Below are 72089 nucleotides of genomic sequence, written 5' to 3'. Positions count from 1 at the left end.
CTGCCACAAGCGGGCGGCAGGAGCTTGTAGATGGTATTTTAAACTCGATGCGCTCTGAAACTACGGGGCGGCCGAGGACAAAAAATACACATGCGTTAATCGCGTTAAAATAATTAGTGGCGTAAAACATTTTTGTTATCGGTATCGGTCTTGAGAAGCAGGAAGGTATCGGTATCGGTTTTCAAAAACCAATATCGTGCATCCCTAATAATAACTAAACGCTGCTTTTCCATGTTTAGTTCTGACTCTGGGGACAGAAAGCTGACCAGTCCCTGAAGACCTGAGAGATCTGGATGGTTCATAATTTAGCAGGAGGTCAGAAATGTATTGTGGGCCTAAACCATTCAGTGCCTTTATAAACCAGCAGCAGTATTTTGAAAATCTATTCTTTGACACACAGGAAGCCAGTGTAAAGACTTCAGAACTGGAGTGATGTGATCCACTTTCTTGAGTGTTAGTGAGGACTCGAGCAGCAGCGTTCTGATAAGCTGCAGCTTCCTAATAGATTTTTTAGTGAGACCTGTGAAGACAAACCATTGCAGTAGTCGAGTCTACTGAAGATAAAAGCATGGACAAGTTTTTTCCAAATCCTGCTGTGACATTAGTCTTTTAATCCTAGATATGTTTTTTAGGTGATAGTAGGCTGATTTAGTAACTGTTTTAATGTGACTGTTGAAACTCAGGTCAGAGTCCATGACTACACCTAGATTTCTGGCTTTATCTGTTGTTTTGAACATTGCACACTGAAGCTCAGCGCTAACTTTTAAACGTTCTGCCTTGACTCAAAAACCATTACCTCAGTTTTATCTTTGTTTAATTGGAGAAAGTGCTGACACATCCAGTCATTGATTTGTCCAATGCACTTACTCAGTGTTTGAATTGGAGCATAGTCCTCCTGGTGAAATTGTTACGTAGGTAAAACAAAACCTGTTCTATGTCTGTGTTTATGTGAGAATTCCCCGTGGACTGCTGTGAATTTGCTCAATTGTAGCTTGAGTGCACCTTAAATGTGTGCGTGGCAGCAGGACGGCAGGAGGTCGCTCTGTGTTGGGTCAGAATCGACTCTCAAATAAAACGCTCAGCGCCGAGCCTCAAACCGCTTCTTTTTTGTCCCAAGACGTGCGGCCTTGATACAACATTCAACATATTCACAGCTGCAATTTATTTTCCACTACGTAAAAGTAAAAGACAAACATGGTGATTACTTTTCAGTACAGAAAATGTAACGTTTTCAATCTGCCTCTTTCACTGAAATAACTCCGGAGCAACAGGCTGCATTGACGGTTTGCTACTCTCCTCAAGGCAAGGCATATTTATTTATATAGCACCTTTCAACACAAGGCAATTCAAGTGCTTTACAAAAATGAAATACATTAAGGCATTAAGACACTGCCCTGGTTAGCACTGTGAACATTTGCGCAGTGGTGTGCATGTTGACAGCACCACATGCCTGTTTTATGCCCTCACACACACGCTGCTGTTAAGTAGTTACTGTAGCTTAGCTAGCAACATTATTGTGTTGGTACCAAACATTACCTGACATCTTGGCATGTAACCATCCACCTGTATTCTTATTTGCGTGCATCTGTATCCTGCCTGCTCATTAAACATTGATTGCACAATATTTCAACTTGTGATATAAAACTCATGTATTTAAAAGCAAACCCTTAGAAAAAGGTGAAGCCAGGCCAACATGTCCTACATCCCATGGTTTTATTCTCCTCAGCAAAATAAAAGCACATGCATAGAGTTTACATACAAAAAGACTTTATCAATTCATTCTCCTCTTGTCCAATCTGTTTATGTAATTTACATTAACGTTTTTCCATTGTCTCTTTAAAAAACCATCAGGGCCTGTTCAGAACCGCCTTACTTAACCTCAGTACCTCTGTTAACACACTCATCTGTTCTTAAGACACACACACAGCACACACACACACACACACACACACCACACACACACACACACACACACACACAACACACATATCTCAGGTCCTCTGAGCCCCCTGAACATTAACAGGCCACCACAGGACGCCTTCTCCATTTAGGTCCTCAGTCCCCTTAAATGCACACACACACACACACACACACACACACACACACACACACACACACACACACACACACACACACACACACCACACACACACTTCTTTCCTCTCCCTCCATCCAGCGTCTCGGAGGATTTGTGGAGAGAATTGTATTTTTTTTTCTGTAGCGCTGCCTGTTTCTGCAGACAGTAGCAAACCGCCGGTGTGTGTGTGTATTTGCTGACAGTGTGTGTCCACAGTTGTTAAGACGGAGTGTATCATGTAGCAGCCTCAGTATCTGCAGCCTTTAGGTTTAATATGTCTCACAAGCCTGAGTGTTTTGACACTGTTTTGAATTGGCAGGAGCTGTTTTCGGTCTCCGGGGTATTTACAGTTTGAGTGAAATGTTGTGGGATGTTTTTGCCAAAACTGCGCCGAGTGTGAGGAAATGCTAGTTGTGTCAAAATGTTACGTTACATGAAGGGCTTTACTTACCTCATATAGATAGCTCTTGTTTGTATGTTTTTCAATAAAAAAAATAAAAAAAGAGTTAGTCACACACACAGAATGAGAAAAAACTAAACATTAAGTATCTACTTTTAAAAATCTCCCTTAGTACTTTTGAAGAAGAGTAAATATAGAGATTATATAATTTACTCCTGTGTCCGATAGTAACACTCCTGGTTAAACATTAAGGCGGGATGATTGAGTGTGTGTGTGTGTCCCACCAGGAAGAGCCTTATCAAGAGTATCCTGGAAGCAGTCGGTTAACTAATGGCCAATTGAGACTTGGTGTGTGTGTGTGGTGTGGTGTGTGTGCACAGGTATTTTCACAGGAGTAAATACAAAAGAAGTATATCTCTGAGTTCGAGGATGACTCAACTGCTGTCATAATAGGTGACTAATAAAACTTTTAAGACTTTTGTCATTGTATAACAATCTGTTATTACTTCTGTTTGAACTTTATCCAATCACAAAGCAACACTGTCGTCGGGATATTGAATTTATATTCTACGGATAATTGTTTTAAATGGGATAATTATTTCCCTTACTAACTTTGACACCAGTGAATATGTGTTACATGGTAAACCATGGTTTGTATAAAGCAACAACAGTGCTTTTGTAAAGGTTAGGGAACATTTTTTGTTGAAATAAGATAAATGTATTGCTTCTGTCTCAAGTTTCTGTTAATCTGTCATGCTTTAATTGCCGCATGCACGTAATTGATTGCAAGTCTTGTAGGAAAATATATGAAATTCGATGGCAGTTAACACTTTGCAGATATATTCATTTAAAACATTTCTTCACTTTAGTGATAAAAAACTAAATTTCAGGCAGCATTTTGTAGTGTATTGGGTTAGCAATATATATATATTTAAAAACGTATAAGTGGTGAACAAACATAATTTCTGGGAGACTGTTGCAGACAGAATAGAGTTGCGACTGAAAAGCATAAATAGAAAATGAAAAAAGATTAATAGGAAACCCTACTTTGTAACTACAATCTTATAAATAATACATTTGGTGCATATATTTACTTTAGTTTTTGGTAGTGAGCTCTAGTTTTGGAGCCTTTTGCTTTTAGAATAAGAGAACTTAGAGTAAAATATGTCTTGATTTGTAAATTAATATGGACATGATTACTTACTTTTATTAAATCGATAATAGACGGAGGCGTGTGGCGCAGTGGGTTGTGTGTTAGGGTTCGGATCCGGGGAGCACAGGTTCAAACCCCACTGCAGTCAGCATGTCGTTGTGTCCCTGAGACACTTCACCCCAAATTGCTCCTGTGGGGATTGCCCACAGTATTGAGTATGTAAGTCGCTTTGGATAAAAGCGTCTAACAAGTAACATGTAATGTGATGTAATAGTAACATAACAGGCCATGTTTGTGACAAAGATGGCTGTGAGGATTTCACCTTTGCTCTGATTTCATCTCCTCACCTCTGCATTAAGTAACATATCAAAGGTAATATTCTATTTATGGACAATCATTTCATCTGTGTTTACTAAAAAAACAAAACACCTCACACTTCATCAGGTAACATTTCCTAAAAGTGGTTAGAATCGTTTAATGTGCTATTTAACTTCAAAATCCAAGCTATTTTGATGTAATTCCTCTTCTCTTCTCTCTTGCCCTGGTAGCATGCAGACTTAATTTAATTTCTCCCAGTGAAACGCTCTGTTCTTGCAGGTTGTGCTGATGTGGCTGACACTGTTCCACTCTGCTGCCCTCCGATCTAACATGGCAATGACATTACCATCTCTATGTAAATTGCTCTTTGACACAGACAGAGGGAGGGTAATGTGGGATAGGGAGTGCAGAGTGTTTATCAAACCTCTCAACCTCCTCCCTTATACTCCCTGACAGGACAAATTACAACAGCCACTAAAGAGAGTCTGTTTGCAGAATAAAGACTCTTTCTTTGAGAGGAGAAAGTGAGTGTGTGTTTAAATGTGTGTTTTCTCCTCAACAAAAACGGGCCTGTTTGCTATCCTGGCTCCAAAATGGTTGAAACAAGCTCACAATGGATCTACACTTTCGTAAGATCTGTAATCCACCTGGTTTTTTTTTCATTGCAGCTTGGCCATACAAAAATATCCCTTCTGTATGCAGGGTTGCCAACTCTCACGCATCTGGCGTGTGACACACAACGCTTTCACTCTCAATCTCACACTCTCACGCTGCCCAAACTATTCTCACGCCAAAAAACAAGATGAACGCGATCGTTTTTGGTTGGTTATTTACAATGTTGAGTTGACTGCTGCTTAAAGCTGTCGATACCGCTCCTCCCCGCCTCCCACCATCTTAACAACATTAACAGACAGCAGAGCAGTGGGAGCCGGTTGTCCAATCCCCGACCCATTGCGCATGCCTCAGATCTAAGATCCAGTAGAAAATGATAAAAAGGTAAAAGTCCTGCTGCTTATTGTTCCACTAGGCCAAAATAGAGTCAAAGAGTAATATGAGAGTGAGAGTGTGTTAATTAATATGTTTGGCAGTTTGGAGTAAGTCTGTAGATTTGTTTGTGTGTGTGTGTTTCATGTATAGGCCTCTCAAGATAATTAATTTTGTTGGATACATTTTCCCGGAAATTATTGCGATAAACGATAATATTGCCGGCACCGTTGTATGAACCATTTTAGACCACTGACATAATGATAAGATATAATAATAATTCAAGTACAATCCTTTCAAACTGCTAGTCACAATCCTCATGTAAATGGAAATGTATCGAGTTCATTTATTCTTTCACACACAGTGACGTCACAGCTACCCACAATGCAACGCGCGGGCATATATTTTTTATAAAGACGCCATTTTTCTGGAGGTGCAAAATCCTGGTGATGCATAATATAAACAGCTAGCTGATGTTGCCAGGCAGAGCGCCACTAGGTTTTTTTTCTGAATTAACGACAGAAGAAATCGCTGCATGTCTTCGGATTACATCTCTGGACTTGAGGGGTTGTGCTCTAGGTCGTTACCCAGCGTAAACTAGAGCTGTGTGGGTTGTTGGATGTACAATGTATGGAATTACGACCCTCCAAAAGTGGCCTTCGGTCGATTTTGGCTGCATCTACGTCTATCTTCTGGAAAACACCAGGGGGGTATACTACGAAGCAGGATTTCACTGAGCCGGCTAAATTCAGGGACACAACTCCGGCTTTCCCGGTTCCTACGAAGCTGTTTCTCTTTTTAGCAGGCTAGATCTCCATGGTAAACTTACTTATCTTAGCGGGCTAACCTGGTCGGACCAGGTTAGGTTGCAGGCTAAGAGCTCAACTCAAGTGAAAGCACTGCCTGCTGACCAATCAGAGCTCAGTGTGCGAGTTTAAAGCGATCAAGTCATTTACAGGAGAAAGGAAATACAGAAAAGCTGCCGTTGCAGGAAAGACGGCCAGCAAAAATCACCGACTGTGTGAACGTGAACATTAATAGAATATCACCTCCCATCTTCAGAGCAATCTGACTATTATAACATTAGCGTTAAGAAAGCTCACTTAAATATCTGCCACAACATAAGTAACCGGATCAGAGTAACATTAAGTACAGTCCGCGGCATATCACTTCATAATGTATCATATATTTCCTTATCTGAGTCAGCTGAGCCGTATCTGGCCGTGCAACACTCACAGTGTCACATACTGTATGCAGAAGTATTATTTTAAGCAACACATTAAGTTGACGAAACACTCGAGACAAATGTAATTAAAGTCAGATCGTGTTTTAGACGGGGCAGTGATATCATAAACCTGTTAATGTACGCATTCAAACTTTATTTGTGCCACACAGCTATGTGGCTTTTATCCTGGATAAAGTGTTTAAGTCATGGATGTTTAAAGTTTAACTTCTTCATATTTGACTATAGTATTAAAGTTCACTTTTCATTCAGGAAGTATGACGCTGCGCTGTCAGTACGCTTCTCCATGTTTGTGATTGGTCGAATGCTCCAAATACCACCCCTTTCATGTGAACGCGCACCTACTAGATAGGACACGGCTGGCTTGAGCGATCCACTTGATAACCAGCGTCGTAGTACAGTTTAGCGAGAGCGCGTATGTTTTGGATTAGGCCAACCGGCTAACTCAAACATATCCAGGTTAGGTTGAACCAGCTTCGTAGTACAGGCCCCTGGTGAATACCCCACTTGTCACAATAATATTATCATGCCAATGCATATATGTGGTATTTTAGAGTTGACTATATTGATTAAGGCAATCGACTATGATATTCTGTATGCACCTCGTGTGAAATGGTTGATACCGGAAGTACGGTGTCGCCCTCGGCCCAAAACCCGTTGTGTGTGTGTGAAAGAATCGTACGATAAGTCAATGAATTGCTTATCGCGACAGCACACAATAAAACAGTGGAAACAAAAACGTGTGTTTACCTTCATTAGTGAATGAAACTTTGTGGCCCTTTATAGTCTGTGTCCAATATTGTGTATTTGTATATATTGTATACATCCTATACTGAATATTGCTAAAGGTCCCGCTGCTGACACGATAGCAGTCATTTAGTGCGCATATGTGTAATTAAACCCATGATATCAAAATCTCACTCCAGCCAGGGTACCCCAAAGTTGGCAACCATGTAGCACTTAGAAAGGTTGGCTTATGTGAAGCTAACATAGTACAATGAATGGTTTAGCTTATTTGAAGCTGACATAGTAACACTTAAAATGGTTAAGCTTATTTGAAACTAACGTAGAAGTACTCAGAATGGTTTGCCTTACTTGAAGCTAACATAGTAGCACCTGCAATGGTTTAGCCTAATTTAAGCTAACGTAGTAGCGCCTGCAATGGTTTGCCTTACTTGAAACTAACGTAGTAGCACTTGCAATGGTTTTGCCTGAAATAAGCTAAAGTAGTAGCACCTGCAATGGTTTAGCCTAATTTAAGCTAACGTAGTAGCGCCTGCGAGGGTTTGCCTTACTTGAAGCTAACGTAGTAGCACCTGCAATGGTTTAACCTGATATAAGCTAACGTAGTAGCGCCTGCAATGGTTTGCCTTACTTGAAGCTAACGTAGTAGCACCTGCAATGGTTTAACCTGATATAAGCTAACGTAGTAGCACCTGCAATGGTTTAGCCTAATTTAAGCTAACGTAGTAGCACCTGCAATGCTTTAGCCTAATTTAAGCTAACGTAGTAGCGCCTGCAATGGTTTGCCTTACTTGAAGCTAACGCAGTAGCACCTGCAATGGTTTAGCCTAATATAAGCTAACGTAGTAGCACCTGCAATGTTTGGCTACTTGAAGCTAACGTAGTAGCACCTGCAATGGTTTAGCTTAATATAAGCTAACGTAGTAGCACCTGCAATGGTTTGCCTTACTTGAAGCTAACATAGTAGCACTAGGGTTGCCAACCGTCCCCGTATTAGAGCCAAAAGGGGCGTGTCCCGTACGGGACTTTGTTTGTCCCGGATTCCCGTGTAAAGGGAAAAATAAAACATATTTTCTGTTTGCGCGCAATGCAGTGTGTCTGACCTGCGTGCCTGTGTGTTTGTGTGCTGTATGCGAAGAGGGCACTAGGACCGCTCAGTTGACAGGGCAGGCACAATGCTCGCACGTGTGTGTGTGTGAGATTTTCTCAGGTGGGCAGCCGGGCACGGCAATCATTGTTTGTGTGGCATGTCAGCCTGTTTGTTGTGTGGGAAAATGAGCGCTGCCGGTGGAGGAGGTGATAATGAAAGAGGAGAGAGAGAGAGAGGATGTGGTTCTGGGCCTTCTAAAAAAGAAAGACTTACAACAAACAGTGGAAGAAAAACACAGTTGGGTAAAGCCCGTGAGTCGGAGATCTGTCTCTGTGTGTGTGTGTGTGTGCGTGTGTGTGTGTGCGTGCGTGCGTGCGCGCGCGCGTGCGTGCGTGCTGACTGATGGGAAAAATGCTGTGAAAATGGTTGGTTGAAGGATAACAGTAAGTCTAATAATGATGTACCGTGCATGTTCACATCATGTATACTTTGCATTACTTAATACAATTTTTCAAAAAATTTATTTTTTAAACATTTTGGACAAAATAGCCAATTGTACATCGAGGTGCCCAGATGTCCCTAGTGCCCACCTATCCGATTTGAACATGCTGATGTACAATGTGATGTACTAGTAGCCTAATGCAGGTGTAAGACCATTGTGTTTGTATTGTGTTATAGGTATGCATAGTTTTCTATGCATTTTTTAGGGGTTTTGGTGGGGTTTGGACCCCTCGAACCCCTAGGGGGCTGGCTCCCCAAAAGAATTAACTAACATAACCCTAACCCCGAAATAAAGTAACAAAAAAAAGTAACTAAATCCGCCAGAAACCCGAAAATCTTCGCGCGCACGCGTGCGGGGGATTGCCTGTGTCCCGTTTTTCCATTTCTGGAAGTTGGCAACCCTAAGTAGCACTGCAATGGTTTAGCTTAATATAATCTAACGTAGTAGCACTGCAATGGGATGGCGTTTGAAATCTAATGTACTTATAGCATTTTTGCTAATTTATTTTTATTGTAATTCCCTTTGGATAAAAGTGTCAGCTGATGTTTTTCTCACAAATGTTTTAATATATGTTTTACCCAAGATCACATCCTCGGTCTGTCTGTGCTAATCCATGCACGTAATCGTTAATTTCTGCAGGAATGCAATACCTATTTCTATTCCTTTTTTCCCTTGACTCTCAAAGATTAAACAAGAGCCGTGCTCATAACCAAAACAGGTAAAGACAAAGCAGATATTAACTAGACAGGGCACTTGAGAGAGGTTGTTTAAAATAGAGTACAGCGCTTTTTCCCCCGCATCAAAAGAAACCCAACTGCAGCATTGAAGGCAGATCTGTGTGATTCTCCAGCAGATGAAAGTGAATATGTAATTAACGTGCTATAATTGCTGTCAGTCTTTCTTTTTATTTCAAGATGAAATGATGCGAGCTCTCTCCCAAGCCAAGGTCAGGGCCCGAGCCTATGCAATACATATTTAATGTAGAAAGACAGAATGTGAACATATGTGACTGCTGATATTGAGCTATACTGTATTTTAAACATCATCCTCAGCGTCGGCTGCTCATTTCATCCTGTGAAATAAATTAGTCAGTCAAATAAATCCACGCACAGCATCTTTGCACTGCATTATTTATGGCTTTCAATATGTCATTAATAAGAAATGTTTCTTATTTTCAGTTTGCAGGGTCTCAATTCAGATAATTATTGTTCATTGCCCCAACTTCAAATACAATTCGTAAGCCAGACCACAACTAGAAATCACTTAACATAAAAGTAAATGGGCTAACCCTCTGCTGACATGGTTTTTATGGCTCGTTCTTCATTTTGAAATTGTTTCAGTGCCAAACTCTGTAAACCTTGTCCCAACCACCTCCTTGCATCACAAGCTCGCCGTAGACTTCAAATGCATAAATTGAGAATGATTTAGAGCTTACGAGTTGCCTCTTCGAATCGACGCAAGGCCTAAGACAAGACAGCATTGTTGGACGATGTACACCCCAACATATTGTGGTGAGAGATGGAGCCAAAGATATGAGATTAAGCCGAGCTTTCTGGGCCGTCCGGTGCTGGCTGCAGGCATGAGATCATCAGCTGTGGCTCGGGTGGTTTGGCAGCGAGGGGCCATGTATAAGTTGTGGCAGGAGATGACAGAAAAGTCAGCAGAGACTTTAGCTGCAAAAAAAAACCGTGATGGTGCCGACACTGGCAACGGTTTGATCCTTAAATGCTTTATTTGATGGAATTAAGTCAACAAGAGTCATGCTTTGGAAGCATTTGGGGGGGCGAGATCCTTCAAAGAATCAGAGTATTTATTCACTACATTATTATATTATAGTTTTGTGCAGTAGTTAGTCAGTAGTCGTTAGGGAAACATGAGACATCCCAAATTAAAAGCTAATACATGGTCTGTCTTTATTATTGTACTAATATTTATTGGACAAATGTAGGAAGTAATTTTAGCTACAGTTTCTTTTTATTTTCAGCAACTTAAAATGTTTATTTGACATATTATGTTTTTGCAGTCAATAGCTGTGTTTTTGAGAAAACCTTTAATGCAGCACGATTCATAGGTAAATTAAGTAATAAGGTGTTTCGGAGTAGTCTGAGAGATAAAGGGGATACAAAAATGAAGAAGCATTTTTCTATTTTTTGTTACTAATAACTCTGAGCAAAACTCCTAAACGGGAAATAAACTCCAGCATTGTACTGACTGAATTCATTTTACCTCACCTACCTTACCTTACCTGAAGAAGCATTCAGCCTTGAACAAGCAGTAAGTGACGTACAGTAACTGTAAGGACAACACTTCTGAAGCTCCTCCAAGGCTTGACGGAAACTATCTCTTCCACATCTCAGATCTGTCAGTGCAACCAAACAATTAATTGCAGTTGCAAAGTATTTAATTTAAGATCAACAATGTCTCTGTCAATCAACCCCTCCCTCCTCACCTCGAGGCCTGAATCCTGCATGTCTCCCTCTTCACATAATGAGGAGACAGCGGGTGTCATGTCTGGTCTCGGCAATCTGTTACTGACATGAGAGTTAGAGTATTAAATGGACTAACTGCAGGCTTTACTGTCGAGGAACACCGGTGTCTGAGCCCAATGATTACCGTGGCCCCAAACAAAATGACATTTGTCTGACAATAAAATTGGATACTAACCTGTCTGAAAGCTGTCTCCATTTGCCTAGAACAAACGTGAGCGTCAGCAAACAGTTTGACACACTTTCCCCTTGAATGCAAAGAGAAGGCAAAGCCATCCTCTGGCTCACGGTAATGGCCCCTCATTGTTGGCCGCAGAGGATGTGGCGCTATTCATACCGGTGGATGATTGAAAAGAAAATTGAATCCCTTTTGATGTGATAAATGTGTCTATTACTGAATTTGCACACAAAATGTCTGTGGAAATTATAGTGGGGAGGCAGGGCTCAGAGGAGAAAATACATAGGGATGGCATATTGGCTAGCTTTGATTGGAGCTGAAATATAAATATACTGTACCGGTAGATGTAATGAGTCCAAGCTCTCTGATTTTTTTCCACAGGAACTTCACAAATGAAAGGCCTTGAGAGCCTCAATTGTGAGACTATATAAAAAGGTTAAATGTCTGCATAGCTCTCTCTCTCTTTTCTCTTCAAAGACATGTGTGATAAAGGACACCAACAACTGTTTGCCGTGTAATAAAAGGACATTTCTCTTTTCAAAAAACTTCTGAAAGAACGGCAAGAAGCCCGGAGAAGAAAGGAACCACGGCTTTTGTGTTGCAAGTGTTGCGCCGTGAAGGACAAATTAATTTGAAATTGTTAAGACATTTAATAAGTGGTGCGATTTATATATTCATCAAAAATGTTCTCTTAGTGGTAGATAAAATAACCCTTTTCTTGCCATTTTGAAAATATCTGGAATGCAAGTATAGATGCAATTTTCATTTTTGCACTTTTCATAATTTATTCAGTTATCCATGTGTACAATTTCTAAACATATATGTATATAATTAACATTTTTTATTATTTGTATTATAATAATTTAACCAATACAAGTTTTTACTTTATTTACCTCAATAAGACTAAATCTCCTTTTTAAGGCCCGGGCACACCAAGCTGACACCAAAGAACTGGCACAGACGGACCCCGACTGTTGCGTCGCCTCTCGTCTCTGCGTTTTGGCCATGCGTCGCACTGGAACACACCGCAAAGACTTCAGCCGACGGCCAAGTAGCACGTACGAACTGCGCATGCGTGAGTGGCAATAACTCTCCTTACCAGCAGGCGGCGGTAGTGTGTATTCGTAATTCAAAAGAGGCAACAACCGGAAGACAGACACAAGCCTCATCCCAATACCCCTCCTCGACTCCTCCTTTCCCTCACTCGCATCCCTTCCTTGCGTCTTAGCTCCGCCTCCGTAAGATGCGAGCGAGAGACACGAGGAGGTGACGCGAGGACAGAGGAGTCCTCGGGTATTAATTGGGATGTCCTCGTTCACTCAAACGTCACTTTTAAACGACGTCTGTTAATGATGACATGTGCACAGCTGTATCCCCTCATCGGGCTTAACTGAATAACCCTTAGAACTGGCCCATTTGTTGTTAAATATTTATTGAAATTAATGAATCTTTCTCTTGTTAGTCAATGAATTCAATGTATGATGGTTGGTCCTGCTTTTGTGTTCCGTTTTGGTGTAAAATGTAGCCTACATTTAAATAAAAATATAGTAATGTGAAAGCCTTACTCTGAAAATGTGTGTCCTGTAGATCCCCACATTCACCACAAACCCACATTCAGGACTGTGAATTTGTTTAATATTTTAACTCCTGAATATCTTAACACAAAACAATACAAATAATTGTTATTTATCAAGATCTAATAGCTTTCTTAACAGCTATGTTTTAGTGACGTCCAAGATCATTAAACATGACTTAAATTGTTAGTATAACCTTAAGAAATGAATTGCACATAATAATTCCCACGGAGCTGTGAGCACTTATACATTTATGTGACGCTTTTCCACTCATCTTCCAGTTGTCGGTTTTCCTCTGTTGAAATGGACCAGCTGTGAAGGTGGGGGCGGGGCTTTTATACGCGAGTAGTGAAAACACTTCCGCGTAGTCTGCTCTCGTGTATCCTCCCTTTCGTCTCCTCCCGCACCCCTCCTCCCTCACCCCTCCTCGACTCCTCCGTGTGCATTTCAGCTATTGGGACGTCCTTCAAAATGGCGTGTCTTGATCGATGTCCGGGTCAAGTCCCGGAGGAGGGGAAGAGAGGAGCAGAGGAGGGGTATTAGGATGAGGCTTGAGTGATAACCGAGAGAAGAAGAACAGACTGCGTGATATAAACAAACAACAAATAGCGTGTTCCATTTTCACTCTACAGCGAGAAGCTCATGGGGCTTTCCCGAACCTGTGTCGAGAGCTGGAGTTAAATGAAATCTCAGATTTGCCTTCTTAATAGTTTGTTTGGGTCCCTCACTTCCGTTTCGCTTCTCATGCACTGATTCGCTAGCTGAACAGCCAATCAGAATGATTCCTTTTGCCGACTGCCTTTGGCCGAAAAGGCGTCGGCACGGCTGAACAGACACGACGGTGCGGGACACACCAATCTGAATAGGGCGTGTCGACACTCATCGTCGGCCTGACGCCCACCGACGGCCAAAATCGGCTTGCTGTGTCCGGGCCTTTAGCAGTGCACCTCAAATACTTGAGTCTTCATGGCATTTGAGGTATATAGTATCTAAATAAAACCTCATAAAATAATGATTTGTGTCCAGAGTATCCCATTTCATGTTGCAAACCTATTTTAAAAACACTTCATCCTACCAAACAAAAACTTAAGTATTAAATGTTATATAAAGTAGGAACAACACAAAAACTCATGACAAATGTCAAGATATGTGAATGATTTGGCAGGAATTACAACGGATACAGTTCAAATTAGAGGAATATATATGTAAACGTAATTCAAATTTGAAAACTAAAACTATATACACATTCTTCTTCTGGATTATTATAACGACTGTGCGCTCAGTGTGATCTTTTCTTGTCCGAGAGTCTAGATGTCTTGAGAACTTCTTAAGAACTTCTAATTTGAAATGCCGAAACATTCAACACATTTAAGTTTTGATCTCTTTCGTTTGAACTCACAATTCATTAAATGCTGCTGCAATTGAAAAAGATCATGGCCTTAAACCATCTCACCTGACCGACCTCAAACAACGCCGTATCAGAAAACCTTCACTTTTAAGAAGAACGCTTTATGAAGCGGTCAGTGTACAGTAGCTACAATCAGATAGATAGATAGATAGATAGATAGTTAGATGGATAGATAGATGGATAGATAGATAGATATGGATGATAGATAGATGGATAGATAGATGGTAGATAGATAGATATGGGATAGATAGATGATAGATAGATCGTAGATAGATGATAATGATAGATAGATATCGATAGATCGCTAGATGGATAGATAGATGGATGATAGCTATATCGCTGGATAGCTCTGCTAGCTCGATGGCTCGCTCGCTGGATCGATCGCTGGCTAGCTCTGCTCGCTCGCTGGCTCGCTAGCTGGCTAGCTAGCTCGCTCAGATCGATCGCTAGGCTCATCTCGCTCGCTCGCTCGGCTAATGGAGCGCGCTGATCGCTGGCTCAGCCTCGCTGGATGCGCTAGCTCGCTCGCTCGCTCTGGCTCGCATAGATCGCTAGCTCGATAGATCCGCTCAGCTTAGGTCCTTTATCTTTATCCCAATTTGAGACAATGTTGTGCGTTGCAGCAGCATAACACACACAAGGCCAATGTACAGTGGGGGAGGATAAGCATAAGATACCTAATAAGATTTCACGGCCAGAAGAGTGGTGAGGGTGACCGGATGGAAGTAGGACCGCATTTGCTGTCATTGGTGACCTCCTGACTATTCTTCAGAATGCCACCATCAAGATCACTCTTCATTATTATTTTACCAAATATCTACTTGAATTAGATTATTTATCTTATAGCACTTTCCACCTAAAGCTCTTTCAATCAGAATGTGGAATACCTTATTCTGTATGAATGCAATCTTCTTCTCTTCCTCTGTTATTCTCCTCCTGTACTTCTTTTATTTCTGAATAGACTTAGCTCATGGATCCAATGCTAATAGGACTCGAGTGAAAAAGACTCTTAGTGTAGATAATGTCAAGAAGTCACGTGAAACTCCGGCAACATTAACTCAGCTTTGGTCGTCTTTAACGCTGTCTTCAACACAACTGCTACTTTGTTGATCCTTTCATGAATGATTAATTGTCAAGGCCTGAATGTTCATGTCTGTTCTCCATCCCAACAATCAAGAGGAACAGGTAAGAAAGGGAAGCCAGACGTACAGCAGGTGAATCTGCATAAGTGTCATGACAGAATAGGTGCCTGGGTTATTGTCTGTCGTCTGTTTTTCTCCCAGCCTTTGTTCAGCTGTGCTTGAGAGGTACATGCAGTCACACAAACACCGACTCCACTTCTCCTTTCTACTGCCTGACCCTCACATTTTTAATCGAGACACTCATCTCTCTTTCAATACACGACATCTTTGATGATGAGATGCTCTTTGATGGCAAGTGAATTTCATTTTCGTCTAAAAGCTTGCAAAGTATTCGGTTCAAGACGATCACCGCATTCGTGACTTCTAGGCAATTACTGTAATGATGCAAAATGGTAAACATTGGCCCAACATCTAAATAATTTAACAGACTGAAAACATGCTGCTCCAATGTTTATGAAATTCGTTTTGTGTTTACACAGTGATCATTTTGAAATGTTCCATGGCATTGAGCTAGCAGGGAAGGTCGTGTTTGAATTAACTACATCTATGATATTTAAATGGCTTCTCTAGTGACTCGGTTCAGACAATAGACTCCACCCGTGTTAAGTCTTTGCTCGTGCAGCCAAGTGTAATGCATCTGGCAATTATTTACAGAAGCATAAGTCATCTTATTGGCATGATTTTCGGCGTATGCTTGCTTTTAGCTTGAATGAACTTCAATAAAGTAAACTGTAATGTAAATTCTGCTTACAGCCTTTGAGACTGCATTGATGTTTGCTGCACGCTCAGTTTAATGTTAGATGGGGCATCAAGTATCAGAGAAAATCACTGCAAGAGAGCTCAGTTTATGGAGAGAAAATATGTTGAGCTCCATTTGGACACAAGTGTCAGGTCTTTGTGGTTAGTAACGTTGACTGATATCTGTTAAATAGGGTCTTAACATCCCATATGTAAAAGTTAATTGATTACATGTCACTTGAATCTTTTTTTACCTACAGTAGTCATTTTGAGTACAGAGAAGGTGTTTTGTTAGATTTTCCCTGATTTCTTTGCATTTTTCAGTAGTTTTTTAAATTATTATTATACATTTTAGCATAGTAGTTTGCCCACATCAAACACCTGATCAAGAAGTTGTGAATCTTCAGGCAGAAAAGATGAAAACACCTGTTCAAAGTTCCAGTTTCCTGTACATAGAACCATGCCTGCCTGGTTCCACATGTCTTCAGTCAGTTCTGGACCCCATGACTCGGACACTAGTTCTACCAAGGCTTATTAGAGGTAAGAGTGGTAGGAGAGGAGTGGAGTTATCTTTGTATTTAGGCTGCAAGTCGACAAAGGTGATCAAATGCTGATGCTAATAATGATCCGATTCATTTGATATTGATTGTCTGCCAATACCGAATCCTGATCCGATTCTTCTATTTCCCAGATAATACAGCTGCACCGTAGCTCTATTTGTTTTTGCCATTCTAATTCATCACAAGCAATTGTTGAATGTAACGTCTATGCCAACCAACTGTAATTTGTAATGTATTTTACCATACTTTAACGGTCAAGTTCTGGCAACCACAGCAGCCCAAATGTTAAAGGTAGCGTAGGTAAGAATTGAGAAACCAGCTCGAGTGCGCTAGAATTTGAAAGTAAGCAGCTGGAAAAAATCTGCCCCTTCCTTCAGACTTCCTTACAGAGCCCCTCCCCCAACACACACGAACGCTGTGCTTAGAGTAGACGACAGAGTACAGCTACTTGCAATGGGCCTGGTCTACAAGATCCACTACACCTCTATGGTATCCATGTACATGTCAAAATTCTTCCCAAAGGTCAAGGAATACCATGATCATAACACCAGAGGGAGCTCCACAAATCATGTGAAACCCAGATTTGGCACAAAAAAGGGGGAATACACGTTTCGCAATTATGCCACATTAAGGTGGAACGCTCTTCCCACAACTGTAAAGGAAAGTAAAACTATACTTACCTTCAAAACCTCTCTTAAAGAGCACCTTCGGGGGAGAGCATTGCAAAACTGGCCCCGGTAATGGTACAAATCTCAACCTGTCGTTCAATGGACAGCTTCCCCCCCCCCCCCATCTATGTATATACTCGCATTTTAGACTCTGTTACTAACTGTATATCTGTAGACTTGGTATGTCTTAAATGTCCGGTTAGGATGTATTAGAACGAAATCTAAAATGAAAATTGTAAATAAGCAATCTGTATGAAAAAAACCACCTGTATGTAAATTGTAAATAAGCCATCTGTATGTCAAATATGTCTTATATGTCTTAAATGACATGATGAATTGGAAATGGGGGGACCCTGATGTAAACAAGACGAAAGTCTTTCTCTGGTCTGCATCCCCTTAACAATTGTATGTTTTGAGCTGTACTGTACTGTACCCAATATACAAGCTGTTAATAAACTGTTCAATCAATCAATCAATCAATCAACGCTCACATGACCAATGAGGGCACGAGATAAGTTTGTGCACAGATGGAAGGCTGACAGGCAGGTAGGCCATCCAGTTACTTTAGCCGGGCCGGCTCAGATGATTGGTTGTGCTTTTTACAGCGCCACGGCTTCCCAGACCCGTCGCCAGAACAAATCTAAAGGGAGGGCATATGATTTTCATGGGAGGGCACACAACCCTGTCACGTGCTGCGGGCCTGCGGCACAATATATATATATCAAACAGCGAGGCCAACAGCATTGCGCAAAGACGCACACTTATCGCAAATACACAAATAAAGGGCAACATAGCGTGGCAGCACAAACACTGGTAAATCACGAGCAAGGCACACTGGTTACGGATGGCAGCTTCCTCATCGCTGCACTCGGAGAGAAATAGTAGAGACGGAGACGATGAGCTGCTGTTAGCTCTATTATGGCATTGTGCATGTCGTGAGAGCTGTATGTTGCTGTGTGGGGAATGCTGTACATTATTTAGGCCAACTCTGCATCTTTGTACTGCAGCGTATACTCAAACAGCGACAGGAAGAGCCCACTGCCTGAGTCGGACATGCTGTGGAGTGAATCGTGGTCACCTCTGAGAGGGAGTTGGTTGACAGCTAAACATCTACAATATCAACGACAGCTGACTCGTAATAACGGCTCCATGCCAGCTGATCTGCACCAAAGTACTAATTTCCGTATTTGTTTCCTCGCGTATCTGTCTCTCTCTCCACAAACGCTCACATGAAATGTGTTCTTTTGATGCAGCATGCCTTAGCAGTCCTTTATCAGTCTGTAATGCGTGTTTCCAGTCGCAAAAACCTTTGACAGTAAAAGCCGCATCAGATGAAGACGTGTTTACTTTAAACTGTCTACAGGGGAAACAAAAGGCTGCGTCTGCTTTTAACGAATCTTCAAGCCATGGTCTGTTGTTGTACCATGCAGCGGCAAAAGTGCGCTTCTTTCCTGAAAACAATCTCCCTGGATAACGATCCAGTTTCACCTGGTTGGGTTTATTAACCCCAAGATCATCTGGGGCTGTTGGTCTTTGAGCGGTTGCTGGCCCAATAGTACCTGTTGATGTGCTGCGAGGTAGCGTCTGTAGTGGAGGCACCGGCACGGAGCAGGAGGAGGAGGAGGAGAATGATGCATGGCGGGTGTGGTACAGGGTGTGGCAACGCAGGTGGTGATGGTAGGTTCACAAGGAGCTGTGCCTCGGAGGACAGCGTTGGTGGCGGCCGCCTTGATGAGTCAAGGCTTGGGCTTGCTAACTCAGCCCCGGGGTTTGCCGAGGTCAAGCTTGTGACATTAAGGCGTGCTGCTGCAACGGCAGTTGCAGGGTCGCCAGCAGGACCATCGGCTGCAGTTATTTCATCGCTATTTCATTTTAATAAATCCTTAGACCTTTTGAGACAATTTATGATGTCCATTGTGTAATTCAAACATAAATGGGAGTCTACAGAATGCACAATAAACAAATCCAGAATAGGCGGCAGAGTGTGACACTGTGATTGGTCTAAATGTGGACGAATCACAAATCACAACAGACACATGAATTTATTTGACTTAGCCTGCGATTTTTTTTTGTTTTAGTTACTATCTGACATCACATACATCGTAGCATAAAAGTTCACAGTTTATTTATAATTAAAAAAAATATTTTTTAATTTTTATATATATAATAAAAATCGTGTTTATTGGGGGAGGGCAAGAATGTCAAATGGGAGGGCCTGGCCCTCCCACGGCGCCGGGCATGCGGCTTCCACAGATGAAATATTTGTATATATTTATTGTCAAAGCATTTAATTTATTAATTGCTATCGGGATGTTAAGAGCATTCCATGGAATATTACAAAAAGTGTTTCTGAAGTGAATTACCTATATATATATATAAAAGAAAACTTGACATTTACGTTAAAGGTGTATATATATATACCTTTAACGTAAATGTCAAGTTTTCTTTTTACAGTGTATTTATATGTGTACATTTATTTTCAGTTTGCTTCAAGAAGTGGTTTCAACAGACAGAAATGCAGACCACATTGGGAAAGGCTGGACGCTACACAAGGAAAAACACTTCTTTGTTGCCTTTTTCTTATCATACATAGTGTTACTGTTTTTGTTACCATTTAAATATTGAATTCTATTTATTACTTTTATTTTAAATCAAATGCACCTATTTTAGATAATATATTTATTTTGATGTATAGGTTGATTTGCAGGTTGGTTGTTATTTGTATAATTATTGTATTGTTACTGTGTATTTTATTATATTAACTAGCTATTTATTGCTATTTATGAAATTAAAATACTGTTATGAACACTATACAATGTCTTTATTTTGGTAGATACCAGAATACATGATACAATGAATCTTTGTAATATATTTATGTTCTCTGGTTTAAATAATCATACCAGTATTTAAACAATGTATGCTTGTCACCTGGAATTCTGGTAAGCTTCCCGAATGGACTATTTAATACAATTATTAAACATAAGCTGGTGATAGATGGATGCTGTTGTTTTTAGCTGGCAAGGATGGCTGGTTTAGCTGGTTTAGCTAAACCAGCTAAACCAGCCATCCTGGCCAGCTAAAGTGTCCAAAACCGGAAAAGCATGACATGGGACCTTTAACACTACCCCTGCCTGCTGCAGAGGTCCCTGCAGTGGTTAATATGTAAACTCTGCACGAGTGTGGATGGAGATGCCCAGAGGAACATTGGCCCCTGATAAGCTGGACTGCTGAGTCACTGGACACACAACTGGACAACTTCAGTCACCTGCCAATGGCTCTCCAAATGTCCTGACAGAAGCAAATCACACCACGCTCTGCTGTGGATTATTTTGACTTTTCTACCTCTTTTCAACGTTGCTTTATTCATTTTCTTCTTGTTTCAAGATTAAACCCACGGTTGGCCTCCAAAAGCTTGATCCAAGTGGCCAGCGTTCGGAGGATGTTTTGATGGTCTTCCAACAGAGTAGAGTTTTGTTTCTGAAGATTTCTGGACCTTAAGATTTCTGGACCTCAAACTTTTTCTTAAGGCCTAGTATCTGCTCATCTTGTTGAAGATGGACAGTAAGAGTGGTGGTGCTAGGAATCAGCTTCTTCATTTTGACCTTCATATTGACGAACATAAGCCTCATAAAGGAATCCTGGATCTCCTCGGCAGACTCCGTCCTAATTGGGATGCACAGGACATTCAGATGAAGGCAAGTTGATGTTTTTCTCTCAGTATTTGTGATTCAATAATAAATGTATAAAAGATACACTTTCTCAACAGCATTATCTGTTTATGATTGCATTGCCATATTGGTTGTTAGGTAGGTTGGTTTACTGAAACTTGGATGTTCACGATCACTGCTAATCCTTGTAATGCACAGAAAAATACTTCTCAGTTGTTAGAACTCTGTAGTTGGATAGTGTTCATGTTATTGGGTGTTCGTTCATTAGATACCCCTTATTAGATTTGAACTACGTGAATTGGATTAGGAAAAACTTGACAAACTCATAGACCTCCCAACTCTACTTTCTATTACTGCAACTGCCTAGTTAATGAGGGAAGGTTTCCAAGTTTTGTTGAAAGCGTGGGTTATTAGGATGCCATCCAAGCTGCACAAGGTTTATTTTAGACATCTGGAACATTTATTATTGGGATCCATTAATCATATTTTGTTTAAATAGTCAAATGGTTTTGATTGACCACATTAAGGTTTGGTTTACTGAATCTTTACTGTGCAACCCTAACCCTAACCTAGATGTTAAGTCCCCCTTTATGTCACATGACATCTCAAAATACATTTTGTTGTCACTGCATAATATCACTGACATTTATGAATACTGGTAGTTTCTGTCCTTCTGATTGTGTTTGAGTATCTTCACAAAATAAGCCGCACTGATGAAAGATGAGTAAAGGGAGATGTGCAGTGGTGGAACTTTGAATTCAATATTATTTCCCTACACTTTCATAACACCTCCATTCATCCAAGGTAGACTTGTTGTGTTCACAGGGGATATAAGGCAGACTTCATGCTGTTTCACTCTTTGTGTTAATGCAATTTGAGCAGTTCCACGATCAATTTCCCCCATGGCTTCCTTCAAAAGATGCTTCATAAACCATAGTGAACTTGTTAAATGTTATTGGAGACATCTTTTGCAAATTGCCATCTTGACAGGATTCTGTGACATAAAACTGAACTTCTCTGAAGAATAGACCGTATTGTATGCATTTCCCAGGCATGGTTCCATGTATTTCTTCTCACTTTAATTCCACAAAGAAGACCGTACGCCGCTGTTCCTTCTTCTTGTCAACACTGTTAAAGATACAGTCTCTTGTTCGAATAAACTTGATTCAAAATGCCAACAAAAAAATCAATATGCAGCCAGGCGCAGAAGCTGTTTTGTTTGAGTTAACAAACCTGAAGGTTCATAAAAAGTGTCTGCCCAGATTAACTTTACCCGCAAGTGCTCATGTGGGCTCAGTGTTTCAGGACTGTGTGGGTGTGCACCTGTTACAGGACAGAATACTCTTCTATGATTGGCTGTGCTGAAATTGACTCTTCAAGCATCACGTCTTGTTGCATAAAAGCATAATCAACCAAAACAAGTTATATCACCTTTGTTGGTGACTGAGTAACTTGATGCCAGATCACATAAAGTGTGCTGTGTGATTATTGTAATTTATCTTAAGTGTTATGTTTAAGTCTGTAGGAATTCATACGTACATTTGTATGTTAGATAATACTGACGATACACATTTCATTTAAAAACAAAATCATTTTCAACAAAAGTATGGAAAATCTACATTTTTAACTTAAAGGGGACCTATCATGCAAAATGACCTTTTTGATGTCTTTTATACATAAAGATGTGTCCCCGGTGTGTCAGGGAACTCACGCAGCGTCAGCAAATAAAACCCTCTCTCTTTTCCTCCGTACCCAAATCTCTAAAAACGGGGAACAACGGAGCTGATCCAGATTTGCGTCCGATATCACGTAATATCTGAAATGTGGACCCACGGCCCAATCAGAAACGTTGCTATCAGAAACAATGCCCGACTGTTTTGGACGTAATATGGTCGGTGTTTACATTAGCATCGCTAACACTCAGAGCTAACCTGTACTGGAGAGCATGTGTGTGAAGAAGCAGGAAGTAAAAAGGAACTCACCTTGTGGTATAACCGGCAAGAGAGAAAGCCTTTGAGCTCCATACTGTTTCAGAAACAATCCTTGATAATCCATGATATGGCGTTTCATCACGGCAGCATTTAGTTTAGACAGTAGCTGCCGGGTCCCGCATGAGCTCAGACCCCTCCTTTTAAATTTTTTTTTTTTTATCAATTCTTATTTTTTCTAAAGCTTTTTACCCCAAATCAGCACTTTTGAAACAGGAAGTGAAATAGAGGGATATGAGGCATGGCTAGAATCAAGCCCCCAGGAAGTGCTCCGGACTCTGTTCCCACAATTCGTAGTGTCCAAACGGCGGGACTGCAACTTCCGTATCAGTTCGTGATGTCCCTGGGCCCGGAAATACTTTTTCCCATTGACTAACATGGGGAAAGAGTGGTCTGTAAATCGTTGGATAATTTTTTTTTTAACCAAATAAACTACCCAGTATGAACATTTGTATAGCCCTTATTAGGTCTATACATTAGGTCCTCAAGTTGTAAAATGTGCTAATAACGTTATTCTGAGAGTTATTTTCCTCTGCATTATGAACGTGCATCTAACCCACGGGACGGCTTGATGTGAACGAGCCTTTTGGGGGGCGTGGTTAAAGTTGCGCATGCTCTATATGGCGCACATACGGGTACTTCTGAGGCATTCTGGGTAATCTGTGACGTTTCGCTCTCTCAAAAGTTGGGCAATTTTGACTTCATGCGCCAATGAGCAACTCATAGGAATGAACGAGGCCCCGCCTCCCACGCTGTCTCCAGTTCTTATTCTTCATCCATGGCTAGAATGGGTGATCTGTTTGATATTTTGAGCAAAACATTTCATAGACATGTTTTTTATATATTTTAAATGTTTTATATATCTGAGACCTATGCTATTGCCTAAAAATAGCATGATAGGTGCACTTTAAGCATGCAAGGTCATGAAATGGTAGTGACAGTGAACTTGATCTATAGATTTACCCACTGGGCAAAGAGTGGAAAACCAGAGACTGGAGAGGTCAGATATTATTGAGAAACAGACTAACATTGTTCGTTTTTTTTCTATTCATAGAAGTTTTTTGATGTTAACAAGACTTTAGAATATTGCCAGCGTTATGCTTTTTAAATTGTAACCATGTTTTAAGGCCACAGCAAACCAAACCATCATTGCCGCCTGTATCATGGTCAAAAAGTCTAAATTGAACACATTGCAAACCAGCAGATTGTGGTAGTCTGTATTAAGGGGATAGATAAGACTGCAGACATTTACGATTCCTTTATTAATACAAAGCTACATTTTCCCAACCATTTCCAAAGCACTCTCTCCCTTTACTAAGCTTCATACAAGTCAGGTCATGTCATTGTCAAAATACAACGATCAAGATGTCCTCTTGACCTAAGTAGTTTGCTTGTTTCCATCAATGTAGTTGTTCTACTTGTGCACTGATTCGCTCAAACTTAAAAGTTCTCTCAGAGCCACGGCTAACCGAATAAAAAATATACTGTATGAGTAAGTGGTAAATCATGTGATGACCAAGAAATGTTCGTGCAGAGACTGACTGATCTTGGTGTGTCAGTGCCTTAAAGTACAACTAGCTGATGTTTTTAATTGTTATAAATTGAATCGGACGGATACTGTACATTAAGAGCATGGTGATAAAATGTAACACAAAACTCAAATGTCTCATCTTGCTCTATATGTATAAAAAACCCGGTATGAATCCAACAGAAAAGCCAAGGTAACCTCACAACAAAAGTAGACGGTTTTTATTTTATCAACCCTGGGAACAGATGTGTAGTGTTGTCGGAGAATCTGACAGGACAATCCCATTCTGGTCCCATGTGCAAACACAAGGTCCAATCTTTCAGAGAAATAGGGTTTATGTTTGTAAGGTGACAGCACATTGGTGAGTGACCTCTCAATCTACACAAGGTCCAGCCGTGTACACAAAGACTGGATGTCTCCCTTCAGCCTTAGGTCCCAAAAGTCCCTTTTAATGAAGTATTGTGTTCGTCTGTTTGGAATATATGAAGGGAAGGACAGATAGTTCCCACTGCGACACCTGTGCCTTAAATTTCTATGCAGAGATTTTATTTCAAACTACCAACTTGTATTTTCTATTTATTTCTATTTTACAACCTTTTCTTTCCTTTCCTTCCTTTTTTAAAGTTTTTACTATGCAATAATATGTTTTTATTGGAATTACCTTTATTGGGAGCCTCTATTTTGCAAATGTTTTCATAAATGTGTTATTTTTAAATATTAAAATACGTTTTATTGTGACTCTGAAACAACAGACTATCCAAGAACTACAGAAGAAAAATTGCCACTTGGCTAACTCTTGCGCATTTATGTCAATTTTTATGAAAGTGCACTATCCCTGTTAAATAACCAAATAATTGAATAAATAAAAAAAATATATATTTTAATAGTTTTTCTATTGATAAGACATTAGATCAAATGTAGGGCTTGAAGGAACAAAGGAATATAAGTTAACAGAGATGTTTTTAAATGAAAGAGAAAGCGCTTTAAATATGATAAATAATTAAAATACATTTAAGAACTGATTGGCAAATGTATAGGCAATCCTGAATATGTGCCTTGTTTTACCCCCGTATAAAATCAGGTACACTGTAATCTAACATTTCTTTGGGTAGAGAAAGGCCATAACAACGATGAGAATAATGACACTTTGTTTTGAAATGACCATAAAGGAATGATATAAAAGAAATAGTAATAATAATAATAATGCATTTTATTTATATAGCGCTTTTCACAACTCAAAGACGCTTAAGTAGTACAGTAGTAGCTGTAGTAGTAGTACAGCAAATCTGAAATCTTGCCTGTGTAAAGATATAATAGAAGAGACATTGATAGCAGTGTCAAAGCCAGTGGAAAGTCTTCATCCTCCACATAAATACTTGATCAGATGTCAAGGTGGGCATGTTTGTTCACTTTCCATCTAAATGAAGAACTGTTGGCTCCTCTCTGAGGCTCAGGGAAAACCGTAGAGACTGGAGAGAATGAGAGACTTTGAGAAACCACTGAATGACAACAGACGTCCGATGGGGCCTCTGCAGGCAAACAGTGGTGACTGTGGTATTGTTGCACACACACACACACACACACACACACACACACACACACACACACACACACACACACACACACACACACACACACACACACACACACACACACACACACACACACACACACACACACACACACACACACACAGTACAGTGTGATCTTTAGCGTCAACAAGGTCAGGCTGTAGCTCTCTGCAGCTCTCCATCTGTCATGCTGTTGCGTGTGCTGTGAACACCTGTATCGTCTTTTCTGTTTTTATGTCTAATTGTACATTCATTTTATTACATGGTTGTGTTTCTTTGTTGCAGTCACTCTGCAAGGCCAGGGCACTCGTTTATAAAGCAGGACCCTTCTGGGTTAAAATTGTACTTCATCAAAATCAAATCAAGTCAGAATTCTGAGATTTGCAGAAAAAGAAATTCATTTATTTCAGATTTCTTTTCACCTTTTTTTTTAACTTCAGAATTCTGTAGACCCTGGGATCAAAGTCAGAATTCTGAGATGTTCTGAAGAAAACAAATACTCCCCCCCTCAAAACAAATACTTCTGATTTAACCAGAACAAAGAAAACAAACACTTTTTTCTCTCAGGAAACTGGCTTCATCTAAAAAATTAAAAAACATGACCTTTGGTCGGATCGCAACAAATCTTTCACATTTGGCTCACGTTTTTTTTCTTTACACGTGTTTTGTATCTTCAGAACTCTGTAGACTCTTGGATCAAAGTCAAACAAATATATTCGGATTAAACAAGAACAAAGAAAGCATAAAAACAACCTTTTTGAAAAAAATATTTTCTAATGATTTGTTTCTTTATTTTTTCCAGAATTCCAACTTTTTTCCTGAATTCTGACTTCAATCTAAATAAATAAAAATGTTGGTCATATCTCCAAACTTTTTTTTTACATTTGGCCCTAATCATCTTTATTGGGAATTTCCCTTGTGATCTCCTCTCCAGAGGTTCACAGAGGGCATCACCAACCAGCTGATGGGCTGCTTCGTGGCGCCTCTCCAGGAGCCCGGCTGTGTTCTGGTGCGTCTGTACGGCCAGATGACGGAGCTCTTTGTGAACCGGGACCGGGAGCTGGAGATGTTTCAGGTCCTGCACGCCCACGGCTGCGGGCCGCAGATTTTCTGCAGCTTCCAGAACGGCATCTGCTACGAGTTTGTGAGAGGAACCGTGCTGGAGGACGAGCTGCTGCTGCAACCCTCCATCTACAGGTCTCTGCCAGCAGCTCTCACACTCATGTGGTTCTGTTGTGAGGTTGATTTGATCAGAGGCTTTGGGAAGGGCCTGGTTCATATTTCACTTTCACAGTTCTCTCACTCCCAGCTTTAAACTACACTATGATGATCATTGTGTAGGAATTTGGCCTTAAAAGAGACAGAATGTGATGTAGATTTGAACATTTCTTCAGAATTCACTGTTTGAGAGTTAAATCTTAAACAAGTCATGCTCACATTTCAAAGAAATTCTAAAACGGCATTAACATTTAGCAGTTTTTTGGCTTGCTATAATGATTGTGCTATTTGATGAAATACAGCCTTTTTTTAAAAGAATTCGATATATATATATATATATACTGACTATACATGTTCTTATTTTCCAGAATAAAAGTACTGTAAGAACATCAAAAGCATGCAATAAATAAATAATGAAACAAAGATATATGTTATCAGCAATCCACTACACATTTGACCATGCACTGACGCTTTATTTTGTTTAAAGAAACTTTTTGTAAAGATTTTATTCCTTCAACACATTTGCCAAATGTATTGAGTTATTATTGCATAATTATATGAAAACAATGTGTTGAGTCACAGTCAGAATGACTTGTGACTGCAATGAATTCGCACTAAATCGTTGAATTTATTATTGAAACTACTGATTTAAATGTTCACTCTAAAAGTTGAAGCATAATATCGTAGTTAAGATATCCTTTACCACAGTTTCATTGAGTGTGACTGCTAGCCAAAATGGTTTCTACAATATCATAGAGAAATTCCCATTAAGATGCCCATGGCTATTTTTCCCAGGTCCATGCCGTGGTCAGACTGTATACATTCCTCAGGTTTATTGAAAGAAATGTGAAACGTTGACCATTTGTTTTCTAAGAAAACAGTCAGTGGTGGCTCAAGGTCATGTGTGTATGTTGAGCCTTTCAATTGTGCTAATGCAGGTGTTTTTAAATAACTTAAGTCATGTTTCATGTTGGGCAATGTTGTTTAGTCATGCCCCCGGTTCCATTCATCACCCTCATGATAACAGTCCAGCATCATTATTCTCAGCAGAGGACAGTAGGACAGCCAGGGCCGTGATACGCATCCATCACCCCCCACCCCCCGCTGCTGATACCCTCTGTGGGGAGAGCCCCTGAAAACTTGATGTCACCACTGAGATCCTCAAGAACGAGCACTCAAGTAGTCAAAAGGTCACGGATGCAACAAGGCCCGTTTTTTGAGAAGAAGAAGGAGATAAGGAGGCTAAATGGAAAGGGAGTTGTGTTTCTCCTCTGATAATGGTTGTTTGTGCAATAACAGCGTCGGCCAAGGCTCATCGGAGAAAATGTTTTCTCTCCGCAGATTGATCGCAGCAGAGATGGGGAGAATCCACTCCATCCAGCCAAAATGTGGTACGCCTGCTGAACCTCTTCTCTGGACCAAAATGTCCCACTTTCTCACGCTGGTGCAGAGCCGGAACAGCAGCTCAGAGGAGCAGCGCGGCACAAAAAGGTACTGCTGTGTGGACAAAATCATATATATATCATAGACCAGACTTCTCAAAGTGTTTTAACGGTTGTTGGAGAGGCGCCTGAAATAAGGTCTCATGCCCCTTTCACACCAACGCGTTTTCAGCTCCGGCTCGGAGCTGGAGCTGAAAAGTACCGGTTTTTCCTGTTCACACCGCAGAGGCGCCGCCTCTTAGCTCCGGAATCCGGTTCACTTCCAGCTCCAAACAATTCTCGGTCTAGAGGCAAGAGCTTCGGAGCTAAGAGGCGGCGTCGCTTACGTCTCTCTTACGTCGAGGCGGGGGCAGGGGCATCTCGTTGAAGTAGATGCTGAAGACCACAAAGAAGTCTTGCATTTCGCATGTGATGTTTGTAAAGTTCCAAGTAAAGTCGTCCCTTGTAAAGTCGTCCGATGCCTTCCATTTCGTTTCGTAAGAGGATAACCAAAGCGAACAGCGCTTCAATACAATCGGCCATTGTTGTTGTTGTCGATGTGAGGGATTTCCGCGCGGTTTGGATTTTATGAAGCAGGCACGTAAACGGTGACATCATGACGCAGCAGCGGCAGCTCTGGGCGGTGTAAACAGAGCGGGAGCAGAAAAGGGAAACCAGAGCTGAACCAGAAAAGCTCCCGCTCGGAGCTAGAAAGGGAAAAGCGCTGGTGTGAAAGCCGCATTAGAGAGATTTTATACAGACTATACAAAAGTAAAAATATTTGGATTGCAGAGCATTCTCAGCTACTTTTACAACGATGTTAAGCCCATTTGAACACATTATGTTATATGTGGGAACACGCATGTCAGAATCATTCTCACCAGTCTCTATAGTACAAAGTCTAAATAATGATGTAGGAGCCAATGTGTGAATAGAGCCGCTCATTGTCCAGAGAATTTGTGGCGCGCAAGTTTCTCTCGCAGTGGCCTTGCAACCAAAGAAAACAAACATCCGATGGTGAGGAATAAGGGTTACTTTTAAGGAAAATGCAGACAAAAATGTCTAATTCTAGAGAAAACGAGATTCTTGAACGTCTTTTGCAGGTGGTCGAGATCCTCAGACAAGTTGAAGGAAAGGCTAGATACTTCTTTACATAAATAACCAAACAGGCTACGTTACTGTAATCAGCGTCTTATCCTTGAAGGACATATTTTAACCTGTTTAGCCCTGAGCCTGTTTTTCAGGTCTCAGGCTCGAAAATGACATTTCCAGAACAAATGACTATAACTTCCCTTTTAAAAGCTTTAATCGGATATCTTGTTTGTGCAGTTACGATAAGTAATAAGGGTATTTTTTACCTTGAGTTCTGTGCTAAGTGCGTTAGCATTTTTTCACTCAGGGGTCATTTAGACGCTTCTTGTGAGACTTGTGCTTTGTTTCGGTAAAACTTGTTCATATCTTCAGTTAGCTGAGTTTCTAACCGTTAAGTGAGTATGACACATTAATATATTTTTAAATATTAAGAAGCCCTGAGACACAGTTTCGTGAAAAAACTACCCGCCAGACCCGGATTAGGGGCCTCTCGGGTTTAACAGGTTAAATAGTTTAAAAAGATTCAAATGAGCGAGCTGAAAACATTTCAAAGATGGTCATTTCAACAACTCATGGACTTTAAACCAGCAACATCAAAGTTTGCCAGAATTGAATCCTTTCATTTTGGCAGGTCTTAGTGAATGGTCAACCGTCCCAGTGAGAAGAGAGCTGTCAATTATCTGCTTTTGTGGAAATGACATACGTGTTAAATAAATACCTATCGACCCTCAGTTGGGAGGATACAGGACCTCAGTAGTAAAATAGCTCAGTAGCAGATTTCTGCAGTCATCCCTCTGACAGAAACCAGCAGCATTTTCCACATCTTTATCTCTTCGGCAGCAGCACTTCCACTGATGCCTTATCATTTTCTCACATGCCATATGCACATTTCTCAAAGCCGCTGCTGTCCACCCATATATTGTCTTTTTTAAGTTACTGCCGGTGCTGGAGTTTCACATTCACCTCCGTCACCTCGTGGACGGAGTTCTTTGCTGCGAGCCGTGATTGGTTGGAGAGACGAGGTGGGGGCGGGGCTTGCGTGGCAGTGACATTGCTTTATCTCTGTCAGGGGTCAGAGGTGAGAGGGGCCTTCGAGACACTACAAAGAAACAGACGCTCGGGCCACGAGCTTCCTGCAGAGCTCTCCTTATCGGTCAAACGTTCAACTTTGTTTATGTACGCAGCCGAGGGGTCGGAAGTCCATGCAAACTCAAACTGGAAGACTCAGAGTCTCTGAGCCGCTGCTGAACAACTGGGTTTCTTTTCATTTTGGCAGAAGGAGTTTGGTACTAGGGTACAAAATCAATTCAAGGAGGGACAGATCAAAATGTATTTCTACAGCACTTTTCATCCCCTAAAGATAACACAAACAAAGAATTCAAATAAACTAACCCCCCTCTCACACGTAACAAATGGAGTAACACTTAACTTTCTGATGGATAAAAACACTTAACTCCATGACTACTTTGTCAACAGGAAGACAAGACACAGTCAACTATTCTCACTCTACGTGCATATGTTCTGCCCGTACCACTTTACAATGAGACTACCCTTATACAGGATTCATAAAGGGTTTATAATTAGGTTATGAATTAAGTTGTAAACACTTTTAATTAATCATTAAGAACCATTTATCAACAAGTTCTAACACAGGCTCACTATTTGGCAAGGTGACTAAGCCATACATTGGCTACTTACCGAGAATCAACTCAGTGAGCAACAGATACCAAGGATGCTGGCTGATGAAGAAGATGAAATAATCTAAGTAGCCACTATAAGACTTAGCAGTACAGATAAATGTGGGCTCACTATTCGGCAAGATGACTAAGCCTTATATTGGCTACTTAGCGAGAATCAACTCACTAGATGTTTCTCAATGTCGAGGAAAGCTGCTCCAGAGCCACTATTTCAAGCATACTACGCCATCGAGTGCCGCCGAAGGACTGTTCCAATGTCCAGCATACTTGGAATTCTACCGAGCCCGGCGTACTTCGTAGCGAGAAATCTCGAGGCTGCACATGTGTGTAGACTCCGCGGTCTTAAAATCCCCACAATGCTTTGCGCACGGACCAATTTCCCCAAATCTGTGGTGGAAAATGTAAAGCGGGGCCTCTCATATGACGCACACCTGCACACTTGCTCGCCTGTTCCACTCTTCGTTTTCCGAATGCCAGGAAGTGTTCTTGCCTCGCTTCTGAAGTAAGTGACTCGGAAGACATGTGCTACCAATCAAGCGTACTCGACATTGAGAAACACCCAGTGAACAACAGATACCAAGGATGCTGGCTGATGAAGAAGACGAAGTAAGCTAGTTAGCCATAAGGCTTAGCAGTACAGATACATGTGGGCTCACTATTTGGCAAGCAACCGGTCACAGTTGCCCTGTTTACCTCATGACTTATAAAAGCTTATTAATGATTTATAAAGTGTTCACAACCTAATTAATGAATGAATTACAAACTATTCGTAAACCCTTTATAAGGGTCGTCTTATTGTAAAGTGGTACCGTTCTGCCTTGCAACCATTTATCTTTTAACACATCATTTTATAATGCACTTCCACAACTTAGCACCATTAGTAGTTTTTTGGGTTTTTATAGACAGAAATATCCAGTTAAATAAAATAAATCCATAATATTGATATTGTTTTCAGTGAAATAGCAATCTATTAAGCATTAAAACAAACTTAAAATACCTTCTACTCTAATCTGATGTTGATATTCAAGAGAAATCCAACACGCTATACAGTAAAGGATGCAATGGACGGCACAGAGTTATATGGAGCATTGAGAAATATTTGACTTACGTCTCAAGATCATTTTATGTTATTAACCCACGTCAACATGTAAATTAAAGTTTTTTTTCTTTTAAGATTCAGTTTTAACAGAAGAGAACGTTTTTTGAGTATCAAAAGTTATTAGAAAACTCCACTAATTAGTGCAAAGAGCTATTTTTAATACAAACTCCGAGTGTGGCTAAATCAGGATAATTCTCACCATAATATTCATGTGAAGACGGAGGCTGCACCACATTCAGAGGCCCAATAGATGGTGCTATATTGTGAGACATTTGTGTGACACAGTCCACTGCTGCTCGAACACAGACGTGCAGAACACTCAAAATGATCAGGAAAATATCATTTAATTAAAATGATATTATAAAAGTGTTGGAAAATAAAGTCAGAAGATTTTAGATTGAAAATAAGTTATTTACGAGGTTAATCTTAAACACTATTCGGTAGTCTCTTGAATGTAACACACACACACACACACACACACACACCACACACACACACACACACACACACACACACACACACACACACACACACACACACACACACACACACACACACACACACACACACACACACACACACACACACACAGAAGCAGAAACAGAGAAAACCAAGAATAAAAAAAGGGAAAGTGATTTTTTTAAACAGGCATCAGAGGAAACTTTTGTACTTGAGTGTGAATGAGTGAGTGGTATGAATGTGATCTTCAGAGGAAATGGTGAAAGAAAGGCGAGGGAGAGGCAGCAGGAAGAGGCTGCACCTGCAGAGGAGGTCTTCAGCTCCCAAACCCCCCGCTGTGCAGAGAGAGAGAGAGACCGATACAGAGAAGAAGCTGCAGCAGCTGCACGGCTCGCAGAGAGAGAGAGAGAGCGAGCGCAGAACAAGTCAGAGATGGGAGAGAAAAGCAAAGGGTGCAACCAAAGGCCCCCCGCTACGTCTCCCGTTTGCACTCCCACGAATCGCATAAAACTGTAAAAAGGAAAAAAATGCCAGTGCTCGGCTGGTGTTTGAAATCATATGTAAATAAGGCACATTGATAATGAAGCGCCAGAGGAGGAAATTCCACTAATTACCTTACAGAGACTTGACAAGGAGCAGGAGGCGAACGCACTTGACGCAGAGTTTCTGGTGAAAAGGAGAGGAAAAGATCTGATGGCAAGACGACAGGTTTCCATTTTAAGTCAATGGAAGTCTTTCATTTAGCTTTTGACTCAGAGTAATGGCTGGCTTTCTATGGTAAAGCCAGTTTGTTAAGTTTAAAGCAATGGATCGGGCTGAAAGGGAATCAGGGTGATTCACCATTCAACTGTGTGTTTTTAATTCACATTAGAGAGGAGGGAGATAAATTATGCATGTCAGAGGGGGTCGATTTGGAATAACAGAAAGATTTCATAGGGAGGAGATGTGATTCAAACTCTGACAGATATATTCCTGGCTGTGAAAATGCTTTTTAAGATTTACAGTATTTGCACTATTTCTGTATAATTATTGAAATGTGATTAAAAAAAAAAAACTCAAGCACCTTTTTTAAAACGAAATATATATTTTTGAATACTTGCTTCGCTTGTTTAGATGTCAACTTGTTTCATTAATCTAATCTTTCCTACAGCAGGAAGGAAGACTGAGATTGAAATAGAATAAACACTTTGGTAGAGATACTTATAATTTATTTAAGTAAAAGTAATGATACCACAGTGTGGAAACACTCTGTTAAAAGTAAATGTCCAGCATTCAAAATGTTACTTAAGTAAAAGGGCTAAAATGTTAGCTTCAAAATATCTATATCTATCTAATATGTCTTTTCACCCTCTGTCTGAAACCAGAGCCCAGTCTGCTCTGATTGGTTAACTGGCCGGCTCTGTTGTGATTGGTCAACCGCTAAGAGATGTCCCGCCCCTTAGCCTATGACGTACAATGGGTTACATGGGTTACAAAGTGATGTCATTATGTTACGGAAGTGAACAAAGGAGTCAAATGGAGGTGTTTCAGTGTGTCGGAGAGAAACTCCCTCTGGAGGGAACTTTGGGAATGTTGCATTTGCAGACCATTTACATGCACACAAACCTATATAACACACTACAGGAAAGAGAACAACTCAAAGAAAGCACAATAGGCCTTCCTTTAATTGTTGTATTCATAAAATACACCTGCAAAGTAAAAACTGTTAATACTTACGTTATGGAGTGGAAGTAGACTAGAAATACTCAAGTAAAGCCTTGAAAATGTACTTAAGTATGAATGTACTTAATTACTTTCCTGCTTGTTGAGGATGTTCAGGAGAAGTTATATCAGACAGAAGAGCCTCAGTGTCAGGTCTGTAAACACGGCTCTGCTTTTATTGTGCGTTCCTAACGGGCCTCATAAATGATGTCTACAAGTGTGTATAATACCGGAGCATCTGTGTGTTCCCCTTGAATAAATAGGTAGTGTTTCAATTACCCTCTTATCGTGGCCTGACGCCTGAAAAGAAACTCGAAAATGAATTAGAAGACGGATGCTGGCGCAGCATTTCTTCCAGGTGCGTTTCACAGACTGATAGATGGAGTCATCAACACAGTGAAAAGAAGACATGCAACCTCTCAAAGAAGCACGTCCCACTGCTTCAGTTTACAAACATGTTGCTCCTAAAATAAGAAGTGGAGTTTGGGACAAAGTTGATCTTCTGTGTCTGCGCTCTTCCAGCAAACACTCTTATCCAAAGTCCATAGTGGAAAAAGTCCATATTTCTTTGTACAGAAGAGAAAAAAAGTTTGATTGAATTCTGATTTTAAAAAAAGTGGGAATTCTGAGAAAAAAGTGGGAATTCTGAGGGAAAAAAGTCGGAATTCTGAGAAAAAAGTTGAAAATTCTGAGGAAAAAGTAGGAATTCTGTGAAAAATTTCAGATTTCGAGATTACATTTTTACTTAAATTGTTTTCTCACATGTAGCCCTAATGTTTCTCCATATTTCTGCCTCTATTTAACACATCCATTTAAAACTTACTTTCATTACTTAGCCCATTCGAAATAATTAGATTATTATTGTATTTTTTGCTGCGTTCCGGGAGTTCAGTCTGTTTTCAATCTGTGCATTCAAGATAAAAACGATAAATTCGAGTTCATTCAAAGTGCCATATTTTATGGATTACTTCTTGTAGTATAATCTTTGGTTTTGACATTCAAGGGAAATTCTACCAACATTAAACAATGCTTTAAAGGACATCATGTAAAGTACGCGCTCTCTGACAACTGGTTCACAAAGGTCTTCATTTTTCTTTCACAGGCTTTGTTCCGATTTTTTCCTTTGAGCTGCTGTTTACAAACGTTCTTTATATAATACTAACACTTTCTCAAATATTCCAAAAACTCCATCAACCGATTTGTGAAGGCCAATATTTTAAGAACCGTGGCTTTTTTTTAATGAAATCCTTGTTTGGTTGAGAATGCTTTGAACAGCATTAACATTCGACAACAGGACTCTGACACTCGGCTGAACACAATCAATTCAAATTATTTTAGAGTGAACAATTCCTGAAAGCAGGTGAGTCACCGTGAGAGGAGACATTCTGGGTTACTAAAATAAGAATATGAAGAAGTAGCAACATTATGGTCCAACAATGAGGCGTGCTGCCTTTGAAATGTCTTTGTTGCTTTAACTATTTCTCTTTCTTTCATCTTTAATGAGCTTTTTCAGAAGTTCTTCAATAAGTACTTCTGAATCCATGCTCAGGTTCTGAAGCTAAATGCAAGTTTGAGAAACTTGAGTCAAGTCAATTTTATTTAAGTATCCCATCAATGATATTTTCTTTTTGCTTCTTTGTTTATTGTTAACTCTACAGGGTTCTTACGGTCATGACAAACATGGAAAAGTCATGGAGATTCAAAATGCTAATTCCAGGCCCTGGAAAAGTTATGGAAAACAATATTTTTCCCAAAGTTTTGGAAAAGTCATGGAAATATAACAAAAGTTGCATCAAATATAATTTATATTTTATCTAATCGCTGAAATAGTAATACTATAACGATAATACATACTGTATCGTATGGCAATGAAACGTAAAATGGCATTTAACTGTCGAGGTATTTTGCTGGTGAGAGATTTGAGTTGCTTCAGCGTGTGGAAGCTAGCAAGCTTTGATTTGTTTTAGACAAGCACAACATGTTTCAGATGCAGACCTTATTTTCCTGTTCCATGTTTAAAATAAACCATTTTCAGTGCCGCTGAGAAAGAGTAATGTTTTTGGTCATGGAAAATTAGGTAAAGGTCATGGAGAAGTCATGGAGAATCATTGGTGAAAAAGTGTATGAACCCTGACTCTAGGATTAGGGCAATTTGGGAATTGTATTTGTTTTAGTTTTGAGATTAAAGTCAGAATTTTGAGAACTTTTTTTTCTCAGAATTCCTAGAAAAAAGCTGGAATTTTCTCAGATGTCTGAATTAAAAGTCACAATTCTGTGTTTAATCTCAGAATTCTGACTTGTGAATTCTGACTTTAACCCCCGTTGATAAATGTTTGGAAAGTTGTACCACTAAAGCTGCATTATCTCAGAGGTTAGTGCCTGTTTTGTGTATTTGCTAAATAAGTATGTATAGTGTGAAACAGCTGTTTTGCCTCACCAAAGCTCACTGGTGGTATGTTTGTCAGTCTTTGTATAAAACATCCCACTCTGGCTAAGTGTACAACTATGAATGTTGAACCACGAATACGCCTGAATCACAGACGCCCCTCTTTCATGAATCCTTCCTCAGACATTCTTGCCTTCTCCATTTCAGAAGAAATTGAAGTAATTTTCTTTTAACCTCTTACAGTCCCGTGCCCAGCTTTGAGACGTTGTCGACTGAAATGGAGTCTTTGAAGAGACACCTCTCGCAGATCGACTCCCCGACCGTCCTCTGCCACAACGACCTTCTCACGAAAAACATTATCTTCAACCACAAAGAGGGTGAGCATCTCAGCTGACACCTAGAAACATGGTGGTGTTAGATTATCGTGATGAACATGAAGGAGATTTCTATTAATCAGAAGAAATCAAAGCAGCTAATTACAGATAAGAGTAAAGTCTTTCATTGTAGCTCTGTGGTCGAAGAATCCGAACATGAATGGGTTTCTTTTCATCAATTCATAATAAAGCATCGTCTTCATACCTCTTCCCTTTATTTGTATCTCCTTTGTGCCGCTGAAAATATGTTCCCACCTTATTAAATACCCTTATTATTAGAAGCCTTTTATTATGATTATTTATTTCTCTCACATATTTCACAAGGATGCCCGGGGTGACGCTGAGTCAAAAGAGACTCGGTTTTCCTTTGACTCGCACAAGGTTCTATACTTTGAAAAAAAAAAGGGAGGGAGAGTCGTCGGTTTTACCTGAGATGTGTTCGTCATGTTGTCGTGGTAACTGCTGCTTTTTTTCCCCTCTCCCTCCTCCATCAGGTATGGTGAAATTCATTGACTACGAGTACGCCGATTACAACTACCAGGCTTTCGATATTGGCAATCACTTCAATGAATTTGCTGGTAGGTCTGTGGAAAGAAGTCCAATTTACCTCCAGATCTGTCTCACGGTCAGCACATATAATGTCGCCTAATGTGGAGTATTGAGTAAAGTGGTATGCAGAATCTTTGACTATGATATCGCTTTATCTTTCTGCCATTATGTACCATGAAACTGTCCTTCTTCTGATGCTGCCAGGACACATTTGCTGCATTCAAGTGTTTTCTCTGTGCGGTGATAAAAAGCCGCTTTGATGTACCAGCTGTGTCACAGACAGGGTTAATTTGAACATTTGTGGAACAATCACCAATTCATCACTTTTAGATAGTTTTGAAGAAGCATATCGCGTCGGCTTTCATGTCAACACGTGCCAACTGTTAAACGATTGTGAGTGAAATCATGTGAAATATAGCTGTGTTACGCACGCTGGGTTCAAAACCTCTAAATTATCAGAATGCCAAACTGTGGCTGGAAGAAGCCAAATGTCACAAAACGTTTTATGTACTGGAGATTTATTTGAGTGGCAACATAAAATCCTGGTTTCATTTCCTTTTAATACAGAGGCATTCATCTTTTTTCACACAGATCTCTCTACGGTTTAATATATATAAATTCAGTGGTAGAGGAGATATTCAGGGCTTTTCCTGAAGTTTAAAATGACCAGTTTTTATTTCCCATTTAATGAAAATAGTGTCTGTAAAATGGACTGAAAGTATACATTTTAAAATGATAAAGTACCTTTTTTTTAATGGATTATAAATACTGATAAACTATTTGCAAGTAGTATTAAAGTAAGAAGTATGTCAAGGAGCATTTTTTTTATTTCAAAGCACTATCAGAATATTAATATCTTTTATTTTTAGTACAACATTGAACAACTAAAGGGACAAACTAGACCACATACAGTATATTTGTGAAACAACACAATTTAAAAGAGGATTTTAAATCAAGATTGGAAACAGATTTATTAAATAAATGTGCTTTTAAAGAGAAAATGAAAAATAGTTTTTATTTGGATTCCTTATTTCATTCTAAACTCAAATAAATCAACTGAAGGCTCCTCTGCTTCTTTAATGTTACTTTATGTTTTAGTACACAGATTGGGACGACTCATGTAATACGTAGAATAAGTGTCGACAGAAGAGTTGACGTATCTCTTTGGCAAATCTAAAACAGTTGAAATGTAACCCCACAGTAGCTCCACTAACGTGTGTGTTTTGTGTCGAAGGTGTGAGCGATGTGAACTACAGCCGGTACCCGAGCCGAGAGCTCCAGCGTGATTGGCTGACGGCGTATCTGCAGAGCTACAATCACAGCACAGGACGTGAGGTCACCGTGACAGAGGCTGAAGTCACGAAGCTCTACATTCAAGTCTGCAAATTCTCCCTGGTGAGTGTCTGCTCCTGCCGACAATAGAATAGAATCCTTTATTGTCATCATCCAGGTACATTGAGATGAGTAGAGCTTTTTTTTAAGGTGCCATCAAAAATAAAACAAATAAGAGACTTACAACATTCAGGAGAAGACAACATACAAGCATTCATACTTCAATATGCAGATAGAGTGAAAGTGCAGGAATATGTCGGTTTAAGTCAAATAAATATGTTTGAATGTGTATACAAATATATAATATGTAGTGCCTCGACACTTTGGAAATCTCTCAACGGCTATTTCCTTTTTTTAAGTTCTTGGAGACAATGTCAAATGTCAATATTATGAGATTAGTGTGTGCATTTGAACAGCATCCATATGTGCGCAGACCTCTGAAATGACAGGGCGGCAACACCTCACCATCACATTTGAACAATTTACTTTTCCAACTCCCCAAAGAAACCGATCCACAGATGACCCACCGCTGCTCAGAGTTTGATGGACTCCGTCTGAGTTGATTAGAAACCGCCGCAGGGAAAAATGAAAGACAGCAGCCAAAATTATTTTTATTATAACCACAATTTTCATTCTTTGGTGGCTCAAGTGGGATATCTGTCTAAAAGTGCTTTCACAGCTCAACACAATATGCAGAATTGTCCTGACCAATTTCTGGGGTGGTGTGAATGTCTTCTGAAATAGCCCAGAAATGATGAGGAAGCATATTACTTTTTTTAAATAACTCGTGCCTCGGCCAAAAAACAGAGAGGGATAAATGAGAGCGGGGGGAAGAAATAAAGCCTGGAATGGAGACAGGCGATAACATCATGTTGATTGAAATCAGATTTTCTATGACAAACCGAGGAGGACTCTTGACTCGGGGGGGAAGTGGGAGGAATTGATCACCGACGCTTAACAAGCCAAGTTTCCAGCTCGATTCATTTTGACAAGCCGTGTGTCAAAATGAGAGATACTGAGCCTGATAACGGAGAAAATCATAGGGTCTCTTTTTCATAAAGTCAAGGAATGGAGCTGAAATATCTCTGTTGAAAAATAACAAATAGCGCCATTTTACCCACTACATGTGGGACAGTACTCCGCTTGTATCCACATCATCTTTGCTGGTTTTCCTTTATCACAAAACAAAATATATCAAATAATGAAAACAATTATTATATAAATCTTTATGATGACCTATAAAAATGATTAATTTTAAAGCTGAAATTAAGTACATTCATTTTTGATAATGAACTATTGTATTAATTGTAAAGTATTGTTTAGTTTTGAATGTTTTGGACAGTTCTGTCTGTGATAACATGCCCTAAATGTAGGCTGTGGGAAAAGGTGTGTTTCATATTTTCTAGATTAAACAATTCATTAAAACAAAACATCTTTGTGAAAAAGTTTGCTAATTAAAATATATGTTTTACTGTAACAAATACATTTAAGTCCATGCCCTTAGGCTCTGGGATTTTGGGGATTTCTGTCACAGTTTTTTGACATTTTATAGATCATACTATACAAAAATAAAAATGCAAAATACATATTATATCAGAAGTAGCTTGATGAAAGTTTTTAAACAAAATGTTGGACAATTTGCCGTCAGGTTAAACTTAATCTAAGATAAAAAACGATTTGTTATCACATCTGGCAAAATCACATGATGTTGTTGGAACATTTCCAATACAAAGCTAATGATTAGTTCACTCTGATGCCTTTTTAATATTTGTGTTGTTTTAAAAAAGAAGGAATTGTATGAGATTGTATTTGATCCTTTTGTATAGCATTAACATCCCTTGGTAATTGCTTGGAATAATCAAACTACATTGAATCCTCACCATAGTTCAGTCTCAGTTGAATGCAGAGGAAACCAGTGTGCTGAAGGAAGCTGTGTGGCATCGACAAAGCCTGGCCCGTCGCCAAATCTGAGCGCCGTGAAGCTTTCTCTCGTATCTTAATCCCTGGGAAACGGTGCCAAGACGCAGTGGGGTCTTTACAACTCGCCTCCTCCGCAGGGAACCCCCCGTGATGCCGAGGCTGCAGCCCGCGGCTCTGTGATGTCACTCTGCCCGCACACGTCTCTCATCTCCGATTTTCTCAATGGCTCGCTGTCACCGACGCTCTCTGCTTAGTGTTAGACTAATGCGGCCTTAATGGAGAGTGGTTATTAATCATAATGGAAACACGCTCAATCTCCCAAAGCCAACTCAAGGCAGAGATTAGAGATGAAAATCTGCCAGAGAGGGGAATCAAGCCAAGGGAAAACCGCACATTGCTCTTCAAGTATTTCATTCCGCCCTTTATTTGATTATCAAATAAAAATGTGATTATATCCGTGGGCCGCAGAACAGAGGGCTGTCTGGATCTTATTAGGACTCGCTATTAGTGGTCCTACCATGAAGATTTACAATAAGGGTGGAGAACAACAGAAATGTATGGAAGCATGGAAGTCTGCAAGCCTAAGTGAGCAAAGCCATTAAGGAGGGAACCATTCAATACAGAGGTTTGTGATTCTGCCGGGGCGGCGTGCAGCGGAGAGGGAGCAGAGCAGTACGAGGTGAAAACTGGAGGTCACTGAAGTGTGATTGTACAGTTCTGCTCTGTAGCTCGAACAAATGGAGCAAAGCTTAAAAGAAGTTGGTGATAAAATACAGCTGTGATGTTTGATTTAGAACAAGCAACACGTGTTTTTACAAGTGTGCACATACCAGAGGTGTGGACCTGATACACATCACTAGGATTCATATCGGACACATTTTATGACATAAGAATCGATTTGACAAAATAAAGAAAAGATTTACAATTTAAAGGTGGGGTAGGTAAGTTTCAGGAACCAGCTCGAGTGCACTAACATTTGAAAGTACACAGCCGAAAATAATCCGCCCCTTCCTTCAGACTTCCTTACAGAGCACCTCCTCCAACACACATGAACATGATGTCAGTAGACTGGTGAAAGTGGCCTGTTGCTGGCGAGTCATTGAAGTACAGCTGCAATGAACGCCCAATGACGGCACGCCCAATGAGGGCACGAGATACATTTGTGCGTGCACGAGATGGAAGGCTGACAGACAGGGCGGCAATCCAATCCGTTTAGCCGGCTAAACGGATTGGTTGTACTTTTTACAGTACTACGGCTTCCACAGATGACATTTTTTTATGGATTTTTTGTCAAAGCACTTCAGATATTCATTGCTATCGGGATGTTAAGAGCATTCCATGGAATATAACAAAAAGTGTATCTCGAGCCGGTTTCTGAAACTTACCTACCCCACCTTTAATACAATTAAAATAACATAAATTAGAACCACAACATTTACAATATCACTTTAAAAAGGAATAGTGTTGCAGAACACGTCACAAATTGAGGAAGAATCCCACATTCCCCCCCCCCTGCCTGAAACGCCTCCATTGGACTCCATTTGTATTAGGGATGCACGATATTGGTTTTTTGAAACCGATACCGATAACTTCCTGCTTCTCAAGACCGATACCGATAACCGATAATAATATAATAGATATATTAAATGTACCTGTAGTTTTTGCACACCTGGTGGTAAAAAAAAGACTAGTAGTGAGAAAATGACATGAGCATTACTACTGTGAACAAAACAAAGCCAAGAACAGTTTTGACTCTTCAAAGTGACCATATTTATTTTCCCAAATAAAGTGCCTTTTTCAAAAGCCTCGTCGATAGGTAAAAGCCCCGGTGCCTTTGCAGCTGGCTTTGGATTCGCCGCTAGTTTAGCAGCGCAGGCGTCTTCGTACGCTTTTAACACACCATCGTAGCGATGGCGATGTTTCAGGTGACTAATCAGGTTGGAAGTATTATAGCTCGTTGCCTTTTTCCCTCCTTGTGGAACTTCTGCATTTGTTAATACAAATAGCAAGCGAACTATCTAACTCTGAAACTTTGAAATAGTCCCATACTACCGGCGACATGTTTGTTTACTGTCCTGGCTTCACGGCCGCACACCATTTACGTCACATCCAGGCACGAGTTAGGGAGCGCTGGATTTGTGAAAAACTCCCCTCTTCCTAAACCACTAATACCACAGTACTGGCAAAACGGGAGGAGCCTAGTGAAAAACAAGCGCCCCTCATCCCAATCCACCCACACCGCAGTATTTTTCCTTTTTTTTTACCCCAAAAATATATTGTATATTATCGGGGCTATTAATACTTTTATCGGTTTTATCGGGATGACGTCATAATTCCTAATATCGGACCGATAATTATCGGGCCGATAATTATCGTGCACCACTAATTTGTATACTTCCATATCATAGTGACATCACTATGTAACACCCGCACTTCGATTGGCTAGAGCTCCAACACATTGCTCCAACACATTGCACATCTTCCGGCGCAGACTGAAAACTCATCTCTTTCGACTCCACTTCGAGCGATAGAACTATTAACAAAGCACTTATATACTAATAAAGGACTGGCTTATCTATAGCCAGTTGAGTAGCACTTGAAATGTTTGGTTCTATGAAACCTGATGTACTTATATGATTCTGTTTTCTTCAAGGTCGTGTCTTCCTGGTCGAATGTACTTATTGTAAGTCGCTTTGGATAAAAGCGTCAGCTAAATGCAATGTAATTGTAGGTGATAGGCTAAGGACGTTTCGAACATTGAAGCAAGTAAACAAGCACAGTAGAGGCACAGAATATAAATCTGAATGATCATAACATTATGTCCTCTACATAAATGATGGAACTGGTTAAAAGTTCAATGAAAGTGCGACATTTTACAGTTCAAGCACACTTGTTCGAACAAATAAATATATATTTTATGATTTATTCATGATTCTTCTTACAGTAAGTATCATCACTCTGTCATTGTATTGCCATTATATTTAATAAAGAGCACATTATGACCTGTCTCAACACTCAAAGTTTAATTGGGTCTTCTGGACGTTTTCTCCCATAATCTAGATTCATACACTTTTGAAACACATTCCAGCCCCAGATGAGTATTATGGACTAGCTGCATGGAAGCAATGAGTCTGTCATTGAATTAGTTGTCTCCAATCCAGAGTGTTTGCCCTGCTGAAGACTTCTGCCCCCACTGTGACCCGCCTGCAGGGGGCAAGAAGAAGCGTGCGTTTGAAGATTTAATCGGATCTTCAAAAGAGTGCATGAGGACTGCATGTCCGTCACATGTTGTTGCTGCCATTCCTCTAGAGACAAGATGAAGTATTGTACTGAACATGTTCCTTTCTCTTCCACCAGGCATCCAACTTCTTCTGGGGAGTTTGGGCCATCCTGCAATCACGGTTCTCCTCCATTGACTTTGACTTTGAAAGGTTTGTCTTTAAAATGCTTAACAAATTATTGTTCACACGTTACCCTGAGTCCACAGTCATAGGAGTGTTACTTTGTTTAAACATTGTTCCAGTTTCTAAAGCGCTGTAGTTGTATATGTAACCGATATGGCAGTATAGCAGACATGTCATGCGTCAAATGCTGAACAAAAATGAAAGGTTACAAATTGAAAATATTCAAATCGACATCCTCCTGACATTAAGCACCAACTTCACATTAACGCCAGCTCAGCAACTGTTGAATGTAGAAACGCATAAAACCACAAAGAAAACTATGACCTCATTGCAAATTCATGGGACCACCTTAAAACTTAACGTCATCATACATCACTTTATGACTCGAAGGAATGGAAAAATATATGAAGTGCATTGAATTGGAGCACTCACTATTTTACTGCCATGTTTAGACAAACAGGATCCTCATTAGGATTGCCGGACAAAAATGTATTGGCAGAGAAATTGAAATAAAGGAGTGGGAACATGATGCTCGAGTGTGGAAATATTTCATTTTTTTCCACTAGTGCTTTGAGATTCTGTGTTTCCAGAATCTGGCATAAAACAGGCAAGACGAGCACACTTCTCCATGTCACTTTGAAACTGTTTACATCTGAAATGTCATGCCTTTCTTCACTCTTTAACCACAAATCACAAGATGATGAAAGGCTAAGCTTTGACAAAGACTTTCTAAAGACGTTTCTTTATTTTTTTAAATGTATTCTGATCCACGCACTTAACTTTAAACAAGTCCAGGACACATTCCCCACTACCAGCAACCAGACAATAAAGTTCAGGAGGGCAAAATCTCCCCCCCCCCCCCCCCCTTCTTCCTCCTCTGTGCGCCCCCACACCCGCCACAGTTGTGATCGTGATCCTAATCACTATTGACATACGGCACCCTCCCCTCTGTGTGGCTTTCTGCGCTCGCTTGCTAGATCAGCGACAGGGCCCCTGCCTCATTTCGATCTGGACCTCTGAGGAAATGTGATCCAGAGGGGTGCCGTGGCACAGAGGCACTATTGTTCCCGTGCCGTCGCTCCTCTCTTACATATACGTCTCTCATCCCTGGCTCGAACACATGCGCCTGCTAGACGTCTGCTGCTCTAAGCCGCCGGCTGAGGTTGTCCTAAAGTGCACGAAGTGGCTCGGGTTACCTTTCTTTGACTGGAGGGTTAGACTTAAATGAGCTCGGAGAGCAACAGTAAAGTCTCTAACCACCCAATGCACACACTCACATATATATGTATCCTTTTTTCCTACCGCTTACAGGACTCTTCATCATTCACAAATCAATTGGATGGAAACGGTCAAGTTTGTCCTCGCTTTAATCTATTCATTTCAGAACATGCTGAAGTCATAACCTTTCCCTTGTCAGTTTAAATAAAGCAACCTATATTCACATTCAACAGTATTTAATCATATATTTATTATATAATCAGTACATTTATAGTGAATATCTTATTGTGCTGCTCTCTAAGAGGAGGTTGAATTGGATGAATGAAGTCTTGGTAGCACAATGGTTTATAAATAGCTGACAGTAACAAAGCTAGCATTTTCCTTTTTACATTTCTAATATGAAATGGGGATTTAAATGGTACAAGATGTATAGATAAGATATATCACAAATGAACTTCTTCTGGATTACCTCCATATGTATATCCTTAGATGAATGTAACAAAGCTTGCCATCTCTTTGATCAGGGGAAAATAGAGCTAGTCCATAATGAACCACATCATTCTGACACTGTATTCACGGTATTTCAATCGTATTAGAAACTATAACTCACCCACTCTTCTGTATAACGTACTACATAATATCTGACTATTTCTTTATACATATGTAAATGCAGTCTGCCCTTTGCCCTCTGGGTAGATGCTAAACTTTATTTAGTTGTCGCAGTATTAAGTACTCTTTGCAATGAGAATACAATTCAATCGAATCTATTCATCTAATCAAAGGCCATTGCTTTGAAAGCAGAGTTGGTAACATTTTCTATTGTGGGTTAACTGCTTTAAGTCCCTTTTCACAATTTTTGTAGTAATTTGATTTAGTTTTGAATATCATAACCATAATTAACTTGTCACGACCGCAACCTTAGCTTCACCACGTAGTTTAACAAACAACGACTCACTGCTTTATGCTTTTGTGGCAAACAAGTTCTTTTGGAGAGGAGGGATAGGAAGTTTGGGTTAAATTGTGTGTGTGTGTGTGTGTGTGTGTGTGTGTGTGTGTGTGTGTGTGTGTGTGTGTGTGTGTGTGTGTGTGTGTGTGTGTGTGTGTGTGTGTGTGTGTGTGTGTGTGTGTGTGTGTGTGTGTGTGTGTGTGTGTGTGTGTGTGTGTGTGTGTGTGTGTGTGTGTGTGTGTGTGTGTGTGTGTGTGTCCTCCCACTGTTATCCCCCTGAGCCAAATCGCTGCAGACTTCCCAACGAGTGACAGGCGTCGCCCGGGCCTTGTGCTTTAACCAGGAGCAGATGTACATGTGACAATAGGGAGCCACAAGGGGAATGCAACCCCTCCCTCCCTCTCCCTCCATATTTACTTTCCTTATATGATTTTATTCATGTGTTGAAAGTGTCTGCGAGTCAGCGGTTTAGATTTGTGGACGTGTTGGCAAGGTGAGCCGTTATTTGACAAAGACATTATTATGAGGAAATGAACGAGGAGGAGAGGAGGCCCTCTGTTTGGAGTAGCATGGCTGCTAACATTGAGGGAGTTCTGCACAAAAGCACATTGTGAAACAGAATACCTGCGAGTTCATTTCCCCTACTTCTGCTAAAGAGAAAAACGTCTCAGTTTCATCGGTGATGATGATAAACGTTAAGCACGCTAGTTTTAGGTGTCGGCCTCAATACAAATAGGGATGAATGGGATCACCTGTGAAGGTTGCTGTTCTTTTAAATTGGTATACTCAAACATCATTTGACTTATGAAGGGTGTGTGTGTGTGTGTCGGGTGATCAGACTGAACAAAAGTGCAATGACCACTGATTTGTTTGTTTTGTTTTTTGGGATAAAGTGACATTGAAGCCCTTTTTACTTTTAATTGAACTAACTGGATGTCCAATTAAAGGTGGGGTAGGTAAGTTTGAGACACCGGCTCGAGATACACTTTTTGTTATATTCCATGGAATGCTCTTAACATCCCGATAGCAATGAATATCTTAAGTGCTTTGACACAAAATACATAAACAAATGTCATCTGTTGAAGCCGTGGCGCTGTAAAAAGCACGACCAATCATCTGAGCCGGCCCGGCTAAAGTAACTGGACGGCCTACCTGCCTGTCAGCCTTCCATCTGTGCACAAACTTATCTCGTGCCCTCATTGGTCATGTGCGCGTTCGTGTGTGTTGGAGGAGGGGCTCTGTGAGGAAGTCTGAAGGAAGGGGCAGATTTTTTTCGGCTGTGGACTTTCAAATTCTAGCGCACTCGAGCTGGTTTCTACAAAATTACCTAAGATCTAAAAAGTGGTGTTTAATAGTTTTTCATCTTTTTGGTGCAAATATTAGTTTTACTATACTTGATATGGATGAGGGCCTTTCATTGCTAGTACAGGGCTTTTAAAATATGACTAAAAGCGCATTTCTCACAAAGTGAGAAGGGAGTGCCGGGTCTCATAACTTTCATCTTTCATTCGAAATCCAATAAATCCACATTTAGGGACATTTTGCTATCTTAAGAATACAAGTAAGTTATCATCCGACTGGTGAATGTAGTGAACTGATACCGAAGGTCCCAGGTCATGACCATTTTTGGAGACGATCTGTTAAAGCTGTTGAAACACACAAGTTCATTATCAATTGTACATCGTTGATTTTATTCCCAAATGATGTTAAGCTGACTTTATACGTTCTTGATGTTACAGACACATAAACCCAACCACAGGCATGTTTAAAGTGAAATAGTGACAGGCGATATGACTGATTTTAACCATGCAAAACTAGAATAAATAACACACTAATTCCTACTTGGCTCATCTGTGTATTTCATTTATCCATGGTAGGTCAGAAGTCCAGTCGTTTGCTTTTGCTCAATATTTTTTCACATTCACAACATTTAAAAGTTCACTTATTTATTTTATGCTGGGAAATACTTGTACTGCATTTAGTGACTTCTATATGGTGAGTAAATTAGGGTTTATTTTATACACAAAACCCTACAGTATACCACATTAGATGAAAGGGAAAACGCCAACAAAGCATAATAGGACCTCTTTAAACCGAGCCATTAAAAATACCACTTAGGTCTGGCTTCTCTCTAACTTAAACTTTGTCATGGATAAAACATTTTCTTTTAAATAATGCTTTGCCTATCCTTGGCAATTAGCAGGATGATTGTCATACTATAACTCACCCACTCTTCTTGATAACTTGCTACATAATATCTGACTATTTTTGTATACATATGTAAATACACTCTGCCCTTTTCCCCTCTGGTTAGATGCTAAACTTTATTTAGTTGTGTTGAAGTGTAATGTTTGCGGGTCAGAGCAAAGGTTTTGACAACCATGCTTTGTTTATAGCACGTGTGTCAAACTCAAGGCCCGGGGGCCAAATCAGGCCCTTGGTGGATTTAATTTCGGCCCGCAGGATAATTTCTAATTACTATTAGATCTGGCCCGCCGGTATATTGCACCTTCACTCAATCCTGAGGGTCTCCTCCGCTCAGAGCCTGAGCCTAAACATTGATGAACTTGCACCCAAGATGAGATGCCAAGTATCTGGCTTGAACTAGCATCACAGAGCAGCACACTGAGTTTAATGGATGTTTCCTTCTGCACTTTCTCTCTCACGACAGCAGGGCATGTTTGGGTTTTTCTTTGAGAGAAATAGTTTTGTTGAAGCTGTTGTTGGCCTGTGGAAAAATGTAATCATAAGAAATGACTCCGGAAAAGCTGCAGATAGAGCCATGAGAAATGAATGCAACTGATTATTTAATGTTTCATGTTGATAGGCAATCATTTAATTTTTGTTAGTTCCAGGTTTAATATGTGCAATAAGTTGATTTCAATAAGTTTTGCAATAAACATTGAACCAGTCCGGCCCTCAACTAGTACCCATTTTTTTATTTTGGCCCACTGTGTATTTGAGTTTGACACCCGCGTCAATCACGCACTGTAGTACACAATTTAATTGAAATAAAGTCAGTCCAGAGAAAACGCCTTTTAAATGTTTCCAAACCACAATGAGAGAAGTGAAATCTGTGTTCTGCCTCTAACACGCCAACATCAAGGATTTGTATTTTCCCTGAAATATTTTCATTGAGTTCTCTGCAGGGGCAAAGGTTAGACACATAATGTAACATCTATTTATTTCAACAGCAACAGGTGTGTAGTCTTTGCCTGGAGTTGACCCGTAACTGAAGCAAAGAAATAGACAGAATAAGAAAGATATCAGCAGTGCGACTGGCACAGTAGAGAGCAGTTTTACCTAGAGACACAGGTCAGGAGAGAGCGATGGAATACAAGCAACTAAAAGGCCTGTGTCTGAATTATGTTTTCGTCTGATTCGGCATTGAGGATTTCAGTGAAAGCTCTGCTTAAAGGACACACTCTTCTCTGTACCTCTATGGTTCTGTGCTTTTAAAACTTCACTTAATTTCAAAGGGTATATTATAATGGCCAAGGGCAGCAGCATACTCAGACATCAGATTTATTGGAGCGTTCGATAATATGGTTTGAAAAATACAAAACAACTTTTTCTCGCAGTTAAGTTCTGAGCACAGCTTTCAGACTCAGTGCTCTATTGAAACAACACTTGATGCTGTATTGTTTGGCAAGTTGTGCTAACAAAGAGACTGGTAAGCCACCTTGAGCTGTAAGCAAGGCCTGCTGGGTAACACCGGACAAACACAGTGTTGTGTATTCATCCCCATCTGAGGAGCTTATCTTTATATTAATATCAGGGTCTGAATCCTTTATATTAGGCTTTCTGATGGTGAGGGGCCTCTTTCTTCATACAACAATAACAACTTATTTTCTATAAGGAGATAGATTTGTCTCAATATTATTTGTGTGAACGGTTTTTCAAATGTGTAATCTGTAAAGAAATAGTGCAAAACGTTCGATCGGGAAGATTGTCTTAAAGTGTTAGACACAAAATTACAGAAATCAATCAATTAACAGTTTAATATTTGCTAAATAGTTGATGATACATTTGCAGATCAGTTTAACATTTGCAAACCTTTTTATTCAGTACATTTACTTACAGATTTGCACATCTGTTTGTAATAATAGTTCTTGCTTGCTGTAGCTAATACAATTAATATTCAGTGAACGATATGCAACAAACATAAAACCAACATTCAATTCAATTACAACCTGAGTATTTCATTAAATATAGTAATATAACATTAAAGGCAGGGTAGGTATAAATGGAGAAACCAACTCGAGTGCGCTAGAATTTGAAAGTACGCAGCCGGAAAAAATCTGCCCCTTCCTTCAGACTTCCTTACAGAGCCCCTCCTCCAACACACACGAATGCACACATGACCAATGAGGGCACGAGATAAGTTTGTGCACAGATGGAAGGCTGACAGGCAGGTAGGCCATCCAGTTACTTTAGCCGGGCCGGCTCAGATGATTGGTCGTGCTTTTTACAGCGCCACGGCTTCCACAGATGAATTTATTGTCAAAGCATTTCATGTATTCATTGCTATCGGGACGTTAAGAGCGTTCCATGGAATATAACAAAAAGTGTTTCTGAAGAGAATTACCTACCCCACCTTTAACTACACTTTCTATTGTCATATAATACAAAAAAGTGAAATGCATTGGTAATGCCGTATTTGAGCCGTAAGAGCAGTTGAAAAACATTTTCAAGTCTAAGAGATAACAACCCTATGAGGTCATAATGATGTTTTCTAGCTAATCTAGAGTATTTCACATTTTACAACGAATTGTTCTAATCTGCAGTTGTTTAGTTGGCAATGTACTAACAATTTATCCTGTTATGATCCTTATATTCAAAAGATAAGAGTTACAAATGGGCATAACTTAAAGGGGACCTATCATGCAAAATGCACTTTGTGATGTCTTTTATACATAAATATGTGTCCCCGGTGCGTCGGGGAACTCACGCAGCGTCAGAAAATAAAACCCTCTCTCTTTTGCTCCGTACCCAAATCTTTTAAAAACGGGGGAACAACGAGCGGATGCAGATTTGCTGCCGATATGACGTCAAATCGGCAGCGGACCCACAGAAAGTTGCCATCAGAAACAATGCCTGACGTGTTTTGGACGTAATCTCGTCTTTGTTTACATTAGCCAGCCTCGCTAACACTCAGAGCTAACCTGTACTGGAGAGCATGTGTTTAAAAAGCAGGAAATAAAAAAAGGAACTCACCTTGTGATAAACCCACAAGAGAAAAAGCATTTGAGCTCCATACTGTTTCAGAAATAATCCTTGATGTGGTTTAAACAGGATGGCGTTTTATCACAGCAGAATTTAACTTTATCTCCGGTAGAATTCAGATTTTTTTTTCAAGCTAAGGACCCAAAATCTGCGTTTCTCTAACGGGGCTGCAAAACAGGGGTATGAGCAGTATGAGGCATGGCTACAATGGGTGATCTGTTTGCTATTTTAAGCAAAAAACGTCACAGACATGTTTTGTATCAGTATGGCCCTACAATATATTTTTCCAATATAGCATGATAGGTAGGGATGTCCCGATCTCATTTTTTAGCTTCCGATCCGATTCCGATATTTTCATATAGGTTCCGATCCGATCCCGATATTTCCCGATACCGGTTTTCCGATACCGATTTCCGATATCACTTTTTGTGTTGGCAAACAGCATTTAATTTCGTATACATTAAGAAATAGACAGGCACCCAAATAATTTATTAGATGACAAAAACCGGAGTTTTCCACAAGTGAAATTGGCTGGTCGTCCCCTGCTATGCACTCCACAATCAGCTCAGTAATCTTGCGAAATCTCTCGGAGTCTCGAGGAAGTAAAGCCTTTCGTTTCAAGCTGTCCCGCAGTGTTTGCTGATGGAGTCCATCAGTCGCAGACGCTGTCGCTTTACAGTAGGCGGCGTGTTCGTCGGGGTGGTGCTTTTTAAGATGTTTTATTAGGTTTGTGGTGTTGTAGGAGACCCTGTTAGCACCACCTCGTGAGACTTCCACACCACAGACTTTGCATGTCGCAGTCGGCGACTCACTTGTAGTTATTTTAAAATTATGCCAAACTGCAGACATTTTAACTAGCTAACGATATGTGTCCGTTCCACTTTTCCAACTCGATAATGGCGGCTGATGCAATAGAACAGGGCTATTCAATTACACATTCAGTTGGGCCAGATTTTATAACTACAAAATTCAGCTGGGCCAGACATTCAGCAGCCTGTAAAAAGCGGGTAATGACACATTTTAAACCAACACATATTACTGCGATGAAAAACATGCCATTTTTATTCATTGTTCATCTAACAAAGGTACGTCAAAAAGTGCATAAAAACACAACAAATTAGCATTAATTTAACAGAATCTGAAAAAAATGCACAGTTGTAGTATTACATTTGTTTGCTTTAGAAGTCAAATATTCAGGGTTTTTTTTTTTTTAACCAGGCACATCACAAAGTGCATTTAACTGAATACAATAATAGCAGTCTTAATAAATGTCCTCACATACAAAATCAAATTGGATACATAATGACACATGCACATCAAAAAGTGCATTAACAAACAGTTAAAGAGCTCCAATGTAACAAAAAGAGGTAGTAGCCTACTATAGCAATACTATTTTTTCACTTTTCAAGTAATAACAAAAAAATCATACATTTTGGTCACATTTGACACATTACAAAGTTCATTTAAATGAATACAAAAATAACTGTCAAACCCGCCTAGTGGAGGTATCGAGTCCCCACAGGGTATACAAACCCATAACAAGGGATAAGGGTAACTATGAATGAATACTACACTACACGTCTACTATAGTAAACTAGGTGCTTACTATCACCCCATTTGTGATTTGTCATCGCTGACTTTCTCAATGGGAGAAGTGACATTTTTAGTTTTGAACAAGAGCAGTGATTTTTGGCTCATAGGATGTCAATGCAATCCTAAGACATTGGTGAAGAGTGCTGTCAGTCAGGGAGCAGCGAGTGCTACTTTTCTTTTAGTTCATGTGTGAAAAGCTTGATTCACATGTGTATGTTGATCCAAACATACTGAGCACACATATCGCTACTTTCTGAACATTAGGGAACTGCTGTTTTTTTACATCACTCCAAAACTTTGCTGGCCCGTTAGTGCGCTGCTCCTGTATGGAAAGCCTAAAGTGCCACTATTCGCCCATTTAAAACGCGCGTTTTTTGTAAAAAACGTGCGTTTTTCGCGCGTAAAACGCGCGTTTTATACGCGTCAAAAACGCGTCAAAAACGCGTCAAAAACGCGTAAAAAACGCGCGTTTATTTGGTAACAAAACGCGCGTTTTATACGCGTCAAAAACGCTTTTTTTACCAAATAAACGTGCGTTGTTGACGCGTATAAAACGCGCGTTTTGTTACCAAATAAACGCGCGTTTTTGACGCGTATAAAACGCGCGTTTTTCGCGTTTTAAACGGGCGAATAGTGGCGAATAGTGGCACTTTAGGCTTTCCATAGTTTAGTGGTTTCTATGCAACGCGGAGTGTTGTGTTCATGGTCTGTACTAGTGTAGGAATTTGGCTACGGGAGGCTGGGCCACTCGGGAGTTGGTTCTGGGCCGCATCTGGCCCGCGGGCCGCCATTTGAATAGGCCTGCAATAGAACAACAACGACAAACAACGTAACAACGTAACAATGGAATCATGGGAAATATTAATTATGGATCGGCCATGACATTTAATTGGATCTGCCGATCCCGATCCACCTTAAAACCCAGTATCAGGGGCCGATCCGATCCGGGGATCGGGACATCTCTAATGATAGGTCCACTTTAAATGGTCTTAATTCATATTTATACCCAAACGAGTCTCATTCATGTTGGAAGGTGATATTTCTATGAATGTGTTGACAGAAATTTCTTGAGTGTCTTCTTTTGACCTGAAGTGCATTGATACTTCTTTCTTACACTGGATTTAAAGCAGACCTCTGATATTCGCTTTCCTACAGTATATTATTATATTATTATACTTTTATCAAGTACAACAGTGTGGTTTTAAATAGTCAACTTTTCAACAAGGGCAACGTAGTAAAAGTAGCATTTATAACCTTGATAAAGATCTGCAGCGTAAACTCTTACAAGCGTTGTCCAGATCTAATAATGTATCTGTGTCCGATCACTTCAAATCAATTCATCCTTGATCTATTATTCCTTTTACTCAACCTGGCCAAAAGAATACATCCTCATATTTGAGTAAAAATAGTAACATTTCAATTGTTTTTTAAAACTACCACCTTTTGAAATGGACAGAGCCTTTTTTACTCGGATACAATTCATGAAGGAAGTTTCCGAATGATTCTCAAAGCAGAAAATGAAAGGCTGTTGAAGCAAAACTTTTATGCACATATTCCATTTATTTTGCAAATGTAGAATTTATTGGCAATTCAAACTGAGAGTAATGTCTTAGAGAATAGAAAGAGCCTTACTTTTGTTCCACTCACAGGTGTTACTGTGTATGAAAACATTCTGAAAAGATCTGAGGACAGAGATGACAAAGATGTGAGGAGAGACTTTAGTAACTCCAGATGTCAAGGCGACTGACTGCAGCTTATTTTTTTTGTTTTAAGGCCAACTAAGAATCTTCTGATTGGTCAACCGCTTGGAGAGGTCCCGCCCCATTATTTGTATTTAGTGTCTCTACTGGGACATGTCTCCACGCTTTAATGTTCAAAAAGCTCTTTATTTTTCTCATACTGCCTGTGCTGCAGCACCTCTTTTCACCCTCTGTCTGAAACCAGAGCCCAGTCTGCTCTGATTGGTTAGCTCTGTTGTGATTGGTCAACCAGCTAGAGATGTCCCGCCCCTTTGCCTATCACGTACAATGTGTTGGAGCGCAAGCCAATAGAAGCGCAAGTTTTACATAGTGATGTCACTATGTTACGGAAGTAAACAAAGGAGTGTAACGTATCGTCCAGGCGGTTCCGTCGCGTTGAAGCTTGCTGGTGGGCGTGTCTGGCGCGCGACCAACAACCAATCACATTAATCTGCCACCCCGGACACACAAGCAAGCGGTTTGATTGGCTAGCGCTTGTACTGGTATATGATTTGATTGGCTGGCGCTTCCGTCAACGCTTGAAAAGTTGAACTTTTCTCAACTTTCGAAGCGGGCAACGGAGGCAAAGCGACGCGACGGAACCACAATGCAGTTCGGCAAAGCATGACGTCACCCCATTCAAAGTGAATGGGAAGCGTCACAGCAGGGGTCTGCAACCTTTTTGACCAAAAGAGCCATTTTGCTCCTTTTTCCAAAACATTTTTTTGTCTGGAGCCGCAAAACATATTTCATAGTTATTTATTGTTATATCAGACAAAAACTACAGTTTTTTTGCATTTATTAGGCTATTTATTACAAGATATAAAACTGTTAACCTCTAATAAGAAACAAATAACTCTTATAAGGAGAATTACAAATAATACACAGGCCTACTTTAAAATAAATTAAACACAGCACTTGGGCACACTTTGAAATAAATAAAACATATAGCTGCACCCTAAAAAGAGTTAAAGGTAGGTAGGTAAGAATGGAGAAACCAGCTCGAGTGCGCTAGAATTTGAAAGTACACAACCAGAAAAAATCTGCCTCTTCCTTCAGACTTCCTCACAGAGCCCCTCCTCCAACACACACGAACATGACCAATGAGGGCACGAGATACATTTGTGCACAGATGGAAGGCTGACAGGCAGGTAGGCCATCCAGTTATTTTAGCCGGGCCGGCTCAGATGATTGGTCGTGCTTTTTACAGCGCTATGACTTCCAGAGATTAATTTTTGTATGTATTTATTGTCAAAGCATTTAAAATATTCATTGCTATCGGGACGTTAAGAGCATTCCATGGAATATAACAAAAAGTGATTTCTGAAATAAATTACATACCCCATTGAATTATGACTGAAGATCGTCAGCTGTCTTCCTCTCCCGTGTTGTTCCTCGATACGTAAAGGCTGCACCACCGTTGACAACTTCTCTCTTCATATCAAACATACCGGTAAACCAGCATTGTTTGCTGTGAAAGCATATAACTCTGTCCACACAGAATTAAATCCTGTGTTCCTCCGGTACTTTTCTTTGATTTATCCATAGTTCGCTCATCGAGCCGGGGGTCAGGTTATTCGCCTCCAAGAAAAGGCGCTGGCGTGGGACCGTAGCAGGATGTGACGCATATTTTAGTTGACCTAATTAAAACCGTTTTGTTTTTTATTTATGTGTCACAGTATCACCTCAAAATACAAGATACGAAACATATTTAAAATATAAATAGTCCTACAAATACTTTTATTTTATTTCCTTCTTATTTTTGTCTAAGCTCAAGGGAGCCAGAGCAGAGGGCTTAAAGGGCCGCGGGTTGCCGACCCCTGGTCTACAGGAAAGGGACAACCTCAAAAAGCAAGTGCCTCTTTAAAAATAGATTTATTTGTTTTTTTCTATTGTATTTAAATCAAAAAGGAAAGATAAAGTGAGACAGGACGATTATAATAATACAACAAGAGTATTTGTCACACACAAAAGCATATTCATCCAAGGACTAAGATCTTGGATACAAAAAGGTTGTGTTTCCTGATCATTTCTTTCTTCTCTCCTCCAGATATGCCACCGCACGACTCAACTACTACTTTGAGAAGAAAGAAGAATACTTTGGATTGCAAATTATCTAGAATTAAAGGATAACGGACCAACCTTTTTTCAAATCAGGCGTACCGTTTCTTTCCTCTGTAAATCCCAGAAGAAGTGACCAAAGTCCTGACATACCGTACTTTAATCCCTGGAAAGGTCTGCAGAGAACGACCGTAGTGACGTGCTCCTCACTGTTTATTTCAGGCTGGAGTTTGAGATAAAATGTTTTGCTATCACTGTGATTTTTAAAATATTTGTTTTTACCACAGTCAGTATGCCGATAAGCCTTTTTGGCGACCTGAGATGAAGACGCTGCCAGAAACACATTAATTGTTCCCACATTTAGCCGAGGCGCATGAAGCCACAAAAACTGAGCCTGATCATAAAAACCACAAGAGGGTTATTTTTCATTTCTATCCAGTGTGCGCCACAGATCTGTTTCCTTTTCACTTGTTTACTGTAACAAGCAGCACATTATTTTAATGCATTATCTCTAGGGATATGTTTTAAGCTGCTTTTATTTACCTTTAAGATTATTGACAGATCCTACACTGCAAACATCTACTTTAACAGTCTTAAAACAGCCTATAAAGACAATGTTAAATTGTATTTTATTCAGATGTTGTAATGTCTGTTGAGCAGTATATGAAGTCACACATGTGTCCTGATTTTAAAAGACAAGAAAAAGAGTAACAAAATGTTAGAAAAAAGCATTTGTGCTTATTAAAGTCCTGTTGCTTGAACAAGGCAAACACACTAATGGTGTACTCGTGCTACTTCACTATACGTCTGACTATAATCAACTGAAATACACTGATATATCTCAATGAACTGCAGCTGACATGTTATTGTAGAGAACAATGTAACTACAATAATGTTAATAATGTATTAATTGCTTTTTACACTATAGCCTGAGACTATGGGAACATCAGGTATCATCGCCCTATCTGTTGTACATTGTTCATTTGACCAGATGTGTCTTTCAAATGAAGATCAATGTATGATGCTAATGAACAGTGTTACTGTAATTCTATGATTTAGAAATGTCTTAAGAAGATTTCAATAAATGGGGAACTACATTGTAAAACATTTTGTAGATTTATTTCCTGAATAAATACATTTGAAACGTAAATCAAGTTAATTCATCTTAACACACTGAAGTAATTCCACACGGATGATGTTCTCTGGCAACATGTTGCTCCAATGTGAAGTATTGAGAACTTATAATATATTGGATGGCAGACAATGCTCATTAGTTCTACTCTCTAATCCTTTAAATCCACATTCAATATCAAGACCACAACCTTCTCGAAACATAACCAAGTCCTTCGATTGCCCACCCTTGAGATGCATTCGCGGTCACCACAATATTTCCAGAACCTTCACCAAGTGCTTTGAGTTGCCCAAACATAATCCTGAAGTCCTTAATAAGGCTTAACTTGCCAGGAGCAGATAATTCAGGGAAACAAGGGAGAGTTAAAGAGGATGTATCATGCTCATTGTCCGATGGAGACGTTTCAGGATGGGGCGGGGAGAGAAACTTTGGGATTTTAGACTAGAACTTATATAACACACTACAGGAAAGGGAAAAACCCCAAAAGCAAAATAGGGTCTCTTTAGAAGTCTCACCTAAGTAGTGTTCTTGAATCATAGTTTGCCCCATTTGCAATAGAAGTAGATACTCACAATGTAATTTTTGAAACCATGTAGTCTTAAAAGTAAGATTAAATTGCCAAAACAGCTTAAACAGGGTGCTGATTTTGCATCGTAATCACATAACCAATGCATCATTGTGTTTCCTCTCCAAAACATATTAGAATTACATAAGTGGAGAAACTGTGAGCAGTGTTACAACCCGGCTCCTGGGCTGCAACAAAAAGCAGGGAGGCGAGACGAGGGGTAAGAATATAACAATAGTTTATTCTTAATAAACACATAAGTCAATGGAACCAGCAACAGGTCCCCGAGGCTGGCACGGAGAGAGTGCCCAGAGGAGTGAGAGAGAGACGTGTCCGGCTGGGCTCTCTTCTTGTAGGCCTTTTCGACCCAGGTGCAGCTCATCAGGTAAACGCCGGCCCCACAGCACCGGATCCTGTGAACAGAGAGAGAGAGAGACCACGGAACGCCTAGTGGTGTGGAGGGGTCGTCACACCCCATAAAGAAAGGGGTTCAATTAAGAAACTACCTAACATAAAATCGATTTATTAGATTAAACACAACGTTTTTTTTTTTAAAGAAAAACAACTTTGATCAATAAGCCAAATCAGGTAAAGCAGTCATTTAAAAAAAAAAAAATGGTTACATACAATTTTTTTTATATTATATACTTCTACTTGAGAGGAATTGAGATAAGCGTCAAACTTCCTGTTGTTTTAACCCAAGGCTGTTCTGTTTGTCTCATAAACAAACTAATGGGCTTTAGTGCTTCACACCCTTTCAAACTGAGGACAATACGTTGGTGTGCAGTCGAAGAAACAAACACATCAGACTGTAAAAAAATAAAATAAATGTAGGCAGCAGATATGTCAATGAGTCCGCTCCTCTGCATAACTGTGTTTTTGAGCGCGGCACAAAGAGGGAAGTCATTGTAAATCAGCAGAAAGGGTTATGGAGGGCTGCAACAATGATGTTCTTTACCTCCTCACGGTCATACACAGTTCCTCTCATCAAGGCTGCACCCGTGTCTTTGAGTCAAACAATCCAGCTGCTTTCAAAGTGCATTTTTCGTTAAACATATAATATTTAATTAGCGGAGTGATGCACTTAAAAAGACCCAAGGACTTTCCCTTAAAAAGGAAAACATTGGCCTTTTGTCCATTGCCCATCCTAAAAGTGCTGTAGATGTTTTCTTTCACTTCTAATTGCATTAAAAAAAGAAGTATAGGCCTTTATGCAATGTTCCAAATACATTGAAACACAACCGCAGCTAAAGCAACTCCTTTCAAAGCTCCTTTGTGTGTGTGATTTCCTTTTATTCAGATATTACATTTAGCTTTTTAGTTATTGTTGAAGGCATCCCAAGGCTGCTGACCCCAGGAATTCTAATAAGACCCCCTCCTGATTTCTGATTGTTGTCAATTTGTATTTCCTGTAAAGGGTATTTCAAGGAAACATTTTACATTACAGTATGAATACAGTTCGTTAGTTAGTAATACACTACACTTATATATTATTATAGTTTATTAATACGTCAGTATACAATATTGTATATACTACATTTATAAACTACATTTTTTTAAATATTAGAACATTTGAAATGATATTTGAAATGTTTAATTTGTGACTTTTTGCAATTTTTTGGGAATATATTTTAAGCAAGAACTGTTACCTAGTTATTTGTGATTGTATTATGTAGGTACTGCTATTGATTTCTATGGAAATATGACATGTAACAGTTGATTTATTTATTTGAAGAAAATAAGGAAGAAAATCTGATGATACATTCACAACACTCTGGGATGTTGAGGAGAAATCTTCCTCCTCACTTTGAATGAGCATGTTATTACTGCACTAAATCACACAACAGCAGGGTGTGAACAGTCACACCATAACGCTAACTGCTGCTAACTTCTGTACCAAACACACACAAACACACACACACACACACACACACACACACACACACACACACACACACACACACACACACACACTGTTACGGTTGCTGTTTGTCTGCTAATCTGCTGGGATTGTTTGCAGCTGTGGGCGTGTGTGTGATTATGCAAATGAGCTGTGTGGTTGCCCCAACATCATTAGCTGCCCATCCCCTGGTCCGCCTCTGAAGATGGGGATTGGATTGACGTCGTCCAATCGCAGCGCACAGCCGGCGCACACCTGCTGGGGAGGAGTACAAAGGCCGCGGACTATCACCACTCTGGAGGCTCTGTATTGTGGGACAGACGCCTCTCGCTACTTACTCTCGTGCTGTGGTTAACTTGTGTGGTCTGTGTCAGGTAGTGTGATATTGTGTATTAGTAGTGCCTAGAGTAGCTTAGTTAGAGGTTAGAGTAGTTTATATAGTGTTTAGAGTAGTTTAGGGTTTTGTGACTGTTGCCTTTAGTTTAGCTGTGTGTTTTGTATAAATTCCCGGTGTTAGTCTGTACCACTTTTAAAGTGAGGTTTTGTTTAGTTCCTTATTTAGTGTGAGGGTTATTTCTTTGTATGTACACAGACTCCTTTTTAAGAGTCCTCCCTTTGTTTGGTTATTTGTCAACCTGTGCCCTTTTGGTCCTTTTGTTTGCTCAGGCTGCACGCCTTCCATTTTGTGAAAACCAGGCAGTATCTGGTGTGAGGGGTAGGGGTAGGGTAATGTTGTGAATCGAGTGGCCCATGGTGGTGGTGGGGTTATGGTATGGGCAGGCGTATGTTATGGACGACGAACACAGGCCACTCGATTCACAACATTACCCTAACCCTACCCCTCACACCAGATACTGACTGGTTTTCGGACACCCCCAGACCCCCCCCAATAAAGCAAAAATGCACGTTTCAGAGTGGCCTTTTATTGTGGCCAGCCTAAGGCACACCTGTGCAATAATCATGCTGTCTAATCAGCATCTTGATATGCCACACCTGTGAGGTGGGATGGATTATCTCGGCAAAGGAGAAGTGCTCACTATCACAGATTTTTTCAGATTTTTGAACAATATTTGAGAGAAATGGTTATTTTGTGTATATAGAAAATGTTTTAGATCTTTGAGTTCATCTCGTAAAAAATGGGAGCAAAAACAAAAGTGTTGCGTTTATATTTTTGTTCAGTGTATGTGTTTTTGTTTTTTTTTCCGAAAATTATTATTATTTTTATTAAATTAAATCTACGCACTCTCCAGCTGAAACTCTCTCCTTATTAATTTAAGCATTTTACTTATTAATGTATGCAGACAATCACACAATCTATGTGATTTTTGGATTTACCCTGCCTCTCAATTGCCCGTGACAGGTTGGCAAGGTCGATGAATCCTGAAGTTGCCCAAGGATTGTTCAGGGTGCACGAATCCTTGTCAAAAAGAAGACATGGCCAGCAAAATAGACGCTGAAGTTTAGCGCTTCCAGTTAGCCACTCCGTGCGGACATAATTGTCCTCATTGAACGTCCGATTCTGGTGTACACACAGCTCGAGTGCGGGCATTGGCCTGTCATCTGATTTAATTTTTAGTTGCTGCTGTAGCTGAAGTTTAGTAAAGTTATGTTTGATTAAGAAGCCAAATCTCCACCCTCCATAATGCTTCATTTGCTTGATAATTTCTAACGGCGGTGATGACAGTTACAGTATTACAACTGATGTTGATGTGATTTGATTGGATGGCAGTGTCCAATCAAATCGCCAGCCGCCAGCCGCCTCTGAAGGGAAGCAAGAGGCGGCTGGCTTCCCTTGGCATGGCCCTGACCAATCACTGGTTGGCAGGAGCATCACGTGGGCCTCATCTGATTGGTCAATCCCTCAATTTTTTTTCACCACGTGAAGCCAGATTTGGCTGGCCTCCTCTCGCAACAGAGTGCAATCTACTGTTTCACCATAACATCTAGAGGGGCGCTGTTTGTTTCACTCTTTGTAAAATACTCAATGAGAATGGGGGAGAGACGGGCCGGCAGCAACACACAGCAAAGGAGAATTATCGAAACAAAACAAAGTGTTTTTATTTATTTATTTAAATTATAACTACAATCCGAAAAAACAGGGGAAGCCTGGCTTCCCTTGGCCTCCGGGAGAAAACGCCACTGCTACCCATAGGCTAAATTACTTTGTGACACTTGAGTGACTTCCTGTTAGCTGGAGCCCCACATTATTTGCTAACAGCAAAGTGACAAATGGATCGTTTTTTAGTCCTTAAACGTCCACATGTGGACACTCAATCAAAACCAACTGAAAGCGAGAGGGATTCTGCACATAATAGGCCTCGTGAGTACAAGTAGCTTACTTCTGGGTCTCTGTGTTTCATTCAAGCTCTGCTCTGTGTGTGTGTGGCACGAGCCATTTTGTGTGCGTGCGCAAGCGAGCGAGAGAGAGAGAGCTCGCGCACCGGTGGGTATCTACCGGAGATCGTTGTGGTTAGCATCTGGTGCTAGCTAGCCAAGCTAACGGATACTATATGCCCTGGCTGCGGAACGCGGAATGGGGCGGGGTCGGATGTGGGCGGGGTCGGACGTCCGACCCCGCCTTTTATCCGACCCCGCCCCATTCCGCGTTCCGCAGCGAGGACCTTCTCAACGGATAAGGAGCTTTTTCAACAACAAGGTGGAGGGAGAACTCTCTCCTGTCAGACTGAGAGTCTCAGATAACCTCAGTTCAGGTGAAGTAAAGGACTCTCAGTGTTTAGATAGTTAACTTTAGTCTAGTTATCTCAGTGGGTCTCAAACGGTTTGTTTTAAAAGGGGAGTGATTTGTAAAATATCTATAAAGAAATAGAAAATCTGTTTACAGTTCTGTTTCATATGTATGTTGAGAGATGCAGTATGTCCATAGATCTCTCCATTTTGCTCTCAAAGTGCACCAGATTGATGCTTTTAACTTCAATATTAAAAAAAAAATCTTCCCCACTAGAGAAGGTGAGGACCACTCCCCACTTGTAAAAATAGCACTTTACCCCTGCTTACACCTATATGCCGTGAGCTGATTACCGAGCCTTCATTGTAACAGTCGCGGGTACACTGTGTGTGCGTGTGGGGAGTGTTGCAGTAGACAATTCAACTGTAGCGCTGGTGCATTAATGGGAAACCCTTAATGTTTGTGCACCCTCTATGAAACGTCAAGCTACCCCACAGCACCCCCTAGAGAAAATGTCTGGCACCGCCACTGATTACAGTATGCAGATCAGTGGCGGCTGGTGGAAAATATTTTAGGTGGGGCTGTGGAAATGGTGACCAAACAATACTAGGGGGGTCCGGGGGGATGCTCCCCCGGTAAAAAAAAAATTAAGAAAAGTCCCCTTAGATCATGACTTATGGTGATGTATAGGACAAATTGAGGCTTAAAAATATGAGAAGACTGATCAATACCTCCATAATCTTCAGTGTGGTTAGCTATGAATCTTCCAAAACTTCCAAACACCTTGTCCTGGACATAGTTTATATAGCATAAACTGTGCAACAGTACAGTAGGCCCCCACAAACTGCAGAACACCAGGGCTTTGGAAACACTCAAAATTACTTTAAATGATTTAATTCCCATTTAACCTGTTAAGGGGCTTTCCCCCCCTTTTTTTCACAATACTGTGTCTCAGGGCTTCTTAAAATGTAATAAACTATTCAAGAAACTCAGCTAACTGATGATATGAACCATGTTTACCGAAACAAAACACAAGTCTCACAAGAAGCGTCTAAATGAGCCCTGAGCAAAACAACTCTAACGCACTCTAGGTATAAATCAATCGATATACTTATCGGATATGCACAACAAGCTGAGATTCCACAGATTCTAGAAATATAAGTATCACAGCGACGTGCAGTCAGGGGAGGCAGGGGAGGCAGAGCCTCACCTGTCATACTCATAGACTGGTCATACTACAATGTAACGGAAAAACAACTAAAGAAAAACTAAATAGTAATAATAATAAAGTGTCTCCACTGATCTGTGTTGTAAGTGTGATTTATGTATGATTCCAATCGCTTTTTATAGTCAAAATCAGCAAATTTGCCGAGCTCCGCTACAACTACGGGTAGCGATGAGAAGTGAGGCAGGAACTGGCTGGGCACTAATTTTGCGCGGGCACTTATTTTGTGAGCGCGCTCCAGCCAGTTACTGTGGGGTAAGGTGTCCTCAGAATGCGTCACCCCACAGAAACTGTCTGGAAAGCGGGCACTAAGCGCATGCCTGTTACCATCTCACTGTAGGTCACCAATGTAATGTTTGTAGATCCCTTTATTACATTTATCCTCGCCATCCATAGTCTCTAAATAACTTATTTCACGTATATATGATATTTAGGCTCGCTGGTCTCATCGTACAACGGCAATGAAAAAAGCACCAGGGGAGGCAGCCATAACCTCTGCCGCACTGAAGGGGGCGCAAGTGAGCCCACAGGTTCTTGTTGCTACTGTTATTCTACGCAGAGATGGTAGACGCAAACAACAAACTAGACTTTTGAAACTAGAGGAAGATAAGGAGGACTTTTACAAAAAAGTAATAGAGATTGTTGTCCAGAAGGATAGCATGGACTTCATCTTCAAGTCAAGGTAAGACCACATTACATTACATTACATTACATTGCATTTAGCTGACGCTTTTATCCAAAGCGACTTACAATAAGTACATTCGACCAGGAAGACACAACCTTGAAGAAAACAGAATCATATAAGTACATCAGGTTTCATAGAGCCAAACATTTCAAGTGCTACTCAACTGGCTTTAGGTAAGCCAGTCCTTTATTAGTATAAAAGTGCTTCGTTAATAGTTCTAACGCTCGAAGTGGAGTCGAAAGAGATGAGTTTTCAGTTTGCGCCGGAAGATGTGCAAGCTATCTGCTGTCCTGATGTCAATGGGGAGCTCATTCCACCATCTTGGAGCCAGGACAGCAAACCCACGTGTTTTCGCCGATGGGAACTTGGGTCCCCCTCGCAGCGAGGGCGCAACGAGTCGTTTGGCTGATGCAGAGCATAGTGCACGCGCTGGGGTGTACGGTTTAACCATGTCCTGGATGTAGGAAGGGCCAGATCCATTCGCAGCATGGTAAGAAAGTACCAGTGTCTTGAAGTGGATTCTAGCAGTTACCGGAAGCCAGTGAAGGGAGCGGAGGAGCGGAGTGGTGTGGGAGAATTTAGGAAGGTTGAAGACCAGACGAGCCGCTGCATTCTGGATGAGCTGCAGAGGTCGGATGGCACATGCAGGTAGACCAGCCAGGAGGGAGTTGCAGTAGTCTAGGCGTGAGATGACGAGAGCCTGGTCCAGAACCTGAGTCGCTTTCTGAGTCAGCTGGGGACGTATCTTCCTGATGTTGTAAAGCGTGTATCTGCAGCAACGGGTTGTAGCAGCGATGTTTGCAGTGAAGGACAGGTTGTTATCTAGGGTCACACCCAGATTCCTTGCAGTCTGAGTCGGGGAAACAACTGAGGTGCCGATGTTGATTGTTAGGTCAAGAGTGGGACAATCTTTTCTCGGGAGGAAGAGCAGCTCAGTCTTGTCAAGGTTGAGCTTGAGGTGGTGAGCAGACATCCACTGAGAGATGTCAGCTAGACAAGCAGAGATGCGTGCAACGACCTGGGTCTCTGAGCGGGGAAAGGACAGAATTAATTGGGTGTCGTCAGCGTAGCAGTGGTAAGAAAAACCATGCCGGCTAATGACTGATCCGAGCGAGTTTGTGTACAGAGAGAAGAGGAGGGGACCAAGAACAGAGCCCTGAGGGACCCCCGTAGTTAATTGACAAGGGTCGGACTCAGACCCTCTCCAAGTCACCCTGTAGGTACGGTCTTTCAGGTATGAGGTGAGGAGGGAAAGTGCAGAGCCTGAAACTCCAAGTTTTTGGAGAGTGCGAAGGAGGATCTGATGATTCACCGTGTCGAATGCAGCAGACAGGTCCAAAAGGATGATGACAGAGGAGAGGGATGCAGTTTTGGCAGTGTGCAGTTCCTCCGTGACAGCAATGAGAGCAGTTTCTGTGGAGTGACCTGCCTTGAAACCAGACTGGTGCGGATCCAGAAGGTTGTTCTGATTGAGATAACAGGAGAGTTGTTTAAAGACAGCGCGTTCAAGTGATTTAGACAGGAACGGGAGGAGAGAGACAGGCCTGTAGTTTATAACATCAGACGGGTTGAGAGTGGGTTTCTTTAGGAGAGGGTTTACTCTTGCCTCCTTGAGACTGTTTGGAAAGTGACCAGAAGTTAGAGAAGTGTTGATGAAATGGGTGAGAAACGGTAGAATATCAGGAGCGATAGTCTGAAGGAGGTTTGAAGGGATAGGGTCCAGAGGACAGGTGGTAGGGCGGGCAGAGGTAATGAGGGTAAGAACCTCACTTGGAGAGAGAGAGGGGGAAAGGAGGTAAGTGTGTTGGTGGAAGGAGGTTCTGGTGACCCAGCGGTGAGTAAAGGTGAGTCAGAAAAAGAAGAGCGAATATCATCAACCTTTTTTTCAAAGTGGGTAACAAAGTCGCTTGACAGAAGTAAGGAGGGGGGAGGAGCTTTTGGAGGGTCCAAGAGGGTGGAGAAGATGGAAAATAGTTTTTTAGGATTGGAATAGGAAGATTGGATCTTATCTTGAAAGAAAGTGCTTTTTGCCTGAGAGATCGAAGCAGAGAAAGAGGAGAGGAGAGCTTGATAGGTTAGGAGGTCGTCACGGTGTTTGGATTTCCACCATTTCCGCTCTGCTGCCCTAAGGATGGTTCTATTAGCACGCAGTGCATCATTTAGCCAGGGAGCAGGAGGGGACTGACGAGCCTGCCGAGATGTGAGAGGACAGAGCGAGTCCAGAGTGGATGAGAGAGTAGAGAGGAGAGTTTCTGCAGCAGAGTTTGGAGGCAGGAGTTGGAACGAATCAGAGGAAGGGAGGGCTGAGAGCACCGACGAGGCAAAGGTAGACCACAATTGTAATGAAAATGGGATCTTACTAAGAGAGAACAATCCAATATTTAGATTGTGGGTATCCTTTTGTTGAACGGTCTGTTTAAAATGAATTGAAACATCAGACTAAAAAAGCTTTTGAAAATAACCGATTATTTCGATTAAGGTCAGAATATAATATTTGTAAATCTGACTCTGAAAGAGTCAGTGCCTCACCTTCCATGAACCTCACCGCATGGTCACTGACATATCATCACTGAGCGATCAGAACTCGCAACAGGGGAAGCAAATACAGACATCACACGACATAGCTTTTGGTAGCAAAACACGGAGATATGCTCACCTTTTGCTGTTATTCTGATCAAAAACGAGAAAAACGCAGTTGAAGGTTAATCCATAGGTTAATCCATAGGTTAATCCAATGTGTCTGTCACTTTGAAAAAATTATTGATAATCCATAATTCAATTTTTATGTCAAAAACGGAGTTTTCATATTAGCTGCTAATGATAGCTTCCAGAGTGTATGACAGCTTCCTGTTTTGTCTCCTTGGATACGAGTCCAAACAACTCACAGACTGCACCGGGCGCTGACGTAGTGACCATCAGATTTGACGACGCTGATTGGCTGAAATTATGCTTCGGCGGCATAGTTTAAAGATAGCAACAGTTGGCTTCTGCTGCACTTGCTGCACTCTCGTCTGGGCGCCATGCATAGCACCCAGACGAGAGAGGGTAATGATACACGGGCAAGGCCAGGCAGGAAACATGTGATTTATCAGTAACTTTAGACATCGTAACACAATTTTAAACTAGATTTTATTGTAGATTATACATTTTACTGATACCAATTATATAATATTTACCTTGTTTATTCAAAATAAAAAAAATATTTTTTTTATTTTGAATGTGGGAAGAGAAGGGGGGCGGCGCCCCTAGCGCCCCTATGGTAGGGTGACCAGATGTCCCGCTTTGTGCGGGACTGCACAGCATTTTCACGACTTTTGGTGCGTCCCGCAAATTGAGAAGATGTCCCGCATATTTCATTTTGATTGGCTAAAACGCTTTTCTTTAAAATCAGATTCATCCAATGGCTGTTGAGAAAGCAGGGAAGGCTATAATCACGGGGCTGTGTTTGCTGTCAAACAAACTGTAACACACGGCGGGTGCTGGTCAAGTGTTAACCAATGAGAATAACTCACTCACACACACCCCCCCGCCAAACAACAACAACGAACGCAGGCGACGCAGCAGGTTATGGAAAATGGAGGAAACTACAGCTAAGAAGACACTGAGAATGCGATTCTCACAAAACATGTCGCTCAAAAAGAGACATCCCACTCTATGGAGACATTCCTACTCAAACCAAAAAATGATGGCCACTCAGACAAGGTAACAGCAGCAGAAATAACCAGTGTTTACCATACGGTGCAACACTCCCAATCATACCGGTCAAATGACTGGTAACAAGCTAGCGCCGACCATTTTTCCAGACTCTGAGATAGTAAAGAAAATGTCATGTGTTCGTACAAAAGCAGCGTCCATAATAACAGATGTGCTTGCCCCTGCCTCTGTGGAGAGTTGTTTGACAGAGTTAAAGACACCAGTGATTCTAGGTGACAAAATAGCCCACACACTGTGGTAATACACTAGTTGAATTAAGAAGATGCATTTCTAAACACTTGAAGTGAATAATGGCTGCTGCCTTGGTTAGCCTTGTCCCACATTGTCCCACGCAACCATACTCCTTGTCCCACATTTGGTTTGTTGGGATCTGGTCACCCTACCCTATGGGCCGGCCGCCACTGATGCAGATACTATATCCAAAGCGACTTACATACTCAATACTGTGACCAATCACCACAGGAGCAATTTGGGGTGACGTGTCTTGCCCAGGGACACAACGACATGCTGACTGCAGTGGGGTTTGAACCTGTGTTCCCCTGATCCCAACACAACGCACTAACCCACTGTGCCACAGCCTCTCTATACATCTTGCTATGTTATGCAACAGTTGTGTATAACCAGAACTCATAACCATCGGAGGTCTAAGCCCTATTTAATACGTTTGGTTCGCCTGGTATTCTTGTGTAATAATGCATGTCTAACCTCAACCCTGAAAGGCATAATTAAGTTGTATGCATCTTTCTTTTCAGGAGAAACCAAGCTATCAGCATGTGAATACTTCCAGGATGTCACAGACGTCTAGACGGCATTCTACCTGCGTAAACAGCGCTGATTGTGAAACATGGTCAACTTAATTTGAGAGCCAGGGTCAATTATTCGCCTCTTGAATCAAAAGTAATTAATGATTAAGCTTCATAAACCAAAGGGGATGTAGCGTGCTGCGTGACCGAGACCCTCCTGTGTTTTTTAATGAGTGGAGGAGCCTCTGTGATCATAAACAGGAGAGCTTTGATGCCTCATTGAAAGGAGAATATCAACACGTCTGAAGAGGGATCCTCCTTTGTAATAACCATTTGTAATTACCTTCATCTAAAAGGTCTGATCGGGGAGGAGAACAAATAAATAAAAGGATCTCTCTTCTCTTAAAAGAGGTTTTTTGCCGAGAGGGACTAGCCTTTCATGAAGAAAGTGTGTAATTATGCTCCATCATGCAACCAAACCCACAAGAAAAGAAAGGTGTATCTGAAGTTTGAGTGATCCCTGACGTTCCTCCCTCACTGGAGAACATCACTTGGTTTTAACTGTTTTTATTTGTCCGTGTCAGGTGTAAAAACAAATATCGATCTGATCCCCTACTCTCGAAAATGTGCTTTTGTTATTATAGACATACTATGGGTGTTTCTCATGCCCCGGCCACACGAGGACGAAAACGGTCGTTTGCGTTACTGTTTAGTGTCATATAGACCGTTCGGCCACACGAGGACGACCGAAACGACTGCGGAAACGATAACGGGTCCCAAGGTGGATAGAACGGCATACGCAACGCTCTGGGGGGTCCAACGGCTCCGTGTGTACGCCCTATATGATCATTTTCTGATAATGATGACGCAATAGCCCCGCCTCTCCCCACCTCTGCTGCTCACCCCCGCGTCAAAGTAAACTGCACACTGAATTCAGATTATTTATCTCTCTCGATATGGACATAAACGCGAGAGAAGTCTAATCTAACAGGACGGAGACACCTCTCAAACTACCTAAACTAGTTATAAATATGTTTATTTTTACTGTCGGCCGGGTCACTCATTACTGGATCAGCTGCTGCATGAGACAGACACTGACCCTGTCTGAAGAGAGGGAGGAAAAAGAGAGTATTTTATTATTATATTATATAGAGTCGTTATTCATTTCTTTTAAAGCTCAATAAATAACAAAGAAGACCTTTGACCGGCACTTTTATAATTTTGTCCAGAAGATTTAAACTTTAATACACGTTGACTGGCGAAAAACTCTGCCCGGTTCCCTCGGCCCCCACCGCGGAGAATAAACAGAAGGGCAACCATGACAACCATGCTTCTTCGCTGCTTGTGTGGAGGAAGTTACAGCGCCACGTACAGGCTCCTGCATATGTACTGCAGCTTCTCCAGCGGTTGGAGCTAAACGGAGCTGTCTCGTGTGGACAGACACTATCCGGATGACTATTGCGTGTGGACGGAAGCTTTTTTGCGATTGCGTTTGCGTTAATCCTATGCGTTTAGCCGTTTTCGTCCTCGTGTGGCCGGGGCATCAATGTCGAGTAAAGCTGCTCCAGAGCCACTATTTCAAGGATACTACGTCATCGAGTCCCGCCGAAGGACTGTTCCAATGTCCAGCATACTTGGAATTCTACCGAGGCCGGCGTACTTCGTTGCGGGAAATTCCGAGGCTGCACATGTGTAGACTCCGCGGTCTTAAAATCCCCACAATGCTTTGCGCACGGACAAATGTCCAAATCTTTGCCGGAAATCGCGCTCCATTTAAGGCGGGGCCTCGCATATGACGCACACCTGTTAGCCTGTTCCACCACTCTTCTCCTCATTTTTCCGACGCTAGGAAGGATTCTTGCCTCGCTTCTGAAGGATCTGACTCGGAGGGACTTGTCCTATCAAGGAAGTGTCCTCGACATTGAGAAACACCCTATAGGACTTGTTTAAAAAACTATCCTATAAAAAAATGTATTTGACTTTT

General features: G+C 40.8%; 1 protein-coding gene across 1 annotated transcript; it reads left to right on the top strand.

Annotated features, from left to right (window-relative positions):
- Positions 1–20404: 20404 nt before the first annotated feature.
- Positions 20405–58562, top strand: zgc:113516 (uncharacterized protein LOC541449 homolog). The gene is made up of 8 exons (XM_034236179.1): positions 20405–20960; positions 26955–27217; positions 28580–28729; positions 37337–37470; positions 37962–38045; positions 39251–39411; positions 44626–44699; positions 57445–58562. Exons 1-8 carry the CDS (start codon positions 20820–20822, stop codon positions 57512–57514), a joined length of 1077 nt encoding a protein of 358 aa, XP_034092070.1. The 5' UTR covers positions 20405–20819; the 3' UTR covers positions 57515–58562.
- The last annotated feature ends 13527 nt before the right edge of the window (positions 58563–72089 follow it).

The sequence above is a fragment of the Gymnodraco acuticeps genome, unplaced genomic scaffold (genome assembly GCF_902827175.1).
Source record: "Gymnodraco acuticeps unplaced genomic scaffold, fGymAcu1.1, whole genome shotgun sequence".
NCBI classification, from domain to species: Eukaryota; Metazoa; Chordata; class Actinopteri; order Perciformes; family Bathydraconidae; genus Gymnodraco; species Gymnodraco acuticeps.
This window is presented reverse-complemented; position numbering and strand designations above follow the sequence as displayed.

What these genes read in the sequence shown, in the direction of transcription:
- zgc:113516 (XM_034236179.1), top strand. Translation starts at nt 20,820, where the DNA reads ATGGACAGTAAGAGTGGTGGTGCTAGGAATCAGCTTCTTCATTTTGAC. An exon ending in GAGCAGCGCGGCACAAAAAG is followed by an intron (nt 28,730 to 37,336) that starts GTACTGCTGTGT and finishes AACCTCTTACAG; the next exon opens with TCCCGTGCCCAGCTTTGAGA. An exon ending in ATTGACTTTGACTTTGAAAG is followed by an intron (nt 44,700 to 57,444) that starts GTTTGTCTTTAA and finishes TCTCTCCTCCAG; the next exon opens with ATATGCCACCGCACGACTCA.